The sequence below is a fragment of the Rattus norvegicus genome, chromosome 2, assembly GCF_021556685.1.
Source record: "Rattus norvegicus strain SHRSP/BbbUtx chromosome 2, alternate assembly SHRSP_T2T, whole genome shotgun sequence".
Taxonomy (NCBI): Eukaryota; Metazoa; Chordata; class Mammalia; order Rodentia; family Muridae; genus Rattus; species Rattus norvegicus.
In genome coordinates this window covers 208,244,418-208,316,506 of record NC_141535.1, presented here as the reverse complement: position 1 = coordinate 208,316,506, position 72,089 = coordinate 208,244,418, and the positions used below count along the sequence as shown (strand labels likewise).

Genomic DNA, 72,089 nt, shown 5'->3' with positions numbered 1-72,089 from the left:
GTGGATCGCCGAGTCCAAGGCCAGTCTGGTCTACCTAGTGAGTTCCAGGACAACCAGGGCTGTAAAATGAAACCCTGACTTGTAACATGCCCCTCCCAATCACATAAAAAACAGTCTTATAAAAATCGTTTCCTTCACTGTAATTAAGTACAAGATGACACGAGGCACTGTGGCTACTTTTTAACCCTTTGGTTGCATTAAGACTGCTCTTCTACCATGTAATAGTCACGTACACCTGCAATTCCAGCCCTCGGGCGGGGAAAAGAGGAAAATCAGGAGTTCAAGGTAATCCTTAGCTACAACAGTCCTGGATTATACAAGACTTTGTCTCAAACAAAAACAAAAACAAGAGCAAGAATAAACAAAGAAAAAACTAAGAGTCAACTGCAAGCAAGTGGTAGTGGAAAATAAGAGTAAACCCTATCTTTGTGGACTTCGGATGTGAGTATTAGCATAACTTAGGCCTGCATGATGCTAGCCGTGCTACATTGGTAGCACTCAGAAAACAATCCAATATGCTTTTCCCTTTCATAATGAAGGTGTAGACAAAGCAGCATTCTGCTTTTTCATCCATACTTAAGGAAAGCTCACAGGAAACTCATGTTATCTTGCAGACTCACAGGTCCAGGAGATGTGTGGGCCTGGCTAGAAAGGAAGCCCTGCCCAGCCGTTCAGTTCTTAGCTAGAGGGCCACAGATGTGGAAAGGAGGAGATTGCAAGGCACAGGCCATCAAGAGCAATAAAATTCAGCATGGAGAAGGGCTCTTAGTTGACTTAGGGGTGTGGCGTGTTGCTGTGGAACCATAAGGCTGCTCTAATGGATTATTTTATACAAAGCGGCATGAACGAGGGAAGCTCTAGCTATGGTTGCTAGAGTCGTTACAGGCAATAAGTCCGTGAGTCCAATTACATGCAGGCAGTGCCCCAGACACTGAATTTGCTAATTGCTATCCCTCAGACTTGGAATTCCTTTTTATTCCAACTGCATATTTTTTTCCAATGAGAGGATATGATTTCTATCATAATGGGGTGGACTGAAATGTTAGCTGCTTCCTGACATAATTGCTTGAGTTACAAATCCATCATTTGTTGATTTTTTTTTGAATGTAGCAAATATAAAGGAAAAAAGTGTGATTTAAATTTATAGAAACTGTTTCTCCTACATGCTTTTATCTCAGATAATAATGGATGATTTGTGGCAATTTGAGAAATACCTATGTATATACAAATACATCTGTACATGCATTCACGGAAAGAATTATGATGTTCTACACAGAGGAGACGCCTAAGTCAGTCTTGCTACCAGGGACCACTGGTTTAAAATTAGAGATAGATGTTTATGCAAATGAAACTTGGGGCTTGAGCCACAGGAGGAGCCCAAGGTAAATGGTTCCTAAAGAGGTCAAGACATGTCTCATGGAAAAGGTCTGGCAAAGCAGAGTCCTAGTGTTTAAGAGATAATATCAGATGAAAAAGGAAAAGAGTGGGTACTGTAACTCATGGCATCACTGAGGAAGCACATTGTGGAAAGAAAGGAAAATGAGGATGACGAATGAACACACACACAAAAGAAAGAATGGGTGACAAACAACAATTTGGAAGCCATGTCCAACACATTGCTTGTTTTAATAATTTTATTGCATTGTGTGTGTGTGTGTGTGTGTGTGTGTGTGTGTGTGTGTGTGTGTGTGTGTGTGTGTGTGTGTAATCTGGTATGCATATGGAGGTCAGAAGACAATTTCCATGACTGGTTCATTCTATCCACCTTGGTATCGAATTTGTCAGCCAGCATCTTTTACCCCCTGAGCTATCTCTCTGGTCTACACTGCTTGCTTTGCTGTTGTTGTTGTTGCTGCTGCTGCTGCTGCTGCTGCTGCTGGTGCTGGTGCTCCTCCTCCTCTTCCTCTTCTTCTTCTTTTATTTACATCTCCGCTTCATCTTCTCTTCCTTCCTCTCTTCCCAGTATCTTTTCCCCCTCCTTTCCATCCTCCCATTCACCCTTCCTTCTCTGAGAAAGAGAGGCCTCCCATGGATATCATCTTACCTTGGCATATCATGTTGCAGTAGAACTGGGTGAATCTTGCCCTGTTTGGGCTTGGCAAGGTAGCCCAGTTAGAAGAAAGAGATCAAAGGCAAGCAACAGTCAGAGACAGCCCCTACTCCTGCTGTTAGAGATCCCCCATAAAGACCAAGATACACAACTCTGCCAAGGTTGAGCTAGGTCTGTCCCACGCATGCTCTTTGGTTGGGTGATTCAGTCTCTGTTGGTCCCTGTTAGCCAGGGTTAGTTGATTCTGTATGTTTTCTTGTAGTATTCTTGACCTCTCTGCTTCCTTTGATCCATCCTCCCAAATAGGATTTCCAAAACATGGCCTAATGCTGTGTCCACAGGACTTAGGTCAAAACTGTGTACTACCATATTCAATTTATGCTATGATATTGATCAAACCCTGGGCATAGTCCATAATAGCCACACACTCTACCGCGCTCCAAATGTACTTTTGACTGCTTACTCTGCTACAAGCAAAGATCTAAAAATGAGGGATCAGTGAGGGAACCAGCAAAGGGGGAGCATAGTCTTTGCTTTTATAAAGTGCAGAATACAGAGAAGTCAAGGTTTTCATAACTGTTTTCCCCATTCAGTTGAAATGGATCCTTATGTACAAAATGGAAGGTAAAAGAAGTAAGGAAACGTAACTACCAACTGAGAGTTGATTTGTAAAATGAAGAATCATGGTTTCTAACATTCATTCAGAAGCCCTAAACCGGAAAACATTAGCTATTGAAACAAAGCTTAGGAAGCTAGAGAGATGACTGGACTGTTAGGAGTGCTTGCTTCTCTGTCAGAGGAATCTCTGCTTCCCAGGACACAGGTCTCTCCATCTCCTATAACTCCAGCTGCAAAGGATCTGACCCATCTTCTGTCACATGCATGCACATACACACAAGTAACCTAGACAGCAAGTTTGGCTTAAATATCAGTGTTGGTAAATAAGAAACAATGCTTCTCTTTCATGGAGCAGCACAGTAAGTTATCCTTAGGGGATGGGGGAGTATACAGTATACAAAGAAAGCTCAAACTTTCCAAAAAAAACACCCGATCTGACAATAAAAGCACACACAGGAAAAAAAAATAACAGCCACACTGTATACGGGCAAAATTTAAAGCTCATATGTGTTACTTTGTAATAAATACAATTTATGGCACGTATTTTTTTTACCTTACAAATTTAGTGTATCAATATTCAAACATGACAACATACACATAGAAAAAATGCAGTGTAATAAAAAATTGCATTGATTTGAACTACTGGCTTTTCATAAGGGTTATTTCATCCTTGTAGACAGTGAAGGCTCCTAGAGGCTCCTGCCTCTGTTGTCACCTGTCTCTCCCTATTCTGTTTTCCAAATAGGCCTCCCGAGAGCAGCTCTTAGGAGGAGTTACTCTGCGGGATTCTCTCTTGCCATAATTCTAAGGCTTATTAGAAACAGGATGTTTCTACTCAAATGGTCAGACCCTTTCCTACTTGTTTGGCATCTTTTATCTTTGTTCCCTTTAAGACATCACGTGCTCTTTCCTTCCTTCCAAAAGTTTTGTCCCTGTGTCACCAGAGCATTGGTTCAGCCAAATGCTCTACTCTGTTTTCCCACCAGGGAGCACAGAGCACCTGCAGTGGGCACTTTGCTACAAACTATGTCTTGTCCCCATCCTCTCTTAATGGGAAACGAGCACTTTGCTGAATTCACTTGTAGAAAAATAGCAATTTTTGCACTTCCAAATTACAGTTTAATTTCAGTGCCTTCAGCCAAGACTGCCCTGAAAATGCCATAAAGTTTGAAGGAAAGTCTCCTCTTCTTTCAGCTTAAGGAAAGTATGTGTTTATGTTGTCTAATGGATTAGCATGGATTAAGGAAACTAGAAATCTGTTTCTAATCTTCCTTTTAAACAAGTGCTTGGCCCTGGACAACCAATTGGTGTGCTCTCCATTAGAGAAGAGCACTTCTATGGATTCCAACTTACCTCAGTTGCCTGTAGATCGCTGTGTAGGTTTGAGATCTCATGGGCTTTTCCCTGTCCAACTTAATGTGCCTTTTGATATTATCTTTGTCTCATGTTGGGGCAATGTGTGTGTGTGTGTGTGTGTGTGTGTGTGTGTGTGTGTGTGTGTGTGTGTGTGCGTAGTTTGAATGAGAATGGCTCCCATAAGCTCACATAGCTGAGTGTTCAGTCCTCCTTTGGGACTGTTTAGGAAGGATTAGGAGGTGTGGCTTAGTTAGACCAGGTGTTCAAAAGCACACACCAGACTCAGACTCTCTGGGGTTGTAGATGTAAGTTCTTAACTGCTTGCTGTGAATCACCACTCCGATCCAGTGCTGTGCCTACCTGCCTGCTGCCATCCTCATAGAAATTGCCTTGTTCATAGTGTCTCTTCACAGTAATGAAAAAGTAACTAAGACACATATACACAGACGCCAGTAACAACAATTGAAAAAGGAAGTAACAACAAGTGAAAAAGGAAGCCATGAATTTGAGGGCAAATAAGGAGAGTATATAGGAAGAGGGAGTAAAGGGAAGGAAGAAATGCAATTATAATATTAGAAATAAAAATATTACGTTAGAAAATAAGTGTACTGTGTCTGCTGTATTTGTATGTGTGTGTATGTGTGTGTTTGTGTGGGGTGTGTGTGTGTGTGTATGTGTGTGTGTGTACATGCACATGGCCTGTGTGTAGTCAGAGGACAATATCAGGTGTCAGTGTTTGCCTTTCGCCTTGCCTTCCATAGACTCTCTTGTTCGGCACTAATACTTGAGCTTTAAGCTCCTCAGAGCTTCCAGGTAGTGCCCCGTCTCTGTCTCCATCTTATGACAGGATTGATAAAATTACAGATACTAGATTCTACATTCTGTTTTTAGCTTGGGTTCTGGGCGTTCAAATTCAAGTCTTCAGGCTTATGGCAAGCAACTTAACCACTGAACCATATCTTCAAACAAGAAACTGGAATAGTGCCTGATCAGTAAAACCTGAGGTTTCCTAGACCCTGGGTCCCCCAGCAGTCTCAGGGGCTCATTGACATGGTGAAAAGAAAGAAGTAGAATCAAATTCAAGAATTTGCCTGGATCATTCAGGGAGCAGAGAGCAGATTTTTGTGTGCACTCCAGTCTTTGTCATTGGTGTATTCTGTAGAGATGTTGATATATAGACACTAGGTGCTTTGCGTAGATTTGGGAGAATATTTTTATAATAGACAAGTACCATGACTAGAAAAGAAATTGTTTGAATGCAATCATTTTGAAGTAGTACCCTAGTTCCAAGGAATAACTTTTCTCTGCTTATTTTTTTCCAAGGTTCACAGAAATAGAAAAGCCATGTGAGATTTCTTGGTACAATTTCTTCAATATTGAAGTCTTGGATTTAGGATAAAATGTAAAAGGAGGGAAAAGAGGCCTATATTGTGTTGATTGGTTAGCAAATTGAAAAACTGCAGGGCAGTTCTGGTTTGGCAAATGAGGCCAGCATAGTGGGAAATAAAGCTGTATGTAAATCACTGGTGAAATTAATACATTTTAAAGGTTATTAAAGCCAAACTGCTGAATCCTCCAGTTTTTCATCAGTAAATTAGAGGTGGGATCTATCTCTAATTTAATTTGTAAGAGTTATCAGTCAATGTCTAATATATAGAATAATAAGAACTAATGCTATTTTATGATCCAGGAATGAGTTTTCTTTTCTTTTCAAAAGAGCAAAATGACAAGAATAAAGCTGATTCAGAGTCCAAACATTTTCATTTGAAGCAGTTTGTGGACTTCTGGGGAAAAAAAAAGAATATACTTCATGAGTGTTATTTGCAACTTCTTCACTAAAAGTTAACTCAGATGAAATATCAGAAGACAACGTCATCCTTGCAAAGTTTATCTGGTTTAAGCACAAGAAAAGAGGACCCTTGTGGAGGGCCTCTGAGGCCTGGTGCAGTTTATCTGAAACAGGCATCTCTTATTTCCCTCCTCCATGTTTTTCATCAAACATGAAATGTTGAGCTCATGAAATTGACTGAAAAAGAGATGCAATGTCTGGCAAAGTAAAAAATTCAAATTCTGAAGTCAAAAAACTTAAGAGTAGAACATTAGCCTACAAAGAGCCTAAGGGGGTATTTTCTTCAGCTATTCATTATAAATAATGCAAAGACTGAGAGAGAGAGAGAGAGAGAGAGAGAGAGAGAGAGAGAGAGAGAGAGAGAGAGAGAGAGAGAGAGGTGTAGAGGTCAGACGCTATATAGTTAGTGCCACCCGGATTCAAAGTCAGTAATTGGAGCTTGGACTTCTAAATTTTCACTAATCCCCAAACTAAGTGAATTCTGTTATTCTGTTAGAAAGCAACTCTTGCAAAAACGCATATTTCTTCCTTACATATACAAAATTGGGTTTTTTTGGTTACTTAATATACATAACTATGAATCTGTAACTAAAGTGACCCACAAGAAATACTTAGTGTGACAAGAGGCCATACGTATTGGGTTACTGTTTCTCCTTCATGGATCTTTTTTTAAGATGTACATAATGTATTTAGTAATATTCCTGAGTTGAAAGCTCTTAACATCAGAGAAATGACTTGCAAAGCAGTTTCCCTCTGCTTTACAGACATCTGAGAGATGTGCCTGCATGGCTCTGGAAAGTATCTCCCTACCTAGCGAAGTAAAGAATAAAACCGCAAGATGGATGAACATAGTAAATTTCCAACTGTTTCCATATGAAGTAGTTTTAAAGGAGCCAGGGAGTTGATTCACTGATTCCTGATAGTGTGACAAAGAGAGGCATTCGTATTTTCCACAGGCGGTATGGAGCCCAGCCTTCCCTAGTTCTTTTCATGAAGATGCTATATTTGTGTGATTGTTGCTGGTTTATTTTTATTTTACCTTTTGCAAATGGACTTCTAGCTGTCCAAAACAACACACTGATCCCTTTCCCACTAAGAAGGCAAAGCTCAGAATGACACCAAATTATGAGTCAGAAAGAACCACAGTGAGCACAGGTATTATATTTTGTCCTTTCCTCGGGTGGAGGAGCTGAGGAAGCTTCAGGTCGAGGAGTCCAACAAAGCTACTCCAGCCTGATTTTCACAGGCATGGATCAGAACAAGGCTTCTCAGTGATAATGTACCCTTGTGCTTTAAAGCAAAGAATCATCTGACTGCATGGATGGAGATGGTGGCCAGACTCTCAGTCTCAGTGAAGAATGAAATCCCAGGTCTGAAACTTGCTACAATCATCACAGAATTGCTGCATCTGCGTGTGCTGTGTTTTCTTCTTCTGCACTGAAGGCATCAAATAGTCCCTATTATATCGAGTTGTTGTGAAGATGAATACGCTTACCTCAGTAACTGGCTAATAATAATGTCAAATAATTAGAAGTATTTAGGAAGAGGAGGAGACTGGGAAAAACAGTAGAAAATGCTGAAAAGAAAATGCTGGTCACAGAGAGAGCCACCCAAGCAGTATCTCAGGTCTATATGGGAGTACCTATTGAATAACAAATACTTTCATAATTATTTTCCACACTCAGTTCACCACTGAAGGAAGTCAGGACAGAAATTCAAACAGGGCAGGAACCTGGAGGCAGGAGCTGATGCAGAAAACTTGGAGGGTGCTGCTTACTGGCTTGCTTCACATGGCTTGATCAACTTGATTTCTTATAGAAACTAGAACAACCAGCCCAGGGATGGCCCCACCCACAATCGCCTGGCCCATCCCCCGTTGATCACCATCCCAATACTTTGGTAATTAAATTATATAATAATTTAAGTACTTTCACAAGATTAAATGAGGAAGTACTTTCGTAAATATGTACAAGCATGAAAACTACTTAGCATTCTCTTTAATGACATTGTATACACCAACTGCTACTGTTAGCACTCTCCTTTATTAAAGGATACTGCCTGATCAGCTCTGCAGGGATCTTACATTTTTCCAGTTTCTTTAGTCAGTACGTGCTTGTACTGGCTGGTTTTGTGGGTCGACTTGACAAGCTAGAGTCATCAGAGAGAAAGGAGCCTCAGTTAAAGACATGCTTCGGTGAGATATAACTGTAAGGCATTTTCTCAGTTACTGATGAACACGGAAGGTCCCAGGCCACTGTGGGTACTGCCAACACTGTGCTGATAGTGTTGGCTTCTATAAGATATCAGGTTGGCTTCCTATCCTCTGAACAGGATGTAAAGTGAATAAGTAAAAAATTAATTAATTGATTAATTATTTTAAAAAGAGACTGAACAAGCCACTTACATAAAGCATGCCAGGAAGTAGCACCCTTCTATGGTCTCTACACTAGCCACTGCCTCCTGGTTCCTTCCCTGCTTGAGGTTCTGTCCTGACTTCCTTCAAGACAGAAGGAAATTGAAATATGGACACGTAAGCTGAATAAACCCTTTTTTCCCTGTTGTGGTTTGCCCTGGAGTTATCTGTATTTTGATACTAATCCCACTGCCCCAATGACAGCTGCCTAGTCATGTACTCAGGAATCAGGTGACTTCACCAGAACCTTCATCCCAATGAATTTGCAAAATACAGGTGAGGGGCAGGTACAGGATAGGAGGAGGCCTGTCATTGGAGGATAAGGAAGGATGGGAGGGAGATAAGTTTGAAGGAAGAGGAGGAGACTGGAACGGAAAGGAGGAAGAGAGAGGAGGGAGAGGAAGATTCTGCTCTGTGTATTTACAGGTTATTATTAATGTTCTTAAGGGATGAATGGTACTGGCCTTTGTATGATTAGGTGGGCAAATTTATCTTACCAATTGGGTCAAAGATTATTGTATTGTGTGTTCTTTTATGTGATGATTTGAGTGTAGGAAAGTGTGTGGCGGCTGGAGACACTGGGCCGCCTTGGTGGAGTTGGGATGTGTTTCCGTCAAGATATCTAGCAGAGGGGTTGGAGATTTAGCTCAGTGGTAGAGCGCTTGCCTAACAAGCACAAGGCCCTGGGTTCGGTCCCCAGCTCCGGAAAAAAAAACATATCTAGCAGATATCTTGGGGCACTGAGGTGCCAGACCTAAGCGGGGAAAAAGACAAAAATACTTTTTTTAATTTTTTACATTTTACAACATCTCCTCAACCTGTGTTTTGGTAAATGTTTGGTTGCAGCAGTATAAACCTTGACTAAGACAGTTCAAGTAGAAAATCCTCAAGACTTGCCTTACCCCCGGGGTTCTCTAGAAAATATACTCAATAGAAAATATACCTACATCAGATTTGTTATAGGAATTGCCCTGTGTAACTATGGAGGATGAGAACCAGAAAGAGAAGAGGTATAATTCGATCGTAGACAAAATGACCGTCTGAGGACAGAAAAAAAACATAAAATAATTCATTTTCTGTTCTCCCGACCACTTTTATTTTAATCATTCCTTCATATGATTGGATCATACCCACCCATGATTATTAGTGCAAAATTGTTTGTACAATCTACCAATTAAATGGTAATTTATTACAAAATATTCTCAGATATATCTCAATATCATGTTCTACCAGCCATCTGGGCATTTCTTAGCCCAGTCAATTTGATAAAAAAAAAATTAACCACGAATTTGAATTTTTAAAAATTAGACTTCAGGGTTTGGGAAGTGACTTAGTTGATAAAGTACTTGGTAAATAATCCTGAAGACCTGGATTAATTTGTACAACAACCATGTGAAAAGCCGTCTTGTGGCATATTAGTGCTGGTGGGAAAGGGTGGTAGAAACAGGCCGACGCTCAGAGATCCTTGGCTAGCCAGTCTAGCCAATTATCAGAATCTAGCCTCACCTATTAGTGATATGTGATGTTGATGTTGGTCTATGGCTTCCATATGTACGTGCACACACACAAGCTTGAGCTCCTGCACACAGGCATTCACACATGCAAACTCCTCTCTCTCTCTCTCTCTCTCTCTCTCTCTCTCTCTCTCTCTCTCTCTCTCTCTCTCTCTCTCTCTCTGATCATATGAAGCCCAAGAAGAAGGAAAACCAAAATTTGGATGTTTCATTCCTTCTTAGAAAGGAAAACAAAATACTCACGGGAGGAAATACAGGGACAAAGAATGGAGCAGATACTGAAGGAAAGGCCATCCAGAGACTGCCCCACCTGGGGATCCATACCATATGCAGCCAACAAACCCAGTCACTATTGCTGAGGCCAAGAAGTGCTTGCTGACAGGAGCCTGATATGCATGTCTCCTGAGAGGCTCTGCCAGAGCCTTACTGACACAGATGAGGATTCTTGCAGTTAACCATCAGACTGAGCATCGGGACCCCAATGGAGGAGTTAGAGAAAGGAATGAAGGGGCTGAAGGGGTTTTCAACCCCATAGGAAGAACAATAATATCATCTAATCAGTCCCCACCAGAGCTCCCAGGAACTAAACCACTAACCAATGAGTACACATGGAGGGACCCATAACTCCAGCCACATATGTAGCAGAGGATAGCATTGTCTAGCATCAATAGGAGGAAAATCCCTGGTCCTGTGAATGTTCATCTCCCCAATGTAGAGTAATTCTAGGACATTGAAGTTGGAGTGGGTTGGAGTGGGAACATCCTCAGAGAAGCAGGGGGAAGCAAGTGTTAGAGGCGGGAAAGGGGATAATATTTGAAATGTAAATACATAAAATATTCAAGAAAAATAAAATTTAAAAAAAGAACTAGAACAGGGAGAGAGAGAGAGAGAGAGAGAGAGAGAGAGAGAGAGAGAGAGAGAAAGAAAGAGAGAGGAAAAAACATGTTTTCTTTCTTTAACCTGGAAAACATTTCATCCATATATTTTTTCAACCCAAATTCATATATATGGCTCAAAAGGGGATCCACACACTCCTTCTTTTAGTACTTGTCCCTTCCACTGGAGCCCAGCAAGGGAAATACAATTAAAGTGCAATAATGGTCTCAACACAGTCACCCCATGCTATTTCCTTGTGCATCCTTCTTTGTTGTGGCTGATCACGCTGTGAATCCAGGCAAAGCCAGCACCATCTCACTGGGCCACCACTTACCTTCTTCTGTCCTTTCCAACTAACGTCAAAGCTATTTCTGAAATCTGAGGGGAACGAAAATTTATTATTATTATTATTATTATTATTATTATTATTAATCAATATCACCATCATTCATAGTATAGTCCTTGCTTTCAAGCCCCTCAAATACCTAAATCATACCCAGGCAACAGACATTCCATCTATAAAGTTTACATATCTTTAGGCACATGATAGAGCTCTAGCCAAAATAAATTTACCTAAAATAGAATTGCTTCTTAGCTGCCTGTCTTCACCACCACCACCGCCTCCTCCTCCCTTCTGCGTTTATGTCTGTGCAGAGCTTGTTTGCCTGGTGCTCATGGAGGCAGAAGAATCAAATTCTCATCCCAAACCTGCCAACAGCTCTACCTGACTGTTTCCATCACTCCACTCATTCTCCTTTACTCTTACTCATTCTTCCCTGAGATTGGCCATCCGAAGGAGGTGAGAATGTGTGAACATTTGTCTCACTCAAGCTGCTCTCTAGGAACTAGAGGAAGTTAGAACTGCTTTCAGTCAGGTGGGGAAACATATCCAGAAGTGTTTATAGAGCCATTGGAAGAACCTGGGCTGTTTCTGGAAAACCAGCGTATAAGAACCAAGTGACGCAAAGAAAGACAAATGTAGGTAGAGAGGAAGAAGAAAACTATATGCTACAGTGTCTGAAACCAAAAGGAAAGGAAGTCTGGGGAAAAAGGAGCAACCAATGGGACAAACAGGAGCAATAGTCAGGGTTCTATAGAGAAACAGAACTTATAGAATGAATCTATATCTAATACCTAAATAAATAGATAGATGCAAATGTATATAGATGTATATATTTATATATCTAATATATATAATCCATCTACATATCTGTATGTGAGTGTGTGTGAGTGTCTGTGTGTCTATCTATGTCAAAGATTTATTAGAATGCTTACAGGCTATGGTCCAGCTAGTACAACAATGGCTGTCTACCAATGAAAAATTTAAAAGTTCAATAGTCATTCAGTCCACGAGGTTGAATGTCCCACCTGGTCTTTAGTACAGTCCAGAATCACAGAGAAGTAATTTCTAATGCTAGTGAAGGTATACTTATTGGCAAGAGCAAGCAGGCAAAAGAGAGAGTGAGCTTCCTTCTGTGTCCTTATATAGGCTGCCCACAGAAGGTGTGGCCCATATTAAAATGTAGATCTTTTCTACCTTAAAGATCTGGATTAAAGTTTATCTTCCCACCTCAAAGATCTAGATTCAAAATCTGTTTTCCCACTTCAAATGAGTTAATTAAGGAAACATCCTTCACATGTTGCCCAGTCATTTGGATTTTCATTCATTCCAGATGCAGTCAAATTCAAATCAAGAACTGCAATGACAGAAAGAGTTGACTTTTTAAAATTAGCAAGAGAAAAGCCCTTGCTGACCTAATCTAAAGACAGAATTGAAACCAAGATACAGGAGATTTTAAAACAAATCTAAGTAGATCAAGCAAAGGTAACAGGCATAGGCATCTCAGTGGAGGGACTACAAAATTAAAAGATCACTAGCTGCCACCAGAATTTAATATAGGCTTGAACTTCTAATTTCTGTTTTTGTTTTTTAATTGGAGAAGCTGCATGCATTTTTATCCTGATTGAAATGAGCACACAGAGACGATGAACTTAAGGTTCATACAATAGACCAGGAAGCAGCAGTGGCAGACACTTTCTGACAGAATGAAGCATTTTCCTACCGCTGCCCTTGAATGCTGTCACATAGGAAGAAATTTGTTTTCCTCCCCAAATCCCCTATTAGAAATGTGACCAAAAAGTCTGTCTAGAGATGGCAGCTCTGTTTCCAAGCGAGTCAGTCTAGACAGGACAGCAAGGAGAATTGTATTCTGTGGGCTATTTTAGGGAGAAGCATAGTCACCCAACTCATGCCTTTGACCTTCAGCCTTGAAACCAAGTTAGACTTCAGCACTGGGGCAGAGTTCACAGGGTCATGATGATCTAGCACTTCTAGAAAAGAAGGAATCTTCCTGTAACCTCTTCAGCCATGACCTGTGGGAGCCCTAGTGAAAAAGAGAAAGAGTAGCAAGGATCTCAATTGAGGGAGTGGGAAGGATATCAAGCAAGGCAATGAGAAATGAACTTTCTTGCTCTCTGAAGCATACACACACATCACACATACACATATACATACGTACACTTACACACATACATACATATTTATGAACATGTGCATGAATACAGACACACACAGAAACAATCACATACACAAACACACACCACACACACATGTACACACAAATATATACAGACACACACATGCACATACATGTATACATATACACATATTCACACCCTCAGTACACAAATGTACATACACACAGGTACATACACTCACACACTGTGATACACACATACCATGTTCTTGCATGTGCACACACACACACACACACATATATATACATATATATATTACACACATGAATATATACACATACACACATATATAATTGGGCATACGAGCAGAAACAGACAAATACAGGTTGTCCAAATGTTACTCTGTTTGTACTTATTTATTTTGTTTGTAGACTCATAGATGCTTAGCACTTAGAAAATAGAATAATTTAGTTCAAGTTGAATAAATTATGGCATAATGAAAACTTAGAATAATACCGGAGCACAAAGTCATGAATCATAGAGTACACTTTTCATACAGTAACTCAGAGAGATGGTGGGAGACGGGAGAAAAACCAAAGTAGATTAAATTTTGTCTCAAAAACATTGCCTTAATCCTCACAGTTCCATAAAACAGAGATGTTTTTATCTCCTTCTTCTGCCAGCTGACTTCAGAGTGAGAAGATGATACTGAAGTATTTTTTTGATATTAGACATGCGTCCTCAGTCTAAAAACCATATTTGGAACCAACAACAGACCCCCAGAGTCTTTGATTTCTGGTTTCATTTTTATTTCCTATATTGTAGCACTGAATACTTATGAAGGCCATGTCCAATTCAAAGTTTAACAAGAAAATATTTTAATTTTTAATTTTTCTATTTCTTTTTTATTATTGAAAACACTTTATATCAGAGGCAACAAGGAGAGAGAGGAGTATTAGGAGCCGATCGGAAGTGTTCTAAGTCTTCAAGGACTCCCTCATATGAAAGCAACCAAGGTCTGAGGTTTCTCCAGACACCAAGTGTCCCTACTTGTACTTGCTAATCGGAGTCATCAGAGGAGCTAAGAAAAATTGCAGATGCCTGGGCTCCCCTCTAGCCTAACTGGATGAGACTGTCCAGTAGATGGGCTATCCATTCCATGGTTATGTATTTTTAAAGCATCTGGTAGATTCTTAGATTCTTCATCTATTTTTTTTGTTTGTTTTATTTTAGCATTCAGATGGGATGCTGAGTTCATTTCTTTAAGTCCTTGAAACTGTACTCTGTGTATACAAGTATCCTGTAATGCAGCAGTCCTATGAAAGTATTCCCTCTCAAAGCAAAAGAGAGAGAGAGAGAGAAAGAAAGAAAGAAAGAAAGAAAGAAAGAAAGAAAGAAAGAGAAAGAAAGGAAGGAAGAAACCCAAGACAAAAAGCAAAAAAACAAAACTAATCTCAAATCTCAAATCTGTTTCTGGTGGTCTCTGCATCTATGTGGCACTGGAAGGCTACATTGTCTCATTACCTACATTGTTCAGTAGAAATAATAGAAGCCATGTGCCTTTAATTCTTGGCGACAGTGCCTTCTATATAAGCGGGAACTCCTTGTGACAGAATGAGGAAAAGAAGGCAGATAAGCACCAAGCTGCCAGTCTCTTATGCCAGAGCCCCCTGTGTATTACTGCTGGTATCCATGTGTAACAGATAGTCTTGTGCACTGAGCTGGAAGGTAATAAATAGATGTGAGGTGATGATTTACAAAAGGGTGCTCACAACTCCTTGCCAGCAGGAGGAGAAAACTGTGAGAGAGAGTTGTGCTGTCAAACTGAAAGTCTATATACAGGTCTCTTTTCCCTCCAACAGTCTTCTCTTGGAGACATAACTTGATTTTTGCCTTATCATCTGGATATTTGCTAATTACTAAAAATATTTTGTCTGAAAATTTTTACCTAATCTTCTCTTGTTGATTTTCTTTCCAAAAATCCCATTTTATTTTTATTTTTAAAAATTATTGTATTTATTTACTTTCCAAATGTTGCCCTCCTCCCAACCCCCCTCCCAGAGTTGTTCACCTGAACCCCTTCCCCTTTGTCTCTGAGAGGATGCTCACCCACCCACCAACCTTCTCGGCTTCTTGGGCATTTCACTTCCCTGGGACATTGAGTCTCTACAGGATTAGGTTCATCCACTCCCACGGAGACCATAGACCATACAAGGCAGACCTCTACTACATATGTGCCAGGGGCCATGGAACAGTCCATGTATGCTCTTTGGTTGGTGGCCTCATCTCTGGGAGCTCCCAGTGGGTCTTTATTAGTTGAAACTGTTGGTCTTCCTATAGGGTTGTGATTCCCTTCCGGTCCTTTAATCTCCTAACTGTTCCATAGGAGTTCCCTACTTCTGTCCAGTGGTTGTCTGTAACTGTTTCTGACTCAATCAGCTGCTAGTAGAGCCTCTCAGAGGACAGCCATGCTAGGCTCCTCTCTGCAAGCACTCATCACCTCAGTAATAGTGTCAGGGTTTGGTGCCTACCCATGGGATGGATCCCAAGTTGGTCTCTCGATTCAAAAATGCACCAACAAAAAAAAATCCCATTTTAAACTTTTGTATTTTCTTTACTTTGGGTGGGGGTCTTTCTATGATTATTTTTACTACTTTTTAAAAGTTCATCCTTCCTCTAAGCTATTGCAGTTTAAGAAAAGTATGTGGCTATTTAAAACTATGTGATTCAAGAGCTTAACAGAAATAAGAAGCTTAAAATATAAACAAAAAGAAAAAATAAAAGGCCAGTGAATTCTTTGCAGGATTTTCTATGACACAATTGTTTTCTATCAGGCCCTCCTTATTGGGAGAGAAGGAAGCAACCTTAGAAAGTGATGATGGTAGATATATTAGGATGATTAATGTATTGTTTGGTTGGTGGCTCATCTGTAACAGGTGAAAATGGGTCGCTTATTTATTCAAGAGTATGCTTTTTGAAACAATTTTAATATTAAAAAAATAATCAAATGACTAAAGTCCTAACTAGAATTGCCAAAAATGGAAAATGATTTATCTGAGGGGTCAGCTTAAACCAGATGTTCCGGCAGGAAATGAATTGCCATTCTAGAGTCAGTTTTACATACAGGGCAATGAAACTAGCCTACCGTGTCTCATGGGCCCAACAGCTTGGCAGAGTGATCAAGCACAGTGCCCAATAGTATAATTGCTACCTGGGTGGTAGGGAATGATTCTAAAGCATTCGTGTACAGCATCTTCTCTCGTTAAAAAAGAAATGGGAGCAAATAGTCCATACCTCATGGAGATGTTATGAAGTTTCAAACACTTCAAACTTCTGGTGAGGTTCATAAACCGAAGATTGCATTGCGATTCTTAAAACACAGGATGCCCTCATTCAAGACATATTACACTGAACCGGAACTTGATTGATCAATACCTTTGTGAAGGAAAAGTGAAAATGGCTTAACCAGTGCATTTCACTGATACTTTCGTCAGTACATCAGCATTCAGTTTAGGAGACACTAGATTAAAAAGGAAGTGAATCAAGCATGAATTGTTCTCTGCCAAGGAATTAATATATAGAGCCCAGTGTAGAACAGGAGAGATCACCAACATTCATTTGAGCCTGAGCTCTACTTTATTCTTTGATATCCTAACAAATCATTGAATGTAAGTAAGTAAGCTTTCTCACTCCACTCCTCAGCTTACTCCAAAGGAACTTACAATGATTTAAATGATATCTATATTTAAGACATGTCTCTAGTTACTAGTGCTAATCATAACTACCATCATCACCACTACCACCATCATCATCTTGGGAGAGAAGATAGCAGGGAGACACTTGGATAAGTTGAATTTGGAGAAGCCAGGAGCCATAGGACACATGAGGAATGTTTTACCAAAAAAGCAGTTTTCTGAGTCTTTCAGCTTTATCCGTGTCCCTCTGCCATCTCTTCCTATCAGGTTCTGAGTACCATAAGGTCTGGAAACCTTCCAGTGCAAACAATTAAGTGCTAAAAGGATCTACAGAGTTGGGAATAAATATTCTGCATAGATCAGCAATCCATACCCTATGGGTCATGATCTGCTTGGGGGTCAAACAATCCTTTCCCAGGGGTCATGTAAGATCATCAGGGAAAACAGATATTTACATTACTATTCATAATATTAGCAGAATTAAAGTTATAAAGTAGCAATGAGAATGACTGGGGGGCAGGGTCACCACAACACAAGGACCTTTATTAAAGCATTGCAGCATTTGGAAGGTTAAGAACCAGTGACAGAGATGAAAATGATTCACATGAACCAAGAAACAATGATTGGAAAAAAAAGAAAATAGCTTAGTATGACATTCAGTGTGAGGACATTTTATCCGGAGTCCAAGAAAAACCCAATTTACAGGTAAAATTGTCCTAGAGGCAAGAGGAGCAATCTTCACAAGGATTTTCATAAAGGTCATGAGCATGACAGGGCATTGTTTACAAAAAACATATGAATAAAACGTTGTATTTGTGATGGTTGGTTAGGATACATATCCATAAATTTGAAAAAAGCAAGAGACTACGTTGCTGGAAATGGAAGGAAGAAGTCATATAACTGTATTATAAACTTAATAAAATAAAATAATGAAGATTTTACATAAATTCTATTTCTAGGCAGCTATGTCCACTGCTGATGTTAAATGTAATAGAAAGGGCAGCAGAGCCAGGTAGAGAAGGGATTTCTAAGCCATTCAACAAATTTCTTGAAGCCATAGTTATTGAGAGTTTTATAACCCACTACATAACCCATTTCATGGTTTCAAATGGATGGGGGGTGTTGTTATTAAGAGCATAGGCTCTGACTAAGAGCTCAACAGAGTCATTAAAATGTAACCCTACTCAACTCTTCCCAGCAGAAAACCTGAAAAAGGCTCAAAATAAAGATTTTGCTCTCCCACAGTGTTCAAGTTCTCCAACCAGATTCTCATGTAGGTGTAGAAGTGGTTGCTGGTGGCAGTGGTATGGGGTCCAGAATAGACCTGAGAATTCTAATCCTGACCTCTACATATAAGAGCAAGTTCACATCACACTTGATCACTTGATCATATATATATCATATACATTAAACATAAAATTATATACATCCTTTTTCTAATATTAGATTTTTTTCACACTTGTTATTTTTATTTGGTTTCCCAACAGGTCTCAACAACTAAGGATAAACTTCCTGGATGCATGCATTAGGCTCTATGAGTCAAAATATCTACAGAGATATGAAGGTACTTCAGTTAAGCACAACATGAATCCTCTTCATGCTCCCTGTCCTGGGTAGGCAGAGTGCATGCAGTAAGAAGCCTGCTGAAAGGTTGAATCAGAAACATGTCCTAGACATGTGAGAAGATTTCCTGGGCTCCTTCCCACTTTCTCACCCCCTTGCATCTCATGAAAAGAGTGGACACAAGGAACCTTGTAAGATGTGCTAACTCCAACATTTGTGATTTTATATTTGTGTTATGTACGGTTCCCTACACCACTGGACCCAAAGTATACAATAATCAGAATGACAGTAGTCAATGGTAGACCAGGTGATGACAAGGAGTTTCTCAGAACTTAATGAGAGACAGAAATCAGCTTCTCTTGCAAAGTAGAGGTTCTGTGCTACTAGAGGTGACATGTGTAATTTGGAAGCAGGAGGTGAGACTGCATGGGCATCATGCTAAAGAGTTAGGGGAAGTGAGCGCTGTTAATCAAAAGCAGTGAAAAACATGCTCACTGATTGTATAGTTTTTAAGTGGCACTGTTTTTTTCCCCATTTTCCTGTTTGTTAGGAAGATGTAGGCATGCATTGGAAACACTAATTCTAATTATTACTATAAGTGGGAGTTTTTTGGCACAAGGTCAAGAAATAATAGGAAAATGTGTGAATCTCACTATTGAGCTGCACTGAGCCTAATCATTTGAATAAAGCCAGTTTTTTTTTTCTGTCTCTGGACTGTTCAGTGTTCTGGATGACTCTAACACAATCAGGCTGTTCTCTGGTGTATAACCACTTCCTGCTGACTCAGGGCAAGCTTGCTTCCTCTGCCGTTTATTAAAATGAAACATTTGTATTAAACCACCATTTTTTTTAGTGATGACCAAATATACATTAGTAACGACATTGTTAGAACTATTCTGTTTTAAATGAACTTTCACACCAGCGTGTTGCAAAGCAGCACAGACAAATCTGTCTAATTTCTCTGGCGATGGTTTGTGAAAAGCTTGCAGTCTTTCTGGCACCCTTACAGAAGAGGATTTGATGTGTGTTTGAGGAGACAATCGAAGTTTTTATGGCCATGAAAAATGAATACTGTTTCCACTACTCCACATTGCAAATAATGTATAATTCATGTTTTTTCATTAACATGCAAATGTGAAATAGTGTCTTCTATGTTTGCATCTACTAATAATCTATTAAATATTTAGAAGCATAATAAAGAATGCTAAAACTATTTGGTCTGGGCACTGTTTAAGGACAATGTCCCCTTATTTGCTTTTTATTTGTTCGCGTATTTACACATGTAAAATGTGGAAGAAACAGACAAACACATAATCAATTCACTAACTGGCAAACGTAAAATAAGATAATAGCTTGTTTATGTTGTTCTCAGTGCTTTTGAGAGCATTTCCACAAAGACTGTATTTGCCAACCATAGCACCACTCAGAAGAGGCTGGTATTAGCCCCATTTCATAGATCGGAAAACCAAGACAGTGTTTTACTGGAATTGCTTTGTAACTATTTAGCTTCCCAGCCAGCACAGCCTCTCAGCTACCACTCGTTCTAGTTCACTTTATCAAAGGACTACAGTACAATCTTAATATAAGATCATAGAGTTTCTGGTCTTCGATAAATATATAACCATAAACAGCTTACACTGGCTTTAGGAGACAGGATTTTTTTCAGTGTTATTTCTAGAGAGCCAGAAGTTCTCATTGTTTGTTCAATAGATATTTTTAAAGTATTTATTTTAGTATTTGATTATGTGACTCTGTCTGTATGAGGATTTGTCTCTATGTGTGAGTGTGTGTGCTGGCAGAGGTCTGAAGAGCCTGCTGGGTCACCAGACCACCATCTTACATTAGCTCTAAGAATTGAATTCGAGTCCACTGAAGGAACAATATTTGCTCTTAACCCCTGTGCCATCATTCTTGTCTTACAAATATTCTTTGAAGAGAGTACTTGTTCCTGGGGGATTGTCATTTTTCTGTGAACATGCTGGGAACCAATGAAGCATTAGGCACTAAGAGGCTATCAACAGTAGAACTGTAGAGTCCAGACAGCATTACCAGAAAGGAAATTACTATCGTGAAGGGAGTACTGTATCAGAAACCATTAGTATGGTACTAAAAACGTGTAAATACAAGGAAGGGTAAGTGCCCAGGAAGAGAGGATCTAGGTAGATATCTCTCTAATTGATCAATTAGACATCAATTAGAAGATGTCTACCTACATCCTTGTGCTAGTTTTTAGTCTAGGGCTGAGATGCCATGAGTCTTCTATCTTCCAAATTAGCATGTCTATTGGAATTGTGCTTGTTTACTTCATATTTACTGCAGTCGTGTTGATGAGACTTGCTTGGTATAGCTTCTCTAATCCATGAAAGGCTGTGAATTTAGGTTCCTATGGTTGACAGAAGTCCAATCATGAGGTGTATAAAGAAATTTAATCTTAGATACCATATGGGAAACTTATGGAAAGGATGATTAACTGACCCCAAATTACTACAAAATAAATGGGCATAGAAAAGGACAATGGGAACATTTTTAGAACATTTAAAATGTAACATTCTGGAAAATGTTAAGAAGCATGTGCCTCTCTTCTTTATACAATTAAAAACTAACTGTAAAGAATCAGAGATTAAAAAGAACATAATTAAATCAGACACAATGTCCATTTCTCATGACCTTCTAGACAGAATGAGCATTGTGAAGTGGTGGGGCTTCCCATTGGATTTTACATGTTTCACTTCCAATTATATTTTTAAGTACTTATCTACCAAACAAAGATGATTGGGTTAAAAAAAAACAGTTAGCTTTACACATTCTTTTATGACTTGTCTCCCTTGCCTGGATTTCATATTTTCTCATCTACTAATAGTATAGAATTTCTCAAATAAAAACAGTGATGATTTTCTGACCTGAGAACTGTCCCCTCTACTACAACCATCATGACTCAAATCCAGTAGAAATAAGACAGAATATAAAATATCGCTGTTTACTGTACTTCCCTGAAGAATTCTGTCACACTACAAGGCGTAGAAAATAGAAACCTTGCTCAAGCAGGACTAACATTAGAGCCCCTCATTTTTCACAAAATTTGTGGAGTAAGAGCCTGGTAAACCCATGTTTGTTTGTCTAGGGACAAACAAACAAACAAACAAACAAACAAAAAGAACTTTTTATTAGTACTTGTTATTTTTCACATTAATATAATGTGAAATATTAATATAATTATATCATTTCTCCCTCCCCATCCAGTTTTGCTCTCTTCCCTCTCTTAAGTTCTTAGCCTCTTTTTTTAATTGTTATATATTTATGGATAACCATTTGGTATTGGGTCACTAGCTGGTATAATCTTCCCTGGGGTAGAATTTTTCCCTGGGGTAGAATAGAACTCTTGGAATTTTTAAGTTGCCTGTTGTTCTTAGTCTGGGTTGAAACATGACGAGACTTGGTGTATCTTCTCTGACATTTTTTAACACATACAATTGCGTAATAAAATCTCTGTTCCTCTGGCTCCTACAGCCTTTCTCTCCTCTTGTCCCTAGTGACCCTGAGTCTCACACGCAGGAGCTGTGTTTCAGATGCATCAGTTAGGGCCGGGTTCCACAACTCTGCACTTTGATCTGTGTGGTTTTCTGTAATGGTCTCATCCGGGACAAAGAGAAGGTTTCCTGATGAGCATTCAGAACTACACATCTTTGTGGTCTAATGATAAATATTTAGAATGATGTAGATGCTGGCTTACTAACATAGAAGTGGTAGTTTTCTTTCATGATCTATGATTTCATGAGTTCTGCATAGTTAGCTAGGTTTCCAGTATCAGGTACGATTTCCTTGTTGCTCAAATTTTAAGTCCAATTAGAGACCTGTCGTTTCCCACCAAGGTGCGGGTACTGCTACTTTACCTTTATGGTATAGGTTATTTGGTTGCTTCCATAATGTGGAAGCTTTCGTGGTCTCTTCTAGTAGTCCTGTGATGAGGAAACTTTCAGGGCAGATCCAGCTCAGGCTGGATTGGCCAGCAGAAATTTGTTGTAACAGTCGTACTAACATCATGCTATTTTGATAGATCAACCTACCCCTCAGGAGAATGCCTTTTATGTGGATGCCTTTACTGTCACGGATTTTTTTTTTTTTTTTGGATATTGTAGGCTCCAGACAGGTAGAGTACAACTGACTGGAGAGCTGCACGGAAGAAGAATCATCCTACAGTCACGGGACATCAACTACTGTTTTAAAAGACATTCTTAACTTTGACTGTGATGATATTTTAGAAAACATGGTATTGTGACAGCATAGATGTGACAACTAGGATTGTAAGGAGAAAAACAAAGGAGTAGGATGAGAAAAAACTCACAGTGGTCATTAGCATGGGTTTCACAGAGAGAAGCAGTGATATTGGTGAAATTGATATCTACTTATTATTTTTAAGAGAGTCCCCAGAAATCAAAAAATATCCCCCAGCTTAACCAAAGCAAAACAGCAATGAGAGTCACAGCATTGGCACAGAGAGAGAATCTAGGAAGCCATGACTGTTCCACTGTTTAAGACCATTGCCTCAGAGGCATTGTGGGTACATTTGAACCTTGTCACCCATAAAAAAAAATTAGAAAAAAAATAAATGAAAAGAGGATCACATACAAGAATTTAAGAATCCATTTTTAACTTTTGGAAACCTGTATTTAATACAAAATTCAGGCTTAACACAGTAGAGGTATAAGCATAACCATAGACATTCTTGAAAATCTTGGATATTTTCAAATACTGAGATGGTTAGAATGCACAGCTCTAAATATATTCTCTAGGGAAGTGCAGTAAAAGTATGAAATATTATTCATATAGCAGCATATAAATAGATTAGGAGAAGAGTACAGTGTAAGGATATGACCTAATGTTCAGACAGAAAGAACGTTCTGAAGCATATGTTTACAATAGGAATTCAGAAACAACGGGGCTAGACACTGTGTGGGGTGACTGAGCTTATCTTAACCTACTTTAGTACCATGGTTTTCTGTGTCTCAACCCACTATGTATTATCATGCCATGAATGTTTACTTTAGTGTAAGAGTAACTGGATGGATCTAGATGTAACTAACTCTTCTTGTTAAATAAAACTAGGGTCATCTCCATAAAAATATAGGGCAATGGGATCAGAGCAACTGTGTGAGACTTAAGCAGGAACATTAAAGATGCATTACATTTGAATATTTGTAAAGGAGAGTTTACATATAATCAGCTCCTTGGACAATTTGAGAAACACAATGTTCATCTCCTCTCTTATTTTTTCTTACCCTGTATATCTATGATGATTTATCCGGTAATTACAAAATGAGTGTAATTTAGCATTTAATTGTTGGAGCAAAAATGTTTAAATTTTTCTCATTACAAAATTCACGAAAGAATATATTTCTACCCATTTTATTTTATTTATTATTTTTGTCCTAGTCCACGAGCTCTGCTTGATTTACATATTTCTACCAGCTAAAAATTACATCTGTTCCTTTGGACCAATTTTGAAGTTCCCAGCATTAGCAGTATGACCACAGAGATCTACAATTCGATGCTCTATTTGATTTTTCTGTGTTTGTTTTAATGGAAAAGTAGAAGGGAGGGGAATATTTGATTTGCTGTCTCGCCAACACAATTCTAAAAAGCATTAAGCTGAAACTGGTACAAGTGTTTATTTTCTGACTCTCTCTTGTATAATGGGAACAGTCAAGACCTGAACATGAGTTGATATAAGGTTTGTGGTTTTTTTGATAAGCGCATCAGCCAGCAGATAGAATAAACCCCAGCGACAGCTGTGATAGTTCTTGGAATCCGACAGCCTTCAATCACATCTTCCCTGTAGCGTATGGACACAGTGGTAGAACAGGGTCAAGGCTTATGGAAGATGTTGAATGTCTCTGAGCTATGAGAAATTTCTCTCTGTGGACCCGTACCTAACAACCATTACATCAAACCACAGGTACAATGAAGCCCATTTTCCTGTTTGACATGGTACTGCGGTTACTCTGGAGGAAAAACCTTACGATGTTGCTGGCTGGGAAAGACATCTCTCTGAAAGCTGACGGATTTCAAACATAGAATCTGGAACACTTGGGGCTATTTCAGTCACCAGACGATAAAGCAATGATTTTCCCTGGTGTTTTACATCACTCATTACATTGTGATGTCTTTAAATCAGGAAATTTAATGTAGTCACAATCTTAGCTAAAAACTACTTTTTTGAAGAAATTCTTATAACATTTCAATACTTCATGGATACGAGTCTGCTCAATGCTAATTGTTGTGACAGTAAATACTCCTGGTTTTCATGGGAGAGCCTGGCTACCTCATTGATTGATTTGCTGAGCAATCAGGCCATGTTTACTGTGAGCCTCTGATAAAAGAATAAAGACATCAAGGGCTCGAGTGTTTCCAAATATCAGTGAAGAGCCAGGAAATACCGGATGAATAGAGATTTTCTAGGTACTGTGGAGAAACTAAGAGGGAAAAAAGTAAAAGCTGTAGACTCAATGCACATTCTTAGACAAATTAAATTGATTTTAAGAGTAGTAATAGAAAAAACAATCAAGGAAAGGTTAAGAAAAAGTACAGAATAGGGCAAATTATTAATAATTTTAATATGGAAGCTATAGCCTTGACAGTCTATAAGATGATTATACTTCATCTTATTTTATACCCCAGAGAATTCCATGCAGTTGAGAGTGTAGTCCTATCAGAACATAAATCTAATCTACTTTCGCAACCAGAATGCTCAACGTTTGGCATAATTTTGCCACTGAGTCACAGAGAAAGCAAAACAAAACTCCATAGAATAGTCCACCAGAAAGTAGGAACAGGCTGCAAATGCATTTGACTCTGAGTAGAATACCATTTATTTGTGTGTGTGTGTGCATGTGTGTGTTTGTGTGTGCATGTGTGTGTTTGTGTGTCTGTTTGTGTATTTGTGTGTGTGCATGTGTGTGTGTTTTTGTGTGTCTGTGTGTTTGTGTGTGTTTGTGTGTGTGTGCATGTGTCTGTTTGTGTGTCTGTTTGTGTATTTGTGTGTGTGCATGTGTGTGTTTGTGTGTTTTTGTGTGTCTGTGTGTTTGTGTGTGTGTGCATGTGTGTGTACATGAGTGTGTGTGTGTGTGTGTGTGTGTGTGTGTGTGTGTGTGTGTGTGTACATGGTGTACAAGGATGAAGGCAAGAGTCCACTTTGGGTGTCATTTTCAAGGATATTCTCCAAAATGTTCTTGGGAAAAGTCTTCCATTTGGCTTGAAAATTACCCCTTCGGTTATCAGCAAGCCCACATGCCTTAGGGAGTTCCTGTCACCATTAACCCAGCAGTGGAATTATATATCACTACAGCTTCTTAAGATAGAATCTGAGGGTAGAACTTGGGTCCTTCTGTGTGCTAGACCATCACTTTACCAATTGAGCCATTTCCTAAGCTTGTTCTACAATACATTGTCAAGAACCAAGAAAGAGTTAAAGTTACCTGAATTTGTGCCTCTGGTGTTTAAAGTGGGTTAATTCTAGGAGAAATAAGTGTTTTCCTGAAAAATTGTACAGAGACCCCAACCCACAAATCTTTGTAGCTTCATCTCCTTGCCTCCAATAAGGAAAGGAATTGTTATCAAGAGGAACCCAAGCACCCGAAGTTTTGTTACTTTGGAAGATGTGCCACAGCAGTTACCTCAGGAGAAGAATTCATCCTGAAAACCTCTGGGGAGGAGAAATCTAGAAAATAGAGGGGAAAATTGCCTTATACACTACCATGGTTACTGGATATTTTTTATATTGTCACTGGTTTGGGAAAATCATACAAACTTTTAAATCTCTTCTTTATGACCAGAAGAATCCATTTAAGAAAGAAAGAAAGAATGAATGAAAGAAAAAGAGAGAAAAAGAAGAGAGAAAGGAAGAGAAAGAAAGAAATGGGGGGGGGCTGGAGAGATGGCTCAATGGTTAAGAGCACTGACTGCTCTTCCAGAGGACCTGAGTTCAATTCCCATCAACCACATGGTGGCTCACAACCATTTGTAATGAGATCTGATGCCCTCTTATGGTGTGTCTGAAGACATTACAGTGTACTGATATATAATAAATAAATAAATAAATAAATAAATAAATAAATAAATAAATAAATAAATAAATAAATAAATAGAAATGAGGGAAGAAAGAAAGAAGGAAAGAGGAAGAAAAGAGAAATGGAAGGAAGGGAGTGAGACAGAGAAATAGAAATACAGAGAGACAGAGAGTGAGTGAGCTTTTTTCTTTTTTCTTTTTTTGGTCATGAAGAAATATTCACTTTCTAATAATTTTTGCAAAAATGTGTACACATTTGCACATTTTAACTTGTCTTTTTTCTTTTCCTAAGCATCTATCCAATAGCTTATAAGAACAATGATGAAAAGGTGATGTGTTTGAATAGATTAGTGATATTCTAAAGTTGTACTGATGTACCTTTTATATCTAAAACTTTTGTGACTATTAAAAAATGCAACTGCAATTGCTGCATGTGGAAATCCAGTCTGCCATATGCCTATGAACAAAGATTTCTGTGTGTGCGCATGTGTTTTGTGTGATGACAGCTGACGTGGGTGCTTGGTATCAGCTTTTGTCCCTTTTCCACTTTATTCATAGTGAGCTGGAGTTAGTCCAGTGTAGCTAGCAGGAGGGATCTGCTGTCTCTGCCTTCTCCAGAGTGCTGAACTCACACTGCAGGCCACCGTACCTGGCTGGCTTCTGTCCTGGCTTCTCTTTCATTCCTTCTGCTTATGCCTAAGTGATTCTTCCACTGATCCATATCTACAGCCCTTTATTACACATGTAAAATTCACACCAGCCGCCATCAGACAAGTTCAGTAGGAAACCATAGTAGCGTTGTTCCATAACATGTTAGATGATAAACTGAGCCATCACTCATAGTAAATCCAGTTTTCCTTGTTCTTGCCCCCATATCATAACAGAACTCTTTTCATCTGAGAACTATCTTTGTCCCTTTCTTCCAGTGATGATGCTTCTGGGAGAAAAAAGACATTCCCTCATCAGTCACTGAATAAGAACAGAGATTGCTAAGGAGGAAAGTCAGCAAACTTCAAGAGTATGATCCATGTAAACAGTCTCTAAAGAGTATTCTGTCTGAAGCAGTTATACAGCATTGGCAGATTACATGTTTCCTTACACACAAAAAATAAATATGAATTACAGTGCCAGACAAACTTACTTCCTTCTTTTGCAGGAATTAAATTATTTGGGTTGGTTATCTACATTGATCCAATTAAAGCTCAGACAGCCAAATCCTCCCTTTCATTTTGTGATGCACATACCCAGTCTTTGTTGTGTGCCCCTGGGAGTTACAGTTGAAAATGAAAGCAATTAAAGAGTTTCTGGGAATTATTACACTATTAGGAAATGCATACTCATCTGCCAGAAGGGGAATGATTGCAGGAAGCTAGAAAATGTCTGTAGAGTGGTAGCTATGAGCCAAAAAAAATGGAAATGGGGATAAAGGAGTTAATGAGAGCATGATCGCTCAGACATGTGTGTGTCTACCTGGATTCTCCCCATAAACATACCTTTGTTCTACCAGAGCCCTTTACTAAGAACAAAGAAGCATAACAAGTTATTGTTGTCACGTGATCCAAGTGCTCATCTTAATGAAAGTCTCCAGAAAACTCTATAAAATAATAGAAAGTTGTGGAAGATGGAAATTTGGTGTAGATCATGTGGGAAGTACCAAGAGTGCCCAAATAATATAGAGGGACTTCAGAAACAATCCCAGATACATTACAAAGCTTGTTTTGATGAAAAGGGATGACCGTATAAGCTGGATATTTCTGAGGGAAAGGAAATCCAACTGAGGGCAAAAATAATTTCTCAAGGAGGCAGAAAGGTGCAAGAGTCTGGCTTGCTCGTGAAACATAAACAAACGTTCTTCCATCAGCACTGACACAGGAAACTCACATTTAAAGATGTCTCTGAAAGTAGCATGTACACTAGAGTTTAATCTTTTTCCTGAAGACGGCAGATGGCTATAACATGATTTCAAGTTGTGGGGTTGCATGATCTGAGTAGTAAAGTGGAGAACAAACACATGTCCTTGCTAGGATGGTGGGACTCTTTCTTGACTGGATGAGGAAGGTTGCAGGAGAATGGTTCTGAGCTCGGTCACCAGGGTCACCTCACAATAACTGAGAAGGTTTGAGAACATACTCTACAAACCAAACCAGCATCGATACTAATGATGTTCCTTGCAAATGTAGACATCGAGCTAGATGAACTTTAAGGTGCTTTAGGCTTGAAATGTCTACACTTTGTTTTTCATTTTGAATTCTAGCATTTCTCTTTCTTTTTAAGTTAGCATATACGTTATTTTTTGGTTTCAGTTTTTGGCAATTTCAAACAAAATTTCCTCTGCTGACTCCCCTCCTCCTCTTTGTACCCATCCCCATGACATCTTCCCCTGTTACTTCTATCAATAAACTCACAGAGATGTATGCCAAATCTTCTACTGTACAAATGAATTGCTGAGCAACTGACTTGGTTGGTTCTCAACGTTGAAAGGAGAGTCAATGAGTCACAGGACAAGAAGAGCCAGTCCTCATGTTAGGAGGTGGTCTGTCCAGGGAATGAGGCACGCAGGCAGCATGCTGCTTATAAAACTGTGCAGTGTGCTCATCTGTGACAGAAGCCAGGGGAGCATGGTACACAGGGAAGGAGAATAATTAATTTCCACACCTCCTACTTAAGCAGCAGTCCAGCACTGTAGAATAAGAATAAAAGTGAAATATTCTAAGTCCATCTGTAGATTTTGTTTTTGTACTGAAGTGGGCCAATACATTTTAACATCACTGCCAACTTTTAGTTTTAAAAATTCAAGTGAAACAACAATAAAGTAAAAGAGAAACAATCCACAATTCCAACTTTGTAGCCGTTTCAGTTTTTAGAAAAAGAGTGAGAGATGGTAAACTGAGACAGGATCTGCTTTTCTGAGGCCTGGATTCACTTAAACAGGGCTGACAGCTTCTGTGACTCAAAATTAAGATGCATCAGTGCCACCGTACAGTGCAATGAATTCTGCATTCACAGGATGAGTCACTGAACTTCTAATTGACCTGATGCGTTTTGAACTGCCCATGACCCAGGGAGGCCCTCTCGAACTCATTATAAAAGACTTTCTGGAAATTTCTGATCCCCACTTTCAACCTCACACTGTGGAGTGATCTACAAAATTTACATAAAAAGGAGAATGTTTATGCTGTAGGTTAACATTTTAAATGCTAAAGGAAATAAATGACCTATTTGAATAGATATTTAAGAAAAGACCAGGGAGAAAGGCCAAATGTGAGAAGCCAATCACAGGAGTGATGCACAAATGCTCATAAGAATACCAAGGTAATTGGCCTGGCTCAGAGGAGGATGGACCTCTTAACTGTCCAAACTGCATTATTCTAATGGGTATAGAATGTTCCTAACAGAAAATTAAAATTCATACAGATTTTCAGGTAATGGGAATCACCACAGTGGCATAAGTCAGAATTACACTATCTGTCTAGCAGAAGTGAAACTATATAAATACATAAAAAAATATTTTTGAGATGACCACAATTAAGTACGGTCTCCCTAATTTCAGACTTTCAGATAATTTGCATTTTGGTCAGACGTCAGCTCAATAACACATCAGTTTAACGTTCATCCTGATAGGAGATACAACAACAACAACAACAACAGTGTGGCCAGGCATGGTAGTGCCTACCTTCTCCCATCTCAACAGTAGGAAGGCAGAGGTAGACAGATCTTTGTGAGCTTGAGGAAAGCCTGGTCTCCAAAGTGAATTCCAAAATAGCCAGGGCTGTTACACAGAGAAATGTTGTCTGGAAAACAAATAAACAAACAACAACAACAACAGCAGCAACAAAACCCAATGTTTTAAATTTTTAATTATGTATTTATTCTGTGTGTACAGATTGCATGTGTGTTTATAGAAAGAAAAGCATACCAGCAACTCTGTCATCCATCTCTGTATCTTTTTATCCAAGTATCCATATTTTTACGTATCCTATCCATCCAAATCATCATTCCCTATAAACACATCATAGATCATGGTCTATGTCTACCAGACACCTCTTTTTGACAATAAGGTTTTATTGAAACACAGATATGGCTTCTTGTTTATTATGTTGTCTCTTACTGTTAGAGCAGTATAGTTACAGCATAGACTAAACAATGTTTAATGACCCATATATTTCCTATATATGTGGGACCTGATCATAAAAGTCACTTTTACTCAGACCTTGAGTTTCTACAACATATATCATCATTTCTTTTGTGCTGGTCCAGGGGTTAGTTCTCCTGGACTGCTTTCTTACTACTGCTCCTTTAATGTGAAACTTGAAGTCGATATTTTCTTATGTCTCTTGCCAGTAGCCATCCCTCCTTTTTCAGACACTGACCTTTGACACATAGATATTCACAATTTGGCTTTGCCTATTGGTTCCCTGAACATTCACTAATTCCAAGTTTTCCCAATAATGGTATATGGTGACCTCATATGAAAATGGCATCCCCTTCTACTTAATCTCTGGGCTTCCTTTTATATTTTAAAAAGACAGTATCAACCGAACAGACCCCCACCCCACCTCCAGAGCTCCCAGGGACTAAACCATCAAACAAAGAGCACACATGGAGGGACCCATAGCTCCAGGTGCATATGTAGCAGAAGATGGCCTTATAGGAGGGAAGACCCTTGGTCCAGTGAAGGTTCCATGGCCCAGTGTAGGAGAATGCCAGGGCAGGGAAGTGGGAGAGGGTGGATAGGTGGGGGAGCACCTTATAGAAGCAAGGGGAAGGGGAAGTGATAGGTTTGTGGAGCAGAAACCCAGAAGGGAGATAACATTTGAAATGTAAATAAATGAAATAACTGATAAAAAAAAGAAAAAAGGGATTTGTTTTTCTTCCTTTTTTTCTTGGATATTTTATGTATTTAAATTTCAAATGTTATGCTCATTGCTAGTGAACCTTAGGCCCCTTCCCCCTGCACAGGGGAATCAAGCCTTCAAAGGACTGAGGGCCTCGCTCCTCACATTGATGCCCAATAAGGCCATCCTCTGCTACAAGTGTGGGTGGAGCCAGGGGTCATCATTGGTCCCTGTGTGTACTCTTTGGTTGATGGCTTAGTCCCTGGGAGCTCTGGGAGGTCTGGTTGGTGGATATTGTTGTTCTTCCTATGGGGTTGCAAACCGCTTCCGCTCCTTCAGTCTTTCCCTAACTCCTCCTCCATTGCAGTCCCCGCGCGAGCTGAGTGCGGTGGTTGGCTGTGAATCTCAGGAGAGTAGTGTACATCCATCTACATTATGCCTTTGTCATCTTCCTCCCTCATCATCCTCTTTTATCCCTTTCCACGCCTTCTGGAGCTGTTCTTCCCCCAAAGCCCTGCTTTTACTTTCATATGATTTTTTTAAAACAACCCACCAACTTTAGCAACAGGGCCAGATGTGCCACGTGATAGGGAGTTATACACTGGAGCACAGATAGCTTACTTTTGGCTACATCAAAGAAGAAATCTCAACTCCTCCCCCAGCATCTATTAACTGCCAACAAACTCCTCAGGAGTGGTGTTTTGTGGTGTTTTGTGAGACCCTCCTACATGCAAATTTCATGGACTTGGGATATTCTGTAGATTTAAGTTTTCCCCATCCCCTCCCTCATTTTGTACTATAAAGGCTTTTTCTTTTATCTGTTTTTTCCTCCATCTTTATTAAATTGGGTATTTCTTATTTACATTTCAATTGTTATTCCCTTTCCCGGTTTCCAGGCCAACATCCCCCTAACCCCTACCCCTCCCCTTCTTTATGGGTGTTCCCTCCCCATCCTCCCCCCATTACCGCCCTCCCCCCAACAATCACGTTCACTGGGGGTTCAGTCTTAGCAGGACCCAGGGCTTCTCCTTCCACTGGTGCTCTTACTAGGCTATTCATTGCTACCTATGAGGTCAGAGTCCAGGGTCAGTCCATGTATAGTCTTTAGGTAGTGGCTTAGTCCCTGGAAGCTCTGGTTGCTTGGCATTGTTGTACATATGGGGTCTCGAGCCCCTTCAAGCTCTTCGAGTTCTTTCTCTGATTCCTTCAACGGGGGTCCTATTCTCAGTTCAGTGGTTTGCTGCTGGCATTCGCCAGCTTGGCAGAGGAACAAGTGTGTTGCCATCTTCCGTAGAATTAGTTTCCTATGTCACAAAGGAAGGCTAAACTTAGATTGTCCCTATAAAATTCCTTTTACATCGTATATTCTCTATTACAGTTTTAAGCCCCTCTAAAACTCAACCTTCCTGGAGATGTGAAACTTGACCGAATGTAGGAAGAACAATGAACATGTTCATCAAGCTCCTAGGTGAGACAAACCGCCTTCGCTGAGTGACACGCGGATGCTGTGTTTCCTGTCTGGTGCTGATTCACGGTATTGAACACTTCCCTGTAGTTTGTTTGTGCGTGAGCACTTGGAAGCTTGCTGGAATCGCATCTCTTGTTTGGAATTCGTTCAGGGATGAGAAACGTTCACACCTCAAAACAAGCCCTTTTTCTTCCTGACAGAGCAGCTCGGCCACCGTAAATTCGGGAAGTTATCGAGTGAGCCTGCCAGGAGGTAGGGGATTTAGAAAATATTTTCAGTCAGATAATATTTTCTCCCAAATATGGAAAATAAAAAACCTTTCTTTATAATACACTGTCAAGAATGACAAAGGGAAAATAGAACCAAGTGAAAAAGCAGCCTTAAGGAAGCCTAACCGGGACCGGAGCATCTCAAAGAAAGGCAGTATCTGGCTCGAATCAGAGATGCATGGCACAAGTTGACTGACTTTACTCGTCTCAGAAAAAGTCAGACCACTTATACTGAAAACTAGGACTCGGGATGTAAATTATTCACGGTTCATTAGTCTAAGACAAGCATTTCTCCAGCTTAGCTCCATGCTTGAGAAAAGCGACATATTGAACCCTGTTTTACTGAGAAGCTCAAAACGGCAATTAACGGTCTTGAGCTGCATATAAAACCCAATACGAACTGCATTTACAAGAAAATTGTGTGAGAATCAAATTATGTTATCTTTGGTTTGAAGAACTAAGAAATAATTGCCAATAAGTATTCATGTATAGGACCAAATTTTTTTTGAAACAAGTTATTTTAATTACTACCAGTGTTAGGAGTACGTGAGGGTGATTTTATTAGATTCAATGTGTTTAGTGGCACTGACTGGAGCTCCTATTCTTGACGAGACATTGGAAATTATTTTATTCTTGCATTGTTCAGCACAGACCACTACTATAATAAAACTATATTATATTCATCTTTCACTTTGCAGTACAAAAAAAAAACTCTCCTAAAAATACAGAAATACAGAGCCAAATGACACATTGCAAAGTCTTATTTTGAAAAGGTGCAGAGCATATACCAAATGAAATAAGAAGTAGATAATGTGTTTAAAGGCCATGAACTCTTTCCCTCTATTCATATTAGAAAAATGCTTGTCTGTGTTAGAGCCCTGAAAAAGCGTGGGCTAGTTTTATCTGTCCTCTCTACTTCAAAACGTCCCGATGCTTGAAGCGCATCTGTCCCCTTTCAAATGCCTTCTCGCCAGGTTGCAAACAAACATTTCAGAAAGAAACTAAAAAAGAGCTCATGTGGGCCACTAAAAGCAAACAAAATAAACTATAAACGCTCCTTCTACCGTAAGCTCTAATAAGTTCTCTGGAAACTCACCCAGGCAGAGACATCATTCTTCCTGGTGAACACCATAGAAATCCAGTATATCTGAGGTTGGCATTCGTGGACTGCCTTTCACCCCCATCTACAGTTAACTGCCTTCTCGCTCAGGGCTATTTTCCCCTTCCAGTCCTTGTAAATTGTCTGCTCTCAGAACACCTAAAGGCTGGGCGCGCATACATCTAGATTGTAGCTCCGACGAGAGCAAGATTCAGGGGAGACACCTCAACCTTTCTATGAACAACTGATGCTATAAATTAACACCCTGAAAGAGTTCCGTTGACTGCTAATTTCTTATTTTCCTACCATGAAAAAGCTTTCAGGTAGTCTTGTGAAAATCAGAAAGAGATGTGAACTGTAGTTATAAAAATAAATCTTCAGAAAGGAGAGAAAAGAATGGAGAGAAGGTTCTCATTTACCTTCATCATAACCTTATTAGCATTTCTCTGTGAGCAGTTCAAGTATCAGACCGTAGTCCTATGACTCTGTCTCATAAATATGTCAAGTGCAAAGTATAGCGATTTTAATAGCCTGTGTTGGTGGACCATCATGGATTTAATTAAGAGACAACTAGTATATGAAATATGACACAAAAGCACAAGTCTTAATGGAGAAATGTTTTACTGCAGATTTAAATCAGGACCACAGACTTAATGATGATCCAGGCACAGAAAATCTACTTACATTTAATTAATGCAGACTAGTGCAGACCTGTTCATACACAAGGAGAAACACAGACATTAAAAGAAAAAAAAACCTTTGTGATTTAAGATTCTCAAAGTACACTGCTTTATTTATAAGGTTATGCAAACATGGGTTATTAATAGCTTATTGTTTTGAATTTTATGATATGAGATACTTAGAGTAAGCTGTATAAAAGTCCTTTAAAACAGTACTTCTAGCCTCCTCATTTTCTGTAATAAAAAGCCACCTCCTTTGCTTCTTGCCAAAAAAGAAAAAAATTAGTGAATGCAGCGTTAGCCATTTTAGTCAGACAACGACTGCAGCAATATGAAGTCTTGTCCCTTGGAGAAGTGCTCCTTCTCTAACTTACTTTACAGAGACAGAGTGGGGACTAAGCCCTGGGGACTCTTCGTATTACTTGGAACATTCCTTGTTTGGTAGCTTCTTGTGACTGACACATAGTCTGTCTGAAACTCTACTATCATAATAGGAGAAAGCATCCTCAGAAACTTCATGCATTTGTTTTCCTGTGCCCCCTTTAAGTCACTGACACTTTTATCCATGTATATAATGCCATTTTTACCCTTCAGTGCCCTCTACTATAGATAGCCCGTCTTTCCTCTCTTGCTCAAACCTTTCTCCTTCCTCACAAGTCCCCTACTAGCTTCCTGTCTCTGCAACACAGAGTTCAATGGGTGGCTTGAATGAATACAGGTGAAGAGTTATTTCCTGAGCACAGGAACACCAGGGGCTACACCACTGACACACTTTCTCCCCAGCTACCATAAACTAAGAATCTCTTACGAAGGAGTAGGGCCCCACGAGCTCTGCCCCTTCCTCCGTGAAGTGTACATAGACTAAAGACCATAATTCTTATTACATTTAAAGGATGCGCAGAGTTTTTATAAAGTAAAACTTTGTAGTGCTCAGCTCTCAACTGATTTAAGAGCAAATTACTTGTCTCAACTCCTCAGCTGGGCTCATAGTTCCTTTTCTATTTTTATTTTATTTTATTTTATTTTATTATTTCATGACTGGATATCCTGCATCCCAGACTGATATCCAACTTTTGTCTGTGGCAAAGGAGGATCCTTACCTTCTGCCCCGCCTGCCTCCTGCATTCCCATCACACCTCTTTTATGCAGTCCTGGTGCTCAAGCTCAAGGGCTTCGCGAATGCTACGCAAGCACTTGTGCACAGTCCGTATTTATATTCTTTGTCTTGTTTAGCCTTGTAGTTTTTCCTCAAACTTCCTTCAAGGGTGTCTTAGCAATTCTTCTAAGGTTTTCCATGAGAGAGGAGTGCAAGCGCTTCCGAGAGCCTTCCGTTTAGTCTGCAATGTTTTGTTTCATGACTGTGTCTATCCCAGCTCTCCCAGGAGACTCTTTTCTCAATATATTCTTCTCAGTTATCTCTTTCTTCATCCATAATATTAAACATTAAGAATAATTACTCACTCGCGCCTCTGTTTGTTGATTACTGATGTACATTTTACCCTTTGCTAATCTAATTATTTCCTTCCATGCACTTGTGTGTCTCCTCCACACTAGTATAGATGGTGCTGAAACTTAAACCCAGGACTTCAGATGTTGGCACCCCATGCCCCAATCTATGTGCCCAGCATTCCTGATATACCTTATAAAAACATTCTCATTCAATATCCTTTTATATAACAAATTGAATCATTCTACTACATGTCTTTATTTTATTTGCACATTTTAGGGAAAAACATGTTCTATTGAGCTCCTTTCTTTCCTCATTTCTTGCATAGTTACCTCTTTGCTGGGGAACCACATTTTAATGGAAAAAGAGAATAGATTCTGTGTTATTTTCTAAATCTATTTTTGTTGACATATGCTTGTTTAGAATGCACTTTATGACTTGCACATATAGACATTCTATTTTATTCTTGCAAATAAAAAGATGCCTATACGTGACTACATAAATAAAGGAACATATTCAAACTCTGACCACTCGTCTCTTTGATCTAAGTTTCAAATGCCACTAAGTATGTCAAGTTTTCTCTGCTGATTTGGGCAGCTTTTGGAGACTTTGATTGGGGTAACCTTTAAGAAGTTGGTTGTTTCAAAAAGTTGTTAAAACAATCATAGCTTTTATTAACTTTACATTACCTAAAATAATCACTGCAATGGGACTTTAATAATTAGAGAGCAGGTTTTTAACAGAATTCACCTTTCTGGCACGAAATGGCCAGAAACTAATTATTCTGCATCATCAAATATCAAATTAAACCTTTAAAGTAGCACACACAGTGAGATTGGATGAATATTTTAAGTCATCTTAACATTCTTTATGATGAATATCAATTTAGACATTAAAAAGACAAAACTCAAATACTGGTTTAACAAAACGTACCAAAGGAATTTTCCAATTTCTAAAATATACTCCTCAAAAGTAAAGTAGTGTTCCCCAAGTTAGCAGCCCTGTGACAGCTTCCGGTGCGTTTTTATTTGTTTATAACCTAGTACTGACCCAGATGCCCTGCAGCTGGGTATGGATTACATGAGTTGGGGTTGGACAAGAGAGAATGGTGGCTGGATTTCTCCTACTACCTCAGCTCTTTTGTGAGTTCCAGGAATGCAATCACAACTGCTCCAGTTTCTGTGTTGCAGAGACATGTTGAACCCAAAGGACACTGGTGTACACCATACGCCACACTCATCTTTGAAATCTTGGTTTCTGAGAAAAAATTAATTTATCTTGCTTCTGTTGTTTCCTCTGCCAGGTAAAATACCAGTGCCTAATGAATTGCTCAAATGCTACACAGTTGACTAAGAACCTAGCTTTGTAAGAAAGACCATTGTAACTTACAGTTATATGGCGCTTCCTAGACTGTAAGCAATATCCGCACATCTTCTGTTAGCTGCATAAGGAACACTGGAACGAGGCTACATTTTCATGTTTATAAATTGTTGGCTCACTTTGCTTGTTCATATGACAATGAATGTTTTTCTATTTATTCAGTGCCATGAGGTAGGCCCTGACACCTTTCTTTGTCTCTGTGAGCTGGAGACAATGTGGTAACAGAATAGTCGTGAAATCAAGCCCTTTCTAGCAGGAGAAATCAGGAGGTAGTGTGGAATCATCAGGCAAAAAGAGTCATCCATTTTGCTCTGTAAAATAGTACTGAGAAATTAATATTCTGCTCAAAGATGCAAAGGCATTTGACATAAAACAAATATGAATGACTAGAAAATTAACAATAAACTGTATAGCTTCCTTAAAACTGAGGGAAAATAGATATTTGAATTCTTGGTCACCATCGAACCAGGCAGCTTTTTAAAAAGTGCCATGCAGTGTTGATCAGGGTCACAAGAAGTGAGAATTTCAAAATTCAGTTGTTTTCTTTCTGATTGAGACTGGAACTGCTTGCCTGCAGCTTCCTATAAACTGATAAACTGATCGGAATTTGGATCCAACTTCCTTATAGAGACTTAAATAATACACTTTAAATTCAGCCACACAGAGAGGACTGAGATTATACCATGCTGGCTTTCATTCTCTCTATTCTGGTTTTTCTCCCTCGGTTTTCCCAGCTACATCTTCCTGCTTTAATTCTCTCTTCGTTGTTGTGAGGCTAAATACTGTCCAGGGATCCCCTCTGGTCTCTCCAGTCATATCTTTTCTGTCTTTGTTACTTATTAAGGAGCTCACTGGGGGCAAACTAATTACCTTTCTGAGTCTCAACATCTTCATTTGTTAAACAAACAAAACAAAACTTCACCCCCAATGAAACAGCCTCAGAGATTTGCTGAAGGTTAATTCAGATGGCACACGTCAATGGCTGTGCCTGTTACTCAGATGGGACTCAACAAGGTAAGTCTTACTACTATAGGTACTGTAAGAGAGGTAAGATAAGATGTTCTGGAAATGCACAAAGGCTGGAGATCAAATCATAAGAGAATTAGTTATCAAGTTTCACAAGTGATATCACCTTTCATTTTGTTGAGTAGTAAGAGCTTAACAAAAGGAAAATATTCAATGGGGAGGTCTGGACATATGTTTTAAGTGTATTGACCAGCCATTTATATCAAATAATCTGTTGATTTCTTTCAATAATTTAGTTGATCAAATTAAATAACTCAATTGATTTACTATTCCACACTATTTTTATACAAAGTGCTACATTTGTTTTCTTTTGATTTAGGATTTTAGATTCTGATTCATAGAGTCGATTTCCTGTAGGAAGAAAATGCTATAAACTATAACACTGCATTTAAGTGAATATAAAGTCGGCTGTATTAAACAACTGAATACATTAAATTTGTGTAGATGGAAAATAGTGGAAATTGCTTTACAAAGAACATTTTATCTTAAACCATTATCAGCTACTGGGAGATTTCTTCCACTGCATTTTAAATAATAATCATACAAAGAGTGTATAAAATGTGTATGCCATGTTCTCTCCTCCTACATGTAATGGAACAAAATATCTCTATTACTTTCTAAACTTCTGGGGCAATAACTTCCATAGTTGATTTTTCCAGTACAGCTAGTCTCCCAGAGGCTGATGGGCTTCTCTCCATGAGCGACTCCTATGACTGTTGACTGAATGGCAACACTGTCACCCGGGTAAAACCACAAAAGGAGAATTTACTGCTATAAAATACTAACACTACGATTACTTTGTTTGACCCAGAATTTTTTGAGTAAGCAACTTGCTTCCTCTTGACACAGCGTCTCGTGGTGCGAGACGGCAGAGTCTTTAACAGGTAGTTCAGTGCCTCTGTGTCCCCCAAGGGCATTATGAGAACTTCAGCCTCTCTGGTTTCCTTCTACAGACTGAATCCATCCCTTCTAGATGGGTGATGCCTGTCACCATCTGCCATGAGTCCCAGTCACAGCTGAGTCAATGCCCAGGCCTTGCTCTTGGATGTCTGACACTGTGAATGAACAAGCCTTTTGGATTTCTGACATCAGCTTACCTCAAGTATTTCATTAGAGTAGCGGAAAACAGATTAATCCCATTGCAGTGTAGGGAATGGAACAATGTTATATAAAAGTGGATGCTTGTTAAGAGTCAGTAATATGTGTATGAATATGTATAAATTCATGAGCTTATAGGTACAGAGAGTTTGGTATAGCAAGATTTATCGGGATGTGTATACACGTGGCTTAACATACAAAATTACATCTCCTCGCTTCTTCAGCTAAAAGGCCTGAAAGCAAAAGGCCTACAAGTAGCAAATTTATCTGATTTCCAAATTTTATTATCTAGTTCGGTTGCCCAAGAAATGGAGTCAGAATATCGGAAGAATGGCAGATTCTAGGACTGGTGCAACATGGAAGGATGCTGTTTCCTGCCTTGTTTCCTCCGGCTTGCTTTGGGATTTGGGGGTGCAGGTGATCTCTCTCTCTCTCTCTCTCTCTCTCTCTCTCTCTCTCTCTCTCTCTCTCTCTCTCTCTCTCTCTTTGGTCTTTTTTAAGCAAGAGATAGCTGCCTCAAGAGAAAATGTCTGTATTGGGCCATAGAATAATTTTCAAGTATTCCCACCAAGGCACCTGAAAGGAAGAGAGAGGCAGCTGTAGGATAGATGAAGCAGAGGGAAATAAAGTAAGAGGGAACTTAAAACGAAATTAAAAGATTATAACAGTAGTAACTGGAATTCAAAATGTGTGTATTTGTTATAACAAACGTGGCCGGAAAGACTGTACAAGAAATGATATGTCACAGCCCGTGACTTTTTTTGGATCAGTGATTTTTATGTTGGTGAACTTATTTCGGAGTCAAAAATACTACAAAAGTAACAAGCAGCGGTGGCCATAGCATTTGCAGAAGAAGCAGCTGAAAAGAGGTAAAGAATGCTCGCTGGTGACTGCTGTTAAACTCACGCTCCTTCCTTTTTAGGAGAATAGTGGTGATTGTTGCGTTCATTATTTTGCAGGGCGGTAATAGAGAGAATCAACTACACACACACACACACACACACACACACACACGTATGCAGATATGTTTAATTTCTAAATCTTATCCCTCTAAAGTTACAAGAATATTCACAAGAAACAAAGAGAGAAAGAGCCAGAGGCAGGTGGCAGATACCTGTAATAAGCTTCAGTAGAACAATTTTTTTGAATAAGCCCACTTGTCGGCCATGGCATTTTTGCTAGTTTTTTGGAAGTACCCATAGTTTTGACATCTTTATAAAAATTTTGACAAGTATACATTAAAGTTTGTGTGCACTTTTTGAACCTTCATGGCTTAGCGATGTCAAATTGGGGAAGGCAGTGTGGAAGTGTGCCTCACTTGCTCACAGGGTGAAGATTCATCCTTTATCATTTATTTCTTTGCAAGGAGATAATTGAGAGGCTCTCAGTGTTAAATTGTTTGCACTCTGTTAAATGATTTGATGCTGATGGGACCCAGATGCCCTGAAAAATGTTCCCACACCCTTGATAGATCCCTCCATACACTCATTATTGTCTTAGCATGGATGAACATATTAACAAATTCTAGGTCACCATCTGCAAAGATGTTATGTTGTGCCAACTTTGGATATGTGCATTCTTACAAATTCTGAATAAATGGATGTCCTTTGAGAGATGTAATAGCAAAAGAGTATAATGATTAATAACATACCTTTGTTGTTACAAATCCAGCAAAAGAGTTCTGCAGATCCACCTACCCATTAATTGTGTGACTTTGAATAAGTCACATCATTCCATAGATCCCAGCTTTCTTGTGGAAAAAAAAAAAGGAAAAATCAATAACTCTCCAGTTCATTATAAGGATTTGATAAGTATTATGTAAAAGGCCCAGTGCCAAGTATATAGTCAGTGATTTAACAACTAAATGGTTCTGTTTCGAATATCACATAGTAACTTTGCAAATGTAAGAAAAAACACATTTTCATTTATTTTCTAACTGTGCTTTCTAAACTCCTGCATTGCATGGCCGTTATTCCTGAATTAGCCATTCTATGCTAAAGGGAGGCACACGGGACTCAAAAATGAAAAATGGTCACAAACATCAGAGGGTAAAAGACATGTGCAAGGCTCAGCAGGCAAATAAAACCTACAAGCCCCACAGATACCTGTATGCCTCATGTATTCCAACAGCTGTCCTTGTTTGGGCATAAGAGTCTCCAACCAGGGGAGGTACAACAAGCTGGAAAGAGAACTCCAGGGATGCACCTTTCATGGGTTCTTAACCATGCTAGGAGTGTGCTTCTGAGTGATTTAGCTGTCTTTGATTTATCCATGTTTTCATGAGCAAGCCCTCAGCCATGTTCCTGCCACTATGATAAAACCGCATTTCTTAAAATTGTTATTACTACCCTCTCTAGGGTAAATAGACAACTTTTCATATCTCTCCATGAAAATCAAGTAAAACAAATACTCATTTTTGAGATCATTTTTCCCAATAGAAAGAATAGATATAAAAGTAAAATCTCTAGGGAAGTAACTTATTGTACTTTCCTCACTTCCACAGCACATATCTATAGTATTGAATCTTAAAAAAAAAAAAAGGACTTCCTGATATGAAGAAAAACTAAGCGAAGTGAATATTGGATGTCCATGAAGGGGACACTGATGTCACCCCCTCCAACACACAGGGAACATTTTAGAACAAGGGGCAAAAATGTAGGAGTTGGAGAAAGGGATAGTACATTGTGGAACACTGTCTTTCTGGGACTACGTGGCCATTGCATTCTTGAACTGACAGAAGCTGTGATCACTAGCACTTGACCTATACAGGGCTGCCCTGATCAATTCACCTCATGGAGCAAGAAGGAACGTTTGAGGCCCCATATGTCCTCAAGTAACTAAAGGCAGTCAATGGTTGTCAGGGGAGGGAGAAACATTTTCTTCAGTAGTGTAGCCACTGGTCAATGCTCCTGTAAGTAACTTCCTTATTCTTCCTCCTGTGATCAACCTACCTAGTGAAGCCCACTGGGTTATGGATAGATAAACATTGCAGAAGTAGAAAGCAGACAAGATAGAATGATTACTCCAACAATGATGGGATGGAGATTGAAGAAATACATATGAGGGTAGGCAAACACCATGGAAATACATTATATACATATATTAATAATGGAACCCATTATATACATATATTAATGATGAAGTCCTTCTATTAAGCAACTTGTACTTTAAAAAGTAAAGAATGAAAAGTAGGCTAGGCATAGAAGTGGACTTGTCCTTTGATGCTGAGCAGACTATGGGGAGAGAGGGTGGGTAGGGTGAGATCCCTTCCACCGTAAACAGAGGCTCAGTGAGGCCAGTAAAGCAGGCAGGCATACTCACTTCAACAAGTGCTACACAATATGTTGAGTATGAGGAAAATATTCTGGCCGTGCCTTTTCAAACTGATCTGGAATCCGTGGTATGGCTGGGACACTAATATCCCTACTGCCTCTCATGAGGTGAATGCCAGCCGGTATACCAAAAAGATGTCAGTAGACTCTGAAGTAAAGGCTGAGAACACTGAGTAGAGAACAATATGATAAAATATTTAAATGACTCCGAAGTTTCCAGAGGGCTGAGACCATGCTCAGATGAAACAGGAGCCATTGCAGCGAAATCCAAAATGCAAACCTTTATCATTAACTCCCACAAGATAGCAATCAGGCAGACAAAAGAGAGGCCAATTCCATGAATGGCCTGCTGTCTCTCTGACAGAAAGCTGCCCAAGGCTAACTACCCCACCTGGTATCTGGCACCTACTTGAAGAGAATCTTGGAGGGACTATTGGGCTTTACTGGGCTAAGACTTCGTCTTCACAGCAGGAAAAAACATCTACAGCAACAACTCCATTTTTTGAAAAGAGAAAAAAAAAATCCTGGCCTCCACCACTCTGCATTTTGATAAGCCGTGGTTTTCTACAAAGATCCTCTGTTGCAAAAATATTCTTGATAAGGGATGAGAACTATAGCTATTTGTGGATGTAAAGGCACTTCTTAAAATATAGTTAGATTACGCTTGTTCAGAAAACCATAGGTAGTGGGTTCTCCTCCAAGACCCATGAATTCACTATCCCTGGGCCTAGGCAGCAGCTAGGCTTCAATAGCAGGTATGATTTTCCTCTTGTTGAACAGGCCGTAAGTTCTGTTTGGAGAGATGTTGGTTCCTGAGAAGGTCTGTGTCAGTGCTGCATGTTTAGGGTTTTAGAAGCAAGCTGCTTATTGTTGTGATTCATGGGCACCATGGCTGGTGCAACTACAGCATAAACTCCTGCACCAAAAGCACGGCACCATTACAGAAGAGGGAGTAGCAGGAGTAAGATCCGGAAGAACAGGGACATGGCTGTAAGTAAGTGTCTCCTATCAATGTCAGAAGCTGCATCCATAAAGGCTCACTAACACGACTACCTAAACATGAGCTGAGTGTGAAGGAGAGCAAGGCATGTTCATGTGGACAGGAGAACTCCCAGGAGGCCTCAATCATCCACAAAGACTAATGAGCAACGTAGAAATGCCGAGAGGAAGAGAAATCGTCTCCTCCCAGGTAAGAGCATGTGGGTTGGTTATGCAATACCAAATGGTCAGCTTTGAAAACGTACATATATGGAAAACGATAGGAACTGAGCAGGTCATACATTGTATTAAGTGTGTGTGTGTGTGTGTGTGTGTGTATGTGTGTATGTGTGTACATATGTGTATGTATAACAGCAACTAAAGAAAAAGACTGAACTTGAGGAGGGACTGAAGCCATGTGGAGGGTTTGGAGAAAGAAAGAAAGGGACAAATAATATGATTATATTATAATCTCACAGAATTGTGTTGTGTGTTCACGTGTATGTATTTATACTTTCACTACACCTTCAAATTTTCAGTTATGGTTGTGTGTGTGTGTGTGTGTGTGTGTGTGTGTGTGTGTGTGTGTGGTGTATCAGAAAAGAACTGATGACTGTTTTGCCCCAACAATTGTCCTATGTGTCTGGACTCAAAAAATTCAAAAATCCTGAACTAGAATTAAACAAAGGTGAACTTTCCCCTCTAGTCAAGAGAAAGCTTATTTCATTGTCTCTGTGGCTTCCCACTCAGTCAGTAATCCTCAATGCCTTCAACTCCCTTTAACCAGAAAACGCTACATGGAATTTTCCAAGGATGGGGTTGGTTTGGACTAAGAGTATGCTCTCTCACCCCTCATTCTGGCCTCCATACAGATATTAAAATTTGGCTTTTGACCTCTCAACACAGTTTACTAATTTATAAAGGATATAGTCCAAACTTGAGCTTCCTAGCAGCAGGTAGCAACCTACTAAGCTAACACTGAAGGGAAAGAACCTAGGCAACTCTGAGGACATTCACCTGTCACCAAGGAGGACCTCCCATGATGCCAATCAGTAGAAACACCTGTGCCATTCACTTATCGTTTTCAGGGACTTCCGGAGACTAGGAAAACAATGTAAAAGAGGTTTCAAATCATGAGTGGTAAGTGTTACGTGTAACACCTGAAAGTCCACCCGGGGTTCCCTTCCTATGCATGTTGTTGGGTATGCATTAAGGATATAGAGGGTCCAGCACCTCAGACAGCTCACTGGAGAGGATTCTTCACGGAAGAATGGAAGCACATACCAGCTGAGCTACTACAAGTGTGATTACTCAGTTTCTGTGTTAACATTTGCAACATCCTGTATGCTTGCTTCATTCATGCTTTGGCAGGTATGTCTGGGGGAAAGATTGGATTTGATACAAAAATCAAATCGGTTCTCCAACCTTGGCTAATGTTTATTTTTGACAAAATATTTTGACACATGAGAAACATTTCAGACTGTGAACTTTGTCTTAATTTCTGTCCACCCTAATGAATTTATTTTTAATTCAGTAGGAGAAGTTAGCGATATGTGGCCATTGCCTTTAGATCATTTCAACATAGCAAAATATACCTCAGGTAGCACACGTTCTATCCACTAGTTCTATGAATGTTCACTCTGAAACATTAGACTCCTTTTTGGGATATACAGAGAAAGAAAAATATGTCTCTGCTCATGAAAATTTTACTAGAGAACAGTTTGTCTATGGAATTTGGAAAAAGACCTGAGTCCAGTAGCAACTAGAGGCACAGAGGACATGCCATTGCAGACAGCAAACGGATAGGGAAAACCATATCCTGAAACTCACAGCTAATTCTGTTCTTGCTTTATTTTCTTTTATTTCATGCTACTGTTTTATTAGATGTGTGTTTATATTCTAATGAGAGAGAAAGAGAAAGGGTGTGAATTTGTGCTAATGGGGAGTCAGGGAGGATCTGGAAGGAGGATCATGTAGAGAGCAAACCAAACTCAGGATATGTTGTATGTACATATCTGTTTTCAATGAAGAAAAACCTATTCTTCTTAAACACAAACAACTGTACAAAGAACAAGTATCAAAGCATCCTGTGATTGCCATGAATCAAGAAAAAAACAAAGAAGAAACAAAGCAGAAGATCTTGTTAGAAGTGGGAGGACATCCCCGTAATTCCAGAACCTGGTACACTCAGGCAGGAAATCCTCAAGGTCAGCCTAAGCTGTCTAGTAAGACACTGTCTCCAAAGCAACAGACGAGGGACAGTGGCGTAGTCACATGTGAGCACTGACAAAATAAACTCAGCGTCCCTGCTACAGGAATGAATAGTTAAACTATCTGTATCTCCTGGCTCTGAGAGTGGTGGCTTTGCTACAAAACAAACCAGGAAGCCCTATTTTATCCTTTCCCCCTCAAGAAAGGACTCAACAAAGTAGAGATTACAGAATTACCAGTTTCCTCATAGCATCCAGTCTAGAGTCAAGACCCACCTCCTTAAAGCCTGTCCCAATTCACCAGCTCCAGACAAACCCTGAAGTAAAGAAGTTCGAAGACTTTTACTGAGATGCTCACAAGCTAATCAGGCAGCAAGGGCAGTGAGCTCCAAGGGAGTTGAACAGATATGAGTAAGTGCATCACATCACTTTGCCTCTTCATTCTCATTTATTACACTTTAAAAAGCCATATATATTCATTTATTACACTTCATGCATGTACTCATTGATTTACCAATTATATATACATTTTTGACAAAACGTCCCCCAATTTATCCACTCTTATATACCTATCAAATTTATATACCTATCAAATTCCTTCTTCTCAAATTTTCCTCCAGCTTTCATACCTTTATTTTTTGTATGTGACCCATTGTATTTAGTGATGGTTGCCTGCATGAACATAAGTGGAAGAATATTATGAAATCTTATATTTCAAACCTGAAATGCTTAAACCTTAGCAGTAAAAATTTAATTATGTACACATTAAATTCTATGAAATCTTTTGTATTTTATGATGCATCCTGCAGAAAACAACAATAGTGCTAAATTATATTTGCATGGTAAAGGATCCTACTCATCAGTTATTTCTCAGATAATAATATTTATTAGAGAATTACAGTTCCTATTGAGGTTGAAATCTGCTACTCATTAAACATGTTCTCTTGACTCAGACACAATGAGAAACTCTTTTTTTTAATGCCAAAGGTTAAAATGTTTTAAGAGAGCTATTGTGGTCTTGGTTCTATTTATTTACCTCTGGTTTTCAGATGAAGAAATATTGTTAGCATATTATCACTTCCTTTGATCCTTGGTTTTCCAATGTCTTAATATACTCTGTAAATCCAAATACTCTACAATTATTTGTTACCGTCTCTTGACCAACATTTCAGGTCAAGCATGGAAGATATTCCGAATTTGGAACTATATTGTCTAGTTATTGCCTCAATTCAAAAGTACATCAAATGCTCTCACAATTTTGATGTAAATTGATCTGATAGAAAGACAGACAGAATAGAATCTGTAACAGATTCTTACTATATTTTTTATCTTAAATATATACATTTTCTATTATTCAAAATGTCTCTTCATTAATCTAATAGCAAAAAAAGGGCACTTAAATAACAGAATTTCTGTTTTCTCAAAATGATATGAAAGACATTTTCTCTGATCACTTGTTCCTGTTAGAGCATAGGTAGATCCAGGTATCTATGAAGCTGTCAACGATTGAGTTTCTCCATGTCTGAAGATGCTAGCTGCTGATGTTATATTTTTTGAACTTCAGATTTCATGTTTGGCCCTAAATCTTATTCTCCCAAAGGCATTTTAATTACTCTATAATATTTTTGATTTCTAATATACTTAAATTTTATGTCTCACAAAAACAAAAGAAAAACAAAATCATGCATTCAAGTAGAAAATAAGGAAATTATTGGGTTTTTCCTCTAGATAAAAGGGATTAAAAACAGCTTTCAGAGGTGGTCATTATTAAAAAAATGTAGCTAGTAATAAATAACTCAGCCATATCTTTTTCATTTTGACAGTAGAAAAATTTTCTGTCAAAGGTCTTTTTGAAATCTTGGCATTGTCTTTAACATAACTCCAAACCAATATCTAAGAATACTATTAAAGATAATGTATTCATCTGGCATGACTTAATGACAAAAATCTTATCTTTCCCCCTCTTAAGTTTTCAGAGATATACCATATTATCATTTTATAATATTTTCTGTCACAGCATCAAGCTCAGTAGCTCATGGGAGTCACTAACTTTACCCTGGGTTTTAAAACATGCATGGTGTATGCTAATTCTGTCCTTCTCCTTGGTTGCTATTTGACACAGCTTTCTATATATCACCTGAATTGGTTTATCAATTTCATCTTAACCCAATTAAAAAATTAATAAATTCTTCACCAAACTCTAAGAACAAGTGTTTGAGCAGAAAAGTTTGAGAATGTGACCCTTTGATGTCCCCATGCCACAAACCCTTTGGGATTGACTACTTACAGGAAAATACATCAGTGAAATGTTCCAATTAAGCCAGTTGCTTTCAAAATGTTGATAGCAAGTTATACGAAGAAATACATTTGACATTCACCTCTCTTCTGTTCTCTGTTACACTCACCCACACACACCTAATTTTACTATAAGGTATTTCTAATCTTTTCTAGAACAAAAGTGAGGGCAAACCCCATTATATTATTTTTTGGCCTACAAACAATGCAGTCACAACCGATGGTTAAAAAATTACTACCTAGCACAGCATTTGCATTCTTCCTGTGTCTGAACCTGATATTTCACAGGCATCTTTGTAACTCTGTCTTCACTTTGGATAGAAGTTAAATTCATTGACCTGCGTTTTTGTAACAATACCCACATTGCATTGGCAGAAAACAGCAGTACTTTAGCCTTTAGTCTTCATGCACACGGCAAGCTTCTAAGGTATCATTATGAAAGGATGAGAGCTAAGGTTACCTTTACCTCTGCACTATCATTATTGCCAGCCAGTCAGGAGCAAACAAGAGCCAGGCAAAGGTTGAGGCAGTTCTCCTCTCAGGCATGACCCCATGAGTCCTATCCGTGTTTACTTCACTGGTCAAAACAAGTCACATTAACTCCCAAAGGTCCACGTTACCACACACATCTTACCTCATTGCAAGTCTAAATACAGGAAAAATAGAAAAGTGCTCTTAAGAAGTAGCACAATGCTTACCAAAGCCTGGGATGGGTTTAAGTCTCTCATCTAAGCGAGCCATGAGTCTAAAGAACAGGAAGCCTGGTTGTCAGTTTTCTCTGCAGTCTCCACTTCTTCCTCCTGGGTTGTCCTGCCTCATCATTCTCCATATATGGCATGCTTGGAGTAAGTGTTCATGGCTTGCTCTAGAAGTTGAGAAGTTGAGGTTGGAGGATAGGTCACTCACTTTTGTGCTTGTTCTAAGAGCCTAGTTTTGCCTTCCATCCCCAAGCTCCCAGAATAACAAATCTGAGACTAAAAATTTATTTACAAACACCTCAGCCATAAGATTTGGTATATTCTTGGACTAGCCCCTGAATCAATATCCCGTTAATTCTGTTATAAGTTCTGTCATGTGGCAGGTTACCAGGTTACCTCTGCTTCGGTTGCATGTATCCTCCTTGGGGTTCCAAATCCTTTGGGGGCACATTCATCTGGGCTAGGCTCTGTCTCAGAATCCTTTCTGACTACTGGCTGTTCCACTTTCCATTCTACCTTTTCCTATAGGCCACAGGTATTTTATTGACAAATGATACATACACACAGGACATAAGGTGGTCTCTCCACAGCTTGTCTTACAAACACAAAGGCCTTAGTTCATTCCTAAAACTCACAGTTTTAAAAGGCCACCATTATGATATGTGATTAGAATCAAAGAACTGGAGAAATTGAGACAAACAGATCCCTAAAGGTGACAGGCCTACTCGCCCGTACTTCTAGTCTACTTATCTAGTTCTAGAAAGATTGTCTCAGTCAAAACAAGCAACAGCAGCAGCAGCAGCAGCAGCAACAACAACAACAACAACAACAAAAGGTTAGAGCCCAAAATGGCACTTGAGTTGTCCTTTGGCTTCCTCAAATAGGTACCCACCTTGTACATGAACCATTACCACAGGTATACACAGGAATGGGAAAATCATTGGTCATTATATTGTAAATTCGTTTTTGCTCTATGCTGATAGATATTCAGTTAAATGAGTTTCTCAGATGTAAATGTAAATATTCAAAAATTATTTTGTTTTCAACCCAATGTTTAATACTTTGATGTATCTCCTTGTATTTTCCACACATCCACCCCATGCCTCACTCTCATTAGACACATATTGACTTACAAACCTTTTTCTAATCAATATTGCTCCATTAGAAGGAATTGCTGATTGTTACTATCGTAATTGGGGCTTTGCTCTGAAATTAATTAATAGATTTTAACATGGGAATGAAAAACCAAAGCATCGACTTGATCTTACTTGGATAGGCTTTGTAAAACAGGCCTTTGCTCCTCAAAATCTTCCATGAGAAGTGGTGGTCTCTCTAATCCAATGAAGAAGGTCCTCAGGTCCCTGTAATTCCTGCTTGCAAAAGAGGTAAACTCTTCTTACCTTCTTATTGTTATAGCTTTTCAAATTAAGAAATGAACTCCGACACACAGCTTTCCAGTCTCTGCTCCTTGAGGTCCAAGCTTATTACTGACTTGTGTATCTTTCCAATTCCTGCAAGTACTGGATTTGTACAAAGTTTGGAATTTTATAACATGGGCCATCTTCCTACTGACACCAGCAGTCTCTGGCTGCTGTTGGCAGGACACCTCATTTTCTTTCTAACTGTCCTCTGATAGATACCCATATGCTAAGCATGCCAGTGCAATTTAGAATCCCATCCAACACTCACATTATACTGCAGTTATTGAAAGCACAATGGGTTACTTTGCATTCAGGCTATGCCTCAAGTGTGGGTCAGCTGGAACTCTGTGCAAGTTCATTTCTTACTCCTTGACAACTCAGAGCATTTGTCCAGGTTCTCTGATGGAAGTCCTCTACATACAATTCAGAACATTTCTGCTTCCCTGTTCTTTGTTGCACCACCTTAGCGCCTTATCATCATTTTCTCTAGACAAGCTTCACCAACTATAAGTCATACACCTCCATTTTGCTCACTCTGTACTTCATACTCTAATCACATGGTCATACCCAAACACAGATCCGAGTGTCATCTTTAGTCTAGCATCTGCTCTCAGCTACAAGTGTATAAATTCGGAAGAGGATAATGGATATTTACAAAGGTTTAGTCTGTTTAACATGCACACACATGCAGGAACACGTACATACTAGTAACATATTCCTCACTATCTGCTCCTCGAAGATACTGTGATATTAACATTAATATGACAGTAATTCAATATTTCTTTGAAAGTTTTCATGGAAGAGCAATACATTCCAAACTTAGTTTTGTTTCATAAAATCTTTGCTATGTGAAGCTTCATACTCAAGAAACTTGGAAAATACTCATCCAAAGGAAAGGAAAGAGTATTAGTTTGTGATTTTTCCAGAAAAAGGACATAGTTTTTATAAATGCATTGATATAAATTTTCAGAAAAGGAATATTATATATGGGTTGTCCCCAAATATTACTCTGCAGAACTCCATTTCTTCCTTCCTTCCTTCCTTCCTTCCTTCCTTCCTTCCTTCCTTCCTGCCTTTCTTTCTTTCTGCCTTTCTTTATGCATGCCTGCCTGCCTTCCTTTCTTTCTTTCTTTCTTTCTTTCTTTCTTTCTTTCTTTCTTTCTTTCTTTCTTTCTTTCTTTCTTAAGATTTGTTTATTTCATATTTGTAAGTACACAGTTGCCCTCTTCAGACAAGCCAGAAGAGGGCATTGGATTCCATGGCAGATGGTTGTGAGCCACCATGTGGTTGATGGAAATTGAACTCAGGAACTCTTGAAGAGCAGTCAGTGTGCTTAACTGCTGAACCCTCTCTGCAGCCCAGAATTCCATTTCTAAAGGTAAGTTTTTGTCATTTTGAGATAAGATCTTGCCTAGTGAACTAGTTTTAGGAATGCTATTTTGGATTTTGAAGAACCTAAAACATTGGCAAACTTAAACTAATCAAGAACCAAATTCCTAACTCTAAAACAATATCACACACACACACACACACACACACACACACACACACACACACACTCTCTCTCTCTCTCTCTCTCTCTCATACACACACTCACACACACACACTCTCACACACTCACACACACACACTCACACACACACAGACACACTCTCAAACATACACTCATACACACTGAACTTTACCTCTATAACTCTGTCTACTCTTTCACAGCAGATCACTGGAAAAAGGCGTCCCTGAGTCTCAACATTCTTTTTATTTATTGAATATATTTTTATTTACATTTCAAATGTTATCTATCCCCTTTCCTGGTTTCCTGTCCATAAATCTCCCATCCCATTCCCTTTCCCCCTTCTTCTATGAGGGTGTTCCCCCACCCATCCACCCACCCCTTCTTGCCTCCCCACCTTGACACTCTCTTACATTGAGGGGTCCACCTTGGCAGGACCAAGGGCTTATCCCCATTGGTGGTCAACAAGGCCATCCTCTGCTACATATGCGGCTAGGGCCATGGGTCTCTCCATGGATTGTGGTTTAGTTCCTGGGAGCTCTGGTTGGTTGATATTTTTGTTCTTATGGGGTTGCAAACCCCTTCAGCTCTTTCAATCCTTTCTGTAACTTCTCCATTGGGAACCCCGTTCTCAGTTCAATGGATGGATGCAAGCATCCGCTTCTGTATTTGTCAAGCTCTGGCAGAGCCTCTCAGGAAACAGCTATATTGGGTTCCTGTCAGCATGCACTTCTTGGCATCAACAATATTGTCTGGCTTTGGTGGCTGTATGTGTGTGGGCTGGATCCCTAGATGGGGCAATCTCTGGATGGCCTTTCCGTCAGTTTTTGCTCCAAACTTTTGCCTCTGTCTTTCCTCCTATGAATATTTTTGTTCTCCCTTTTAAGAAGAACTGAAGCATCCATACTTTGGTTGCCCTTCTTCTTGAGTTTCATGTAGTCTTTGGGTTGTATCTTGGGTATTCTGAGCTTTAGAGCTAATATCCAGTTATCAATGAGTGCATAATCATATGTGGGTTTTAATTTTCTCTGACTGTAGAATGGCTCCTGCTTTGACAGACAGAGGCCAGGCAAGATTTTGCTGCCCTCAATACAATTCAAGTCTGAGTTGTGCTCACAGGACCAGAGATCAGGTCTTGGGTCCCCAGGAGTCCTACCAAAGGAAATCATCTTCTCGATTCTATGAAGTCTCTACCCAACTGTGTGCCCCTCTCTGCAGCCAGAGAATAAAAATAATGCCAAAGACAAACAAAAGATTTTGCTTGCTGGCCAAATTTCCGATCAATAGAGCAGTTGGGAGAGAGCCAAGGTTTAGAAGCTTGCATGTGGAGAGGTCCACAGATCATTGTAGGTGAACAGAGCCATAAATACACCAACACAGTTGGCACAACTGATTGTAGTGCTTTTGGTAAGCTTGGAGCAGAGCCTATATATTGAATGGTCCTGGAAATTAGCACAACCCTCTCCTCAAAGTGAGTGTAGGTGACGTCCTAGGTCACACGCAAGATCATCTATGATCCCAAGTAGGAAAGCAAGTAAACTTTGCTACTATACATAAGTTGTGGTTAAGTTAGCAGGTTGAGTATAGTAATTCTAGCAAGCTGTGTGATTAATGAAGACAATCTGCAGAGCATCAATCAAATACCAGGATCTAGTATGTTGCTCCCGTTTGCCACACCTAGAAAGAGTTAACAAATAACCATGTAGCTCTCTGGAAATAGTTATTAGAAGTCATAAATTATTGCCAGTACCAATTTTAAGTAGATGCTCCTATCAATTTGCAGGGAAAATGGCAATTTTCGGGAGGGGAAAGGTTATAAGCCATTTGTAACAATACAGGAAGAATGGATATGTAAATGAATGCATGGCTTCTATTCTGAAAGCAGGGTTCAATGGAAAAGATTGACTATCAAATCCTGAGGCTCAGCCCCACTATAGTTGCTCACACTTCCTATCTATAAGCAAATGTGGTTGTCATTTCAAAATTTATTATTAACATTCGAGAAAAAGATGCAAGTTCCTTTACAAACAGGATATTTTTCTTTACCGGAATTACTTTTGAAACAAAGGAAAAAGAGAGAAGCATAGTACAATGCACAAATCTTTTTGTTGTTTTTCTTTTCTTTTTCAAGACATTTTCACTCCAAAGCCCAGGGTGGCCTTGAACTCATGATTCTCCTGCCTCAGTGTCTTGACAATTTGTGGGTCTTAACTGATTACTTCAGGTGTTTTGGCAAATGTGTGTTACCATGTCAGAAATACTGCAATCACAACACACATCATCTAAGTCATTCTAGTGAGTTCCACAACACTTCCCACTTCCAACTGTCAGCTTCTCTTCCCCATCCACGTATACTGGTCTTCTCTGCTCTGACTTTCATATGTTAGAATCCCACACTGTGTGCTCCCGGTGTCATGATACTTGCCATTCAGCATAAAGGTTGTAAAGTTCATCGATACTAGTCGGTGAAGTTAATAGTACTCTTAGGTTTGAAAGTAATATAATATACATTGACTGTATAAATACACTTCTGTTTGTGGATAGTGACTTGACTCTTGTGAGATAAACTGTTAAAACATTCTGATATGTTAAACTTGTTATGTTTTTGTGAACATATATTTGTTTTCATCCTGAGAAAAAAAACCTGATTTCTTGCCTCAGAGATTGGTACATGTTTGCTTTGTTAAAAGTGTCAAATAGTTTTGTGAATGGATTAGACAGAGATTTTGTGTTAATGCAGTTTCATTAATATTTCCAGAAGTTACAAAGTTAATAATGTTTTGATACATTTTCTTGTATGCAGTCAATCTTTTTCTCTACCTTATTTTTGCTGAAGAATTACTCTTAAAACCTCTATAAAAATACTGATTTTATATGCACATATGTTGCTATATACACATATGTATATAATACATATAACATATATATGTACTTATATTATAGTACAGCATAGGCAATGAGTGCACACTAAATTAAACATAAACTTTCCCAGTAATTTGAAAAAGTTAAGATGATTGTGGGAATTTCTGAACATATTTCTCTATCCATTGAGAAGTTGGGAAATAGACATAAGGTGGGAGTCTATATGATCCTTGCTATTCATCTACCATGGACATTTAGTCAGTACCTTCCTACGTTACATAATGATTGCTACATGTAAATCTACCTGAGTGACAAATAAGAGGCATTCTGGGTAGAAATGGAACAATGAACAATACTATATATTCCACACAGAGAACAATTAACAATACTATATGTTCCACATAGAGAACAAGAGTAAAATATGAACTTTACTATTAAAATGTGAATCTAGGTACAGGTTCTGGTACAAGCTATGTGTAGAACTTGCAAAAGGTCTCTGAGAGTCTGCTAGTCTGTATAAAAGGTACAAAGTGTCACTTCTCTCAGAAGCGTCCTACGGAAGGATCTCAAACTGGACCAGAACTCTTACTATAGTGTCCCACCTTTTAAAACTCTTTGATAATTTCATAGAGGTATACAATGTACTTTTATCACATGCACTTTTGCTCCCCCCATTTAAAAATGGTTCCTTCCAATAACTATTTCTTCCTTCTGATCCTTGCAGAGTCCAGTTAGAGTTGCCAGTAAGTGCACAGATACAGTGTCCTCTGGTAGAGCATAAAAACTTGCCAGTGACTACACCTTGAAAAGATGAACTCTCCATCCCAGAGTGCCAGGAGCTCCTCAGTTTGGGGCAGGGCCTCAAAGCTCCTTCCCCATCGATACTGACTTGTTGAGCAGCTTGTTCTAGAGCAGGTCCTGTCCAGGCAACTACTTTATACTTACACAGGAGAGGTCCTTTCACGTCCAGAAAACAATGATTCATCACAGTCCTCCCTGACCGACTGCTCTTACAGCGTTCCCTCTCTCTCTTCAGTGACATCTCTTGAGCCTTCCAGGTAAGACAGAGATACAGACGTTGCATTTTAAGTCTCAGTAAGATGTTGTTTTGATGAAGGTTAAGAGCTGCGACAATCTCTAAGTATAAGGATAAGTATTTAGAAGGCAGTATTAAATAGTTAGTCATCATTTGCTGTCAATTATAAGAATTTTGTTTTGGCTTGCCCCATCCGGGGCTTTATGACTCAGAATTCCTAAAGGCTGGGCACTCTATTCCTGGCCTTTATGTCAATAAATTGCATCATTGTTGTGTTTAACTTCACACCTCAGGCCTAGCCCTAAATACCTCTGGCCTACTCAAACTCTGATGTGAGGATGTGCTAACCCATCCCAGTTAGAAATAGCTGTTAAGGTGTAGCAAATGAACAAGTTAACCCGTTAAATACCAAGCAGGGCATGACAGCATTTTATATCCGTTCAATCGTCAAAATAACCATAAGGGATTGCTGGGTCTGTTTTATAAGTATGGAAATCCAATCTCAATAGAGTAACACTTCACTGCAGACTGTGAAGCTATGTTGTTCACTAGCTTAAAAAAATACAGGTTTATTTCATGTAGTAAAACATCTTTTTTCCTTCATTATTAACAGAAACACACTCTTTCAATCTTTATTCCTTTCAGTTTCTACTAAGGAAAATCAGAGACTAAGGCCATAGTAGGGACAGAGAAAGGGCTTCATGTGACCTCATTTGTCGGAGTTACTCCATTAGAAGGGCTTATATGAACAGAATAATAGACAGAAGTGTCAAAACCTTGTGGAACTGTATTTGCAAATAGTGATCTCAGAGTACCTGAACTTTGCTCTCCAAGACTGAGGGGATAAATGTATATGGCTACTGAGTTAGTTTAGATATGTGAATCATGAGTTTGTGGAAACATATCCTTATGATTAGAAACAGACATTAGTATTAAAGGCACTTGTTTTAAAAATGATGTCCAACTTTAGCTGTTCAAGACAAAGGATGGACCTGGATCTGTGTGACAGTGGACCAGGAGAATGAGTTTTGTTTGAATTTTGAAGTTTACGTTATTTATTATTGAAAGTCATTTTTACTACTATGCCCCAAGAAGAGTTCCCAGGCTCTGGTTCACCGGGATCTATAATGTCTGCTGTCTCTTATGATTTCTCAGGTACTGTGTTCTACATACTAGCCTGGACTTGAAGATAATTGAGATTCTCATATTTTCTTTTAATACATTCAGTAAATTTGTAAGGACAATAACCCATCATTTTACAGAAGGTACAAGTGGGGATCCAGGAAGTCAATCATTATTCTTAAGCATTAGGACCCATAAGGAGTGGAGAGGAGCCTAATTCAAGTCAGGTTGGCAAAAAGTCGATATCCTTGGCAGTACACTGTCCTGCTTGCCCGCTTCTCTGTTGTACCTGGCCACCTGGGCTCATAATGCGTCAACCTCAAAGCATATTTTTTGTAGCAGATAGAGTTGTTCCCCAAGCCTCTCCAGCAGCAATTCTCAAACTTTACACTGCATAAATATCACGTGGAAGCTTGTGAAAAAATGCTGATTTGCCACCTGACCATGCTTGGGATGTGATGGAGAAGTTGAGGCACACATGTTAGGCATGAAAAGAGACACAGTGAGGAAAAGCTCTGCCTGCCATTGACTGCTCCCCTGCTACCAGGAAGTAATGTTTTCAAATAGCTGGTGCCACACAGAAACCAGGCTGAGGGCAGCGGGCTGAGACTTCCTTCTCTGGTAGGTAATTATGAGATTTTCAAACTTCCGCTATTCAGCGGAATTCCATTGTTAGTATACAGAATTACCAACTAATTCAGAGTCATGCTCAAGTGCTTCAGAATGGATCCAAATACAAATATTGGAAGAGTTAAACCACAAGTGCAGTTTTGCCTTTGACTGATTTTAGAAGGAGATGTATGTAGGATTATAACAACTTACCACACATTGTTACATAATCCGTTTTATAACAAGTGGATCAAAACATGTCCAAGTAAGAGTAGTGTGTTAAAGCACTCCCTACCTCAGTGTCTACCACTCAACATAATATCCATACTTCTTTTTTTTATTTTATTTTATTTTTTTTATTATCTTGAGTATTTCTTATATACATTTCAAGTGTTATTCCCTTTCCCGGTTTCCGGACAGACATCACCCTCCCCCCTCCCCTTCCTTGTGGGTGTTCCCCTCCCAAACCTCCCCCCATTGCCACCCTCCCCGCATAGTCTAGTTCACTGGGGGTTCAGTCTTAGCAGGACCCAGGGCTTCCCCTTCCACTGGTGCTCTTACTAGGATATTCATTGCTACCTATGAGGTCAGAGTGCAGGGTCAGTCCATGTATAGTCTTTAGGTAGTGGCTTAGTCCCTGGAAGCTCTGGTTGCTTGACATTGTTGTACTTTTGGGGTCTCGAGCACCTTCAAGCTCTTCCAGTTCTTTCTCTGATTCCTTCAACGGGGGACCTATTCTCAGTTCAGTGGTTTGCTGCTGGCATTCGCCTCTGTATTTGCTGTATTCTGGCTGTGTCTCTCAGGAGCGATCTACATCCGGCTCCTGTCGGTCTGCACTTCTTTGCTTCATCCATCTTGTCTAATTGGGTGGCTGTATATGTATGGGCCACCTGTGGGGCAGGCTCTGAATGGGTGTTCCTTCAGTCTCTGTTTTAATCTTTGCCTCTCCCTTCCCTGCCAAGGGTATTCTTGTTCCCCTTTTAAAGAAGGAGTGAAGCATTCACATTTTGATCGTCCGTCTTGAGTTTCCTTTGTTCTAGGGATCTAGGGTAATTCAAGCATTTGGGCTAATAGCCACTTATCAATGAGTGCATACCATGTATGTCTTTCTGTGAGTGGGTTAGCTCACTCAGGATGATATTTTCCAGTTCCAACCATTTGCCTACGAATTTCATAAACTCGTTGTTTTTGATAGCTGAGTAATATTCCATTGTGTAGATGTACCACATTTTCTGTATCCATTCCTCTGTTGAAGGGCATCTGGGTTCTTTCCAGTTTCTGGCTATTATAAATAAGGCTGCGATGAACATAGTGGAGCACGTGTCTCTTTTATATGTTGAGGCATCTTTTGGGTATATGCCCAAGAGAGGTATAGCTGGATCCTCAGGCAGTTCAATGTCCAATTTTCTGAGGAACCTCCAGACTGATTTCCAGAATGGTTTTACCAGTCTGCAATCCCACCAACAATGGAGGAGTGTTCCTCTTTCTCCACATCCTCGCCAGCATCTGCTGTCACCTGAGTTTTTGATCTTAGCCATTCTCACTGGTGTGACAAACTGTTAGACAAAAAGCTCACAAACTTTTTTCCAATTGATTTAGCCGCCAAGATTTGGTGAAATGTCTTTCTAGACTTTATTATTGTACCAGTTAAGAGACTATTACACAAAATTTCATTTTTTTTTAATGAAAGGAATGCCCACCAGATTACATCGTTTTTATCAAATGACTTAAAATAACTTTGGGCCAAATTCAGAAATCATAATTATGTGAGGAAAAAACACCTTGGAAATGTAGAGATGCTCATCTGTGGGAAACACACCTGTCTCCTAGAGTACATTTAAGGGAAGGTATTCACAGGCACGTTAGCAACAGAGCCAAATTTTAATGATTTTAGAGTATTTCCAACAGAGGAGTTTTGAGAGACAATGGTAATTTTAACACGCAGAGGTTTTTTGCCATTTATTTATTTATTTATTTATTTATTTATTTATTTATTTATTTATTTTGCTTCTATCTTGAAAGGATCATGTGGCCCTGTTCATTCTCCTTGAGCAACTTTCTCACTTGAATTTTTAGTTTTTCTCCATCCCCCACCCCCTCCCCCGGCTACCTGCTCTTAGACCTCTTCGTCTGCCTTTTCCCCATCTCTGTGGAAATTTTTGAAGAAAGATTCTGTAGCCACTACATGCACGTTCTCATTGCCTAATGCACCTCAAGCAGTCACCGCCATAGTTTATTCCGGTAGTGGACATATATATTATGGCAGCAATGCCTGCCTGATTGGGCATCTCACTTCCCTGGGATAAGGACCACAGCTTACTTCCGGTGGTCCTCCCTTCTGTTTGTGTTTTAGTCACTGCTTCCACCCATTTTCAAGAGGTTATGTCTGGAGATTGCACTTCAGGTCTTCCATTTTGCCCTACATTCTGTACCTGGGGTTATTTCAACCTAAAGAGTCTATCTTCAAACCAAACTCCTAGTTCTAAGCAGATTAGAACAATCTACAGTGGACGTGTCCACATGAAGACACAGTGGGCTTTTTAGGATCGTCTATTCGCAGACTCTTTTTCCTCTCTATACTTTTTGTACTACTCAGGAAACAGAATCCCCATCCGTTAACAGCCTACACCCATCAAAGAATAGGCAATGTCCAAAGAAAGCACTTTCACGTCTCCTTATTCGGATAGAGCAAGCTGAGTGTATATTGACTTCCTCTCCTTTATGCAACCCATTCTAAACTTCTGTTTTCTATTTCTCCTGATGCAAGTAGAGGATAAAAAAAAGAGAGACTTGAAGTCATGTCCTACTTTGTTCCATAACCCAAGCACTTTTAAATCTTTCCTTCCTCCTACTCCGACATCTTTGAGGGTACCAACTACCAGCACGCAATGATGGTGTTCTCCAACGCTTTAGAGACATTGTTTTGCAGCTCGGGTTTATATAGGTTGTTGGGTTTGTTGTTTGTTTGTTCATTTGTTCATTTGTTCATTTGTTTTGGTTTTTTTTTAGATTATCACCATCGTTTTATACAATGAAGAAATTACAAGAAGTGCATGCCGACAGGAGCCTGATATAGCTGTCTCCGGAGAGGCTCTGCCAGAGCCTGACAAATACAAAGGCAGGCGCTCGCAGCCAACCATTGAACTAAGAATGAGAACAGGGTCCCCATTGGAGGAGTTAGAGAAAGGATTGAAGGAGGTGAAGGGGTTTGCAACCCCATAAGAACAAAAATGCCAACCAACCAGACTGCTGAAGAAATAACGTTTCAAAGTTTCATAGATGTGAGAAACAGAGTTGTAAAAGCAAGGTTTTGAGAAATACATCTGGCAGTCAAGGATGCCTATGACAAACTTGTGACCTTTCTGAAAGATGCATCTGAGGTCATGATGCCCGGTAATATGAAATAAGTTTGGTGATCAAGATTCTGACTAAGCTAATTAAGACAAAACAATAACAACTGTTCTTGAAAAGACCCTCCTTCCCCTCCCTGTGGTAAAGTCCAAGAACAACCGCAAGGTGTCATCCTGACCCTGCCCAACCACCCAGTTCACCCCCCCCCCTCTAAGGGATGTGCCAACTTAGCCCCTTCCCAGTGATTCACCAAGGCCAAGTGTAGGGCTGGATGAAGAAAGAGACTGAGTCAAGAACAGCCCCTTGAGCAGGCCAGCCAATACCTGACCAGATCCTTTGTCCTGTGTACCATCAATGAGAATAGGCCAGCTAACCCTGTTGTTGAAATCTGCCCTCTGTAATGAATAAAAGTTGTGTGCCTTTTGGGTTCGGGGCTGCCTCTCACTGCGTGGATGAGCAACCCCATGTACGTGGAATAAAAAACCTCATGCTATTGCAGCAGTCACTTTGTTAATCTGTTGCGCTCCTGAGGTAAGACCACTATGGGGTTTTACAACACTCCCAGAAACTAAACCACAACCCAGAGAGTACACATGGATAGACCCATGGCTCTAGCTGCAAATGTAGCAGAGGATGGCCTTGTTGGGCACCAACGGGAGGAGAAACCCATGGTCCTGCCAAGGTTGCCCCTCCCCCAGCATAGGGGAATGTCAGTGCAGGAAGGCAGGAAGGGGTGGGTAGATGGGTGGGGGAACACCCTCATAGAAGCAGAAGGAGGGGGAATGGGATAGGGGCTTTATGGATGGGAAATGGGGAAAGGGGATAACATTTGAAATGTAAATGAATATCTCTAAAAATAGAAAAAAATGAACAAGAATAGCAAAAACGAAAAACAAGAAAGAAATAAAAGGGAGAGAAGGAAAGGGGGAGGGAGGAAAAGGGGGAAGAATCAGAGAGATGAATGGCTGTAGACATTATCAGGAGAATAAAAAATAAGAATTTTTGATTTGTGGTTTAGCTACCAACCAAAGAGTACACATGGAGGGACACCTTGGCTCTAGATTCATATGTAGCAGAGGGTGGCCTTGTTGGACATCAATAGGAGGAAAAGCCCTTGTTCCTGTGTAGCCTCATTTCCCCAGTGTAGGGGAATGCCAGGGTGGTGAGGTGGGAGTGGGTGGGTGGGAGGGTGAGCATCCTCATAGACGCAGGGGGAGGGGGAAGAAGAGAGGGAGAACCCGGAAAGGGGATAACATTTAAAAGGTAAATGCATAAAATAATCCAATACAAAATGCAAAAAAAGAGAAATTACATTTCATTCTTTTCTGCATGCCTTCTGTGGAGTGCAATACTTTTACTACATGTTGACTGAGTTAACTCAAAGAACAATAATTTATGTGGCAAAGTGAAATAAAATTTAATCACCAAAAGTAATATTTTATAATATTTGGTGAGTATTCAACTTAAACCATAAACATGGCTCACAGCAGCAAGGCTATGGCATAAGTCACAGCTCCTATTAAAGCAGAACTCTTATGCAAACCATTCAGGAAAAAAGTCCTGAGTAAAAGTAAAACAAGTAGATACGCAGAGAGATATTCCTCGGAACTGTATACCTAAAATGTGTTCCTAGGAAATGAATGGCCATTCATTTCAACGAAATAATAACACAAACTTTCCCTCTGAATCCAATTTTCTTGATGCTAATGTTTACCTTAGAGGATAGCTCCTTTTCCTGGCATATTCTGACAAATGCAATAAGGCCTTTATGTTTTCGTCAAAGAGACGTGTACCATTAAAATTCATTTGAATGTTATCAGGCCAAATATTTGAATGAGATTATAAAACTCAGTGTCTTTTAAAACAACTTACCAGTGTAAAGGATATTTAAACAAAAATTCAATGAAATGCAGTAACTAAAGCAAAACCGCCACAACAAAAAGAGTCTGGAAGACCTGGTGGAACTAAGAACATTCTAAGCCCTGAGTTCCCCTTACTAAGGTCAACTTTCTAGACAAAAGTACAGGTCATAACTGTGAGAAAAACCCCAAAAGTGAGGGGAAGGCCAGCTGATGAGAAACTTCCTGGATCTGTTTTGTTTTGCTTTGTTCCTTGTTTTACCCCCTTCCAGGTACTGAAACAAGATATCATACACTACAAAAGTTTATTTTATATAGCCCAGAGTCTAAAAAGTCTAATTTCTGGGCACTATGGTAATTAGTATCTGTTGTGGAACTACTTCTGGGTAGACAACACTGTTACAATGTTTCTTCCTGTGGTGGAAGTGATGAATAAGGTCTTTTGGTTGTTGGGATAAGGGTCCTAATCTTTTTCTCAAGTGCTCTCTAACCAAAGCAACCGGAAGTGGGCAGCCCCTCCCCCGCCAGGAACTTTTCAGTGAATATCTTAGGAAATATCCCCTGTGCTGCTCTCTCTGCCCATAAGCCCCCAATCCCATAACCTGTCGCAGCCTATGGATTACCCAGTTTCTCACAAGCAGAATTGTGTTCTTATTTAGTAGGCTCCATGCTCAGACAGATGTTTAATGATATTCCATTGACAAACCGTTATTGTATTTAATATGAGGAATCAAATGGGTAAAAAAAAAAAACTCATCTGCTGTTTTCAAAAAACGTATTTACATACTACTGTAGGTGAGTTAAGATAAAACAATAAACATAGATTGGCTTACAAACATCAGTGAAGAGTAAGCTGGTTGAACTATAATAGGCTTTGATATAGGGAACCTTGGAGCAAAGAAAAGCACCAGATGTCAACAGCTGCAGTTCAAAATGATACAACAGCTGATTCGCTGACACTGTGTGGCAGTCATGAACATGTGTGCACCAGAACACTGTTGCATTTTCAAAGCACATGAAGCAAAGCTAACAAGATTGAAAGATAAATGCAAAATCATATTTGGGAAGTGCAACATTCCTCCCTAAGTTGTAACCGGAATAACTAGTCATAAAATCATTAAATATGTGAAAAGACTAAGGGGCCTAATAGATATAAAATATGACCATTATTTGTACTATACATTGCCATATTTTCAAAGTTTTCATTCTTTTGAAGCTTGTAGTTTTTCTTAAGTAAATCATAACAATGGTCATAAGAAAGTTTTCGCAAACCAAACAAAAGTGAGATTCACTAAAGTCATAGTGGAATCCAGTTAAATATCAAACCCTAAAATCCACTTACATATCAAAACACCAATCTGGAAATACCCCTAGAGTTGTGCTAGTATGAACTGAGACTCAGGTTACTTCATATCGTAACTAGAATTTGTTTTGGATTTTTATTGTCCTAATATCTAGGTGGACTAGTGGAATATCCCGTAGTTGCTTTAATCTAATTTCCTAATTATATAGGAAATTGAGCACTTGTCTCATATATATTATATATATTATGTATATGATTTTTAGGGTACAGATGAATATATATTATTGTTTATGAAGCCCAAAGCTGTTCTTAGGATCGTGTCCTTCTGACGTAGCCTTCTCAGTTCTGGTATTGAACTGTGCACATCCTAGGCAGCTTCAATATGCTTTGCTAACTTCCTTGAAATCTGCTCTTTGACCAGGATCTTTAAAACTGAGTCTCAGTTCATACTAGCACAGTTCTAAGTGACATCACATTTTGGAAGGAAATCTTGTAATCATAAGCGTCATTTTTCAATGTAGTCTGACAACAGTGCTGACTGCCATTATTCACATGAATTGAAAATGTTTGTCCTCACAAACATTTTGACATTTATAGGCATGGCAGTGTTGTGCATGATTGACAAATCCTGAAAGAATATCTATACAATAGTAGAGATATACAATAATACACAAGTATTTGCTGTGTGTTTCATACATATCAATACATATCATGTGTTATAGTCGTTTTTAAGGGTGAGAAGGGTGGGAGAGATAATAAAACAGGGACCAGAGAAATTTTTATGAAGCAATGAGAGTATTTTGCATGATTCTATATTGGTTGACTTGATATGTCATTAAAATACAAATATTGTAATAAACTGAAAGAAAGTTAGGAGGGAGGAACAGCTAGTGGGGTATTAGTATTTAAAAGGTTAAAGTGTGTATAATATAAATTTTTATATATTTAAAAATAGGCAAATTTTAATTCAGTCACCTATGTTTTTAACTCAAGGGACTAGAAAAAGAAGAAAAGCATTTAAATAAAGCAGAGCAAAAACACACATATACATGCACACACATATATATGTACGCACATGGCCCAAAGTCAATAAGATTTAAAGCCATATACAGATCAACTAAATGTAACTGATGGCTTGTTCTCCTATTATGTAATAAATCAAGACAAACAAACAAAACAAAATTGAGAAAGGATACAAATCGCAGATATAGTAAATGGAAAAAAATGGGGTGTCATATTGACTTCACTTCTTCACATATTAATCCAATGACCTTGAATGGGATCAATTCATTGCAAAATAAGCACCACCAGCTCAAATTCACAGAAGTTTAGTCCAAAAAGTAAACCCATCCAGGAAACGTGTGGCTTGGAAGACAAATACATCTGTCTGCGTTCTGCTATTTCTGATACCTATATGTTTGCCAAGTTTGTTGTCAATATGCATGTATATATGTATGTATATATATGTAAACATATGCAGAATTTTCTCTTTGGTTTGGATGCATACCTATGGATATAAATATGTTTTGTTGCCTGTTGTCCACTATTTTTCATTAGTCTTCAATAAGGGATTATTTGAACAGATCGTTCTATCATTAAAAGTTTTTATAACTGTTTAATTGCACAATTGCTCTAGTCCTTTTGTGGATTCTTCAACTGACATGGTCAGACCGATTGGCAGTTCTATGTGTAAACCTGGAGTGGATGCTGAGTCCTGAAAAAATTGAACAAAAGAGTATATATGATTGAGCCTTTTAATGTTCTTGCTACAAGTCATTTCATGGTCTTCCATGAATATTAAATATATTTCCACTTTAACTGGGAGCAGTCTTAAAAGTAAATCTGTAATTGAGTTGCTTCATCAGAGGCAGTACCTTTCTTAGGAAATTGCTCATGGTATACTGAGAGGAAATAGTTTAAGTTTATTTTGCTCACGCTCATATTAAAGTGATTTTCTTATGCTGAATGTAGTAGCTCTTGTATGCTCTTATAGTGTTTTCTTGGAGAGAGGTCTTATTTACATATTTTTATGAGGGGATGTGCCAAAATAATGTCAAAACATGAAGAACAAAGTGAAAAGGCAAAAGATGAACACAGAATATTTGAGACTGAATAAATGGAGTTAATATAAAATATTCTTACAAATCAGTAAGGAAAAGATGCAATGAGTGCTGGGGCCAGAGGTATCAATAGCCTATTCCCGGGGGATCAATACGCTGTATAAAGACCACATGCAAATGTTCAACAGGAAGTGATTTAGGGGCACTCTCCCTCCCCACCTCCTTTCTCAACATCCTTATTATTTAGAATTTTGGACTCCACCATCTTGAAATGAACTAGAGATGTGCTTTTTATTTGAATATTTTGTTTTCATTTGTTCATTTGACTCTTTATTCTGTATGAAGTTTATTTTCCTGCATGCAAATTGGGATGTAGGGTTTTAAAATTACATGGTTAGAGGTGTTTTTTCCCTTATTTACAATGACCTTATTATTATCATAGGCTTAGCCATCAAATAGACAGTAGGTAAATGAGGGCAGGTGCATGGAAGTCAATGCTCTTTGAATTTATTTTAGCATCTGGACTGTAATCACAGACCCAGGGCATGCCATTTAACTCTTATTTGTAAAAATTGGATAAAAGAGAACTCACTATAGTAATAAATTAACTCATTTGGGCCCCATAAATAATCAGCACAATATTAAGCCCATAGAGTCTAATTGTGGTCATGAAAACTAGGTCCTAAAGATCTGGGTTTAGAGTCCAGATCAATCCCTGCTTAGCAGTGTAACCTTTGACAAGACAGTTACCTTCCAGAGCCCCCCGTTTCTCATCTAGGATGTCTAACTTAACTTTTCATGGTGTTCACCAGGTATACTCACGTGCCATGATATCACACATCCTTCCTAGAAACCAAAATTTTATTTTCACTTTTTTATTTTTGTCAATGTAACAGAAAAGTAGATAATCTCTTGGCTCTTAAAATACGACTAAAAGATCATTACACTACCTACAGAATGTCATTTCTCATCTATTGTCTATAGTCTATCTTCTCTTTAGTGGCTTCTGTTCTTTTTGTTCCTTTTAGGAAAAATAGGAAAAACAACGGTTCTCACACCAGTCTTCATTCATGTGGACATGGAAATCCGTCCTGAAATCCAAAGATAAAACAACGTTGCTTATGGTTTTAGACCAGTGCTCATCCAATAATTTCTAAGAATACAAACCCCAACCATTGTCCCCAGACATGTTTTTAAAGTCATCCAGTTTATTACAGCTGCACAAATTAGAAATCACAGTGCAGACACCTTGAAGTGCAGTGACAGACACAAGTAAAATTTGCACATCATACACAATCTCAGGTTAGCCACTGCTGAGCCAGGTGCCTCCACTTGATACCCCAGCAGAGGCATAGAGAAAGCGTCACCAGTGGAAACTAGGCACTAGGATAAAACCTCACACAATGTGCCAGCTCTCTAATACACTCTGGATTTTTTGGTATCATATGGATAATGAATAATTCCTTCCTCTGTAGTCTGAGTCCTTTTTCCAATTCATGTTATGTTCCCCTTATCCTTAAGTTTTAGTCTGTTTAAGAATGTCTATCTCATTCCTTATGAATTCTGAGAGTTTTGGCTCCTTTAGGAGAGACACGCTACTTAAACTCCCGCGAACATATATTTTCATTTAAAACCTCAAACATTTTTTAGGAGACAAACCATCATAAGGTTTAAGGGCCTTAAAGGTAGAATTGACTTACTATAAATGGTAAGATATTTTATAATTAATATAAAATAAAATCAATCTGGGGTACACTGGATTATTGGAGTGTGTGTATTTCCAGCCATTTTACAATCATTCCAGCCAAGAGTTTACAAAGCTATCTGTGGAGTAACTATTAAAATGAGGCAAAATATTTGTGTGTATGTGTGTGTGTATGTGTGTGTGCATGCGTGTGTGTGTATATGTGTGTGTGCATGCGTGTGTGCGCATGCGCGCATTTGTGCATATGTGTATCTGTGGTGGGGCATCTGTTTCATGTGTGTGGCTCATGCATGTAAGTGTGGTGTGTGCACGTGTCTGTATGCTTATGAACAGGGCAGAGTAGGACATCAGCTGGCTTTCTCTTTCCGTCTTTCGGTCTTGGGACAGGCTTTCTCCCTGCTTCGTCTAGGCTTATTGATCAGTGGCTTCTGAGCTCTGCCTGCGTCTGTGCTCCAACGCTGTGGCTGGAGGAGGCACCTATAGGTAGCAGTTTCTCACTTTTTAAATGAATGCGGGGGATTCAAAATCAAGGTCCTATCTCTGAAAATCACCTATTGTTGATCATACACACTGATGGTACTCCCTGAGCCTGCTTCCTCAGAACCCAAGGCCAAATGTTTCAAATTAGCAAATTAAATGGGCTAAATTTTTCATGACATTAGCAGGAAGGTCTGTTTCTATTCTAAGAATAATATATAAGGTAAACACGAAAACATTCTAGGCATTATAGCAGTCACCAAAATGACATTGCATAACCTCCATTCCTGTTTGCAAACAAAAATGAGTGATACCTCTTGTCTAGTCACCCTGGAACCCACGTTAGAGAAATGCCATATTGTCCGGGAGATTCGAGTCCTAACACCTGAAATGTTTGCACCATTCGTGTTTGAAATACATCTATCTGCAGTGGTAATATAGTATGATATTTAAGAGCCTCGATTCTGGACTAGTCCTGCTGGTTTCAAGCCTTAGCTCTACCATTTCAGATGTCAATGGCCAATCATTTAAACCCTCCAATTCATGTTCCTCACCTCTAAAATGAACATAGTAATCTCCCCACTCTGTAGTGATGTGGTGAAGAGGATGCGGCCAGGTATTATGGTTAAAGTGTTTTTGAGAATCTAGCATGACCTCGTGTGCTATAAAGGTTACCTTAAAGAACTACTAGTTGTTTTCAGTTAAATTATATAGAGACAAAACAGCTATTCGATACAAAGATGAGGCATTTAGTTGTAAAATCTTGTATTAGAAATTGGTAGAGTTGTATTGTGCCTGCCCCCTCTTGGGATAAATTGAGATAGAAGAGGAAGAAGATGGACACATTTCCCCTCTTTGGCTCCTCTACCGTTCTGCCCAAGGCACTACCATTCTTCTGGCTATCTTTTCCCTCCATTCCGGTTGCCATTTTCCTGTGAAGAAACAGACACACACACATGGACATAACTTCCAAAGAAGTCCCCTAAACTGGGTTTGTTGCTTAACAAATACATCTGGGTATTCTGAATGTCTTCACTGACATAGTACGGTGGCCAATAAAGCTTCCACAATAAAACAAACTACCGTCTACTGTCAGAGTGAGCATTACATTTTATAATGAGAGACATCGTCTTCCTTTGGATTTAACATCTTGTCTTGTTAACATCTATGTCTCCTCTCGTTCCACTCTATCATAATAAAGCTTTTACTGGGGGCTGGGGGGGTGGGATGAGGGTGGCGACTAACAGCAGTGAAAGAGGGCTGCTTTTAAGGGAAGCAGGACTCAATGACAGTGTCATCAAACTGGCTGGCGTGTTTTATGTCCAGCTTCCTCCTCCCACTGACATTTTAGTGTGGCTGAAATAAATATCGGCTACTGAAGCCATCTAAAAGTACATAAGCAGCCACATAAATCTGGCTATGACTTTCTAATCCATGTCTTTACAGAGGAAAAAAGAATAGCTCTTTAAAAGCTGTCTATACGTGCTGCCAGCGGTATCTTTAGAGTTCGGTAGATGGCTGTAGTAACAAATCTGAAAATAGTTTTGTAACTATATTTAAAGTTTGAAATTGCACCCACTTTGCTTTCATTTCCCAGTAGTCATTGTGCAGATTTTTCCATTATTTCTCAAGTTATAAAGTCCTTCTACTGAAAAAAATTTCGCAGCACTTCATCGGCAGAAGATAAAACTGCACTTTGCTTACAACCAAATAAAGTTGCATTTTTTACAATCAAAACCCATTATTACTTTCTTGGCTAAAACTGTGGGGAAAAAATAAGAGTATACATCTTCCCCTTTGAAAATGAAGCTCGTCCCTTAGGGCACACATGGAATGCTTGCATCTGATTTCTAAGGCAGAGCACTCCAACTGCAGCATCCGCACCAAGTGGGGAAATAGATTATTTAATTAAAAAAGATCTTCATGGCAGAGTCCACACTGAAGCCCAAACAGAAAATAAGAAGATAAAAATATTCTGTACATATCTCATTTAGTGAGTAGAAACCCACCTCCCGGTACAGTATGTGCTTTTATAGAAATAAAATTTTAAAAGGCCAGGTTCTCACAACACAACTAATAAAAGTACCACACTAACAAACTGGGGAGAAAAAAAATCATTGTTTTTGATACCCAGATTCAGTGCTGTTTTTACATGCAGTTACGTCAGGAGTCTGAAAGACATGAGGGGGGGGAGGAGCCTTTTTAAAAATAGCACGTATACATGTAGATAGTTTTATTCTTGGAACCCAGAGACACTTGAAGGTACAGACAGGTTCTCTGAGAACAATGATTTTTGTAGAACTGTTCGTGAACCCCCTTAGCTAGTTTGTATTTTTTTAACTGTTTTTTTTTTCTGATTCGCTTCTAGCTCTGTAGTTCCAGCTGTTTCATTCTGTAACTCTCAAGCCCGATCACTGGGGATTTCTGTGTAATTGCCCATAATACGCAGCACATTATCCATTTCAGGAACTGTGCTGAAAGACAGCAGCAATAAGGGGGTTTCTAAAGGCAGTCTGGCTTACACTAATGGACCTAACAGGAAGGAAATGCAATTTGAAAGAAGCTGATGCATATGTTCTATTGCCGAATATAATGTTTGATTTAATTATTAACTGTCAGTGATGGAGAGGCAGATCCTGCTCAGCTCCACTCCACTGCGGTGCCCTTGCACTCAGAGAAAGTAAATGACAAAAGTTTGTCTAGCAATCCATGGCTTAAGAAAAGAATATGGTCTTTCTTTCCACCCACAAATCACAGTTTTCTCCGTTACCTCTGCTTTAGACATGAATTGGGCAAGGTTTATCGTTCAGCATTCGTTTTAAGAATATAGAGAGGAAAACACTCTGGTTAGAATCTTCTCTTCTATTTCTCTCCTTATATCTCATTATTCTCCCTCTCTTCCTTTCTTCCCTCCTCTCTTTCTGTCACCATCTTTCTGTCTTTTTCTCTCTCCACCTTTGTCTCTTCCTTTCTACCTCATTTTTGTGTATCTTGATCTATTTCCTTCTTTGTTTTCTCCCTCTCTTCCTCCTTCCTTCTCTCCATCCCTCCTTCTCTCCTTCCTTCCTCTCTGTCTCTTTTTTCTCTCTGTCTCTTTCTCTTTCTCTTTCTCTGTCTCTCTCCCTCTTTCTTTCTTTCTTTCTTTCTTTCTTTCTTCCTTCCTTCCTTGCTTGCTTTCTTTCTTCCTTTCTTTCTTTCTTTCTTCTTCCCTTCTTTCTTCTATTACCACTATCCTACATGAAAATTGTCTCAGAATGATTTCATGTTAAAGTCCTGCTCCTAGATTTGGTAAACTTTGAAATCCTCTGTGTTGTTGGGGATTTTACCGTTTTCCTGGTGACGGGAAACAGTTCTGTGAAGAAAGCTGGGGTGCATAGTTGTCTCTGTCTTCCTTGTTTTCTCAGAATGAGTGTTTGGCATTATGATCCTATCTGTGTCTTTTAACTGGCAGTTTGTGGCTTGCAATAGCACACCTCTTCCTTTTA

The 72,089-nt window shown here is 39.2% G+C and overlaps 2 long non-coding RNA genes across 7 annotated transcripts in view; both read right to left on the bottom strand.

The window, feature by feature from the left end:
- Window positions 1-32,114: 32,114 nt before the first annotated feature.
- On the bottom strand, window positions 32,115-49,393 carry LOC120100927 (uncharacterized). Of its 6 annotated transcripts, XR_015672469.1 has the most exons (8): window positions 49,290-49,393; window positions 45,104-45,187; window positions 41,882-42,079; window positions 41,428-41,526; window positions 37,662-37,963; window positions 37,403-37,529; window positions 35,926-36,247; window positions 32,115-33,019 (listed from the first exon to the last, which is right to left on the bottom strand). It is a non-coding gene; the product is annotated as an uncharacterized LOC120100927 (long non-coding RNA). The 6 variants fall into 6 exon arrangements; XR_015672471.1 differs by lacking the exons at window positions 37,403-37,529; window positions 45,104-45,187 and having other exon boundaries at window positions 41,428-41,522; window positions 49,290-49,338; XR_015672470.1 differs by lacking the exons at window positions 41,882-42,079; window positions 45,104-45,187 and having other exon boundaries at window positions 41,428-41,522; window positions 49,290-49,338.
- Window positions 49,394-67,281: 17,888 nt separating this feature from the next.
- The window catches only part of LOC102549046 (uncharacterized), a 13,851-nt gene continuing 9,043 nt past the window's right edge, over window positions 67,282-72,089 (bottom strand). The window contains exon 3 of the long non-coding RNA XR_015678296.1: window positions 67,282-67,513. This is a non-coding gene — a long non-coding RNA (uncharacterized LOC102549046). The remainder of the gene's footprint in view (window positions 67,514-72,089) is intronic.